The sequence below is a fragment of the Humulus lupulus genome, chromosome 4 (genome assembly GCF_963169125.1).
Source record: "Humulus lupulus chromosome 4, drHumLupu1.1, whole genome shotgun sequence".
NCBI classification, from domain to species: domain Eukaryota; kingdom Viridiplantae; phylum Streptophyta; class Magnoliopsida; order Rosales; family Cannabaceae; genus Humulus; species Humulus lupulus.
In genome coordinates, this window is record NC_084796.1 from 247,384,058 (window position 1) to 247,456,146 (window position 72,089).

At 37.9% G+C, this 72,089-nt stretch overlaps 1 protein-coding gene, 1 long non-coding RNA gene and 1 other non-coding gene across 5 annotated transcripts in view; all 3 read left to right on the top strand.

The window, feature by feature from the left end:
* LOC133833146 (uncharacterized) overlaps positions 1-432 on the top strand; it is a 4,893-nt gene extending 4,461 nt beyond the window's left edge. The window contains exon 5 of the mRNA XM_062263401.1: positions 1-432. This exon is cut by the window's left edge and continues 6 nt beyond it. Within this exon, the coding sequence (XP_062119385.1) occupies positions 1-240 (240 nt within the window). The 3' untranslated portion in view covers positions 241-432.
* A 25,274-nt stretch (positions 433-25,706) lies between these two features.
* LOC133829513 (uncharacterized) lies at positions 25,707-42,574 on the top strand. 3 transcript variants are annotated; one of them, XR_009891814.1, is made up of 5 exons: positions 25,707-25,776; positions 25,914-26,373; positions 26,725-26,962; positions 27,566-27,658; positions 42,345-42,574. It is a non-coding gene; the product is annotated as an uncharacterized LOC133829513 (long non-coding RNA). The 3 variants fall into 3 exon arrangements; XR_009891816.1 differs by lacking the exon at positions 42,345-42,574 and having other exon boundaries at positions 25,914-25,985; positions 26,278-26,373; positions 27,566-27,929; XR_009891815.1 differs by lacking the exon at positions 42,345-42,574 and having other exon boundaries at positions 26,712-26,962; positions 27,566-27,929.
* Positions 42,575-43,481: 907 nt separating this feature from the next.
* LOC133833688 (small nucleolar RNA R71) lies at positions 43,482-43,588 on the top strand. The gene has a single exon (XR_009893055.1). It is a non-coding gene; the product is annotated as a small nucleolar RNA R71 (small nucleolar RNA).
* The last annotated feature ends 28,501 nt before the right edge of the window (positions 43,589-72,089 follow it).

Consider the following 72,089-nt stretch of genomic DNA (forward strand, 5'->3'; position numbering starts at 1 on the left):
GCATTAAAGAATACTACCAATCGATCAAAGAGGAAATGGGAGTCGAAAAATGGTTCAGTCTCCACACCACGACATCACATTCGACGTGGAATGGTGTTAACTTCTCCTACCGGTCAAATTGAGACATGGCGTCTAAAGCATTATGATGTTGAGAAAGGATGGACTGGAATAGAGCTTGGGCCATTATATGTAAGTAATTTAAATTTTTATTTATTATATTTCTTACTAATAATTAATTAAATATAATATTAGGATAAAATGATGGAGTTAAGGGGTCAACATCCTCCAGAAGAACTGTCTGATAAAGAGCTTATGGAGCGTGTACTTGGACGTGATTCGGTATACTTGCGAGGGTGGGAGCGGTCTCCTAGTGTCACAACTTCTACTTCACATCGTGAAAATAATGTGGGTAATCAACCAACTTATAAAGAGTTACTTGAACGACTTAATGATACAACTTCCCGCCTTAATGCTACTAGCGAACAACTTAGTGTAGTTGTGGATATACTTCGTCATAACAATTTGATGGCACCGCCTCCACCACCTCCAATAGACCAAGCTTCAGATGCAAATTTAAGAGAGTCGCCATCTATTTCAGTTCGGGAGTCACAAGATGATTCTTAGTTTATTTACATTAATTTTACTAAGGAATGAACTTTATGAAGTTTTTTTTATTTTGGTAGGGGTAACCTTAAAATGATAACTTTATAACTTATTTTAGTATTGAACATTATAAAGAATTTTAGCATTAAATATTTTATTATTGAATGGTTTTTTTTCTAGTTTATTTCTAATATAGAACATTTACAAATAACTGTTATTATCTTTTACCTACACATAACCATTAAATTTGAACAAAATATAAATTGTGTAACAAACCAATAAAATAATGCTATGTGGGCTAATAAAATGATGCCACGTAGGATGCCACGTCATCAAACACGTCATCTGATGACTCATCAATTGATTTACAACTTAGTGGGGTCCACTGATTCTTTTACCTACCAATGTTAATAAGTGTAGGTAAAGACTCTTTCCCCACTAACTTTTACCTACCAATCTCTACCAATTCAATATTGGTAGGTAAACCATATTACCCACCATTAGGCTAGTTTTACCTACACTTATAATTGGTAGGTAAAGACCCCATTTTCTTGTAGTGAGTTGCGTTCACCTTAGGTCCTTGTTGGTCTTTTCTATGCCTACACTCTCTAGCATAGTGACCCTTTTTCCCACACACAAAGCAAGGGCCTTTCTCGCTCTTAAACTTGTTTGGGTCTGTTTTTGGACCCAAAGGTTTCTCATTAGCCTTTTTCCCTTTGTTTTTGGGATGTTTTGGTTGTGACGCCGCATTTGCTTTGGAAGTCTCTCTCTTAGACCCCTCCACAAGTTTATCTCTACATATCGATTCCTCTTCGATTCGAATATGCTTTTGGATTTCCTCCAAAGAATAATCCTCATTTTTATGAAGGATTCTTTTCCTATAGCTCTTCCAAGTTGGTGGTAATTTAGCCACTATAGCACCAACTTGAAAGGCCTCGGGATGCTCAATCTTTAAAACTTTAAGTTTGTTAGCAATTATTTGCAATTCATGAATTTTAGGAAGAATAGGTTTATCACCAAAAAATTTGAAATCGAAGTATTGAGATATCAAAAACTTTTTGGTACCTTCCTCTTCCGCCTTGAACTTTTTCTCAAGTGCATCCCATATCTCCTTGGTCGATTTGCTCTCAGTATAGAGGTCATAGAGCCTATCGGATAGGGCGTTCAGGATATGACCCCTACAAAGGAGATTGTCCTCCTCCCTCTTCCTTCTTTTCTCCATCTCCTCGGGAGTGTCCTTGTCGAATGGCGTTGGGAGAGGTTCTAGAGTGGATTCTAGAATGTAGGCGATTTTGAGAGTGGTCAAAAGGAATCCCACCTTGTCTTGCCACCTAGTGAAATTGGACCCATCAAACCTATCCAACCTCACTAGGTCTTGATTCATGATTTTGATGGTCTCACCTTCCATTGAAAGAAACAAGGGTAAGCTTTTGAATGTTAGGAAAAATTATTTTGTCTCAATGGAAATAGGGTAAGAATAAATTACAACTCTATGCAAAATATTACAATAGACAAGGATTGATTAAATAAAGTGTTACAACTCTATAACTGAAAATACAAATGATCAAAAGAAGAAGAAGAAGAAGAAGAAGAAGAAGAAGAGAATAGTAAAATACAACTCTAAGCAAAAGATTACAAATAAAGTAAAATGTTTGAAACAAAAGAAAAGAAAAGATTACAACTCTTAAACAAGAAATACAAGTAAATAGAGAAGAAAAATATAAATATGAAAAGCAATAGAATGAAAGAAAGGAACAAGAAACAAAAGATAAACAACTCTCACTCACACTACCAAAGTGAAGAGTGTTGGGGATCACCAACTTGAACAAGGTTTGAAACCTTTGTCCAAAAGCTTATTTCCCCTAACTCAAGCACTAAGGGATCTCTCATAGATTATAGGAAATACTTTCTGGAATTTTCAAGCCTCAAGGTGTTTCTAGCCAAGTGCTTTAATGGATAGAAATGTTGTGTCTTTCAAGTGAGCTATAGGCTCCTATTTATAGAGTTTAGAGATACCCTTTGAATTTCAAATTCCACCAACCCCCATGGCTGTTACCAATGTTTAATTGGATTAATATGGAATTAAAATTGAGATTTGGGAGTTATTTGGGTTTTTGGAGTCGTTCAACACATTTGGAAAAAACTGAAAAATTGGCTTGAAATGCACTTGTGGCCACGGCCAGGGACATCAGTGGCCGCAGCCACTGCTCTTTGTCCCCCAGGCCGCGGCCACCATCATTCAGTGGCCGCGGCCACAACCCAGTTTCAGCACTTGAAAAGGTGCTGTTTTTCCAAACGGTTCCAAACCCTCCCAAATGATTTTGTAACTCCCAAAACACATTATTGGGGTTTAAATCATATCTCTAATAGCCATTTCACATATGACTTTATGAAATTCATCTTAATATTGTGTAACACCAAATTTACACAATAAAGGGTAATATTTGGAAGTTACAAATTTGTAACACCAAATATGTTTCATTATATACATGTAACAGAGCACTGGAGAGGGGGGACTTGGGAGCATGCATACTGTTACTCTGCTAAAAATAAGAGAAAACTCCACTGTTGTAGACTGTCTAAGCTCTAATACAACTGTCTCATGGACTAAGGCTCGTTAACGCCCCAACCACGTAAAAATCTTGCTTATAACCCCTAAACCCTTTCTCTTAATCTCTCTTATCTTTTATTATTATAGTTTTTGAAAATCTCGGTAAACAATAATATAATATAATATAATATTACATTATATTATAAAATAATATAACATTTATGAAGCCCTGAGTCCTTTATTTATAGTACCCAGGGGCTGTTACATGATCAGTAATACTGGACATCGTGGTTTGGTACACGATCATGGTGAGTAGAGATACATGTCCACCTTCCCACGATTATGAGATTGCGGGTCTTCTCTTTTATCTATAGATCGTGGGGGATAATGCACGATAGAAACCTCTGGGAAATGCTAAGTCTCTGTTGGTGTCACAACCCGAGCCCTAGGGTGTGGCAGATTTGTAATATCCATAACTTGGATGGTCAAAGGTCAAACTTTGACCCTTGGTGGAAAATAGTCTTTATAAATGATCCTTTAGTTTATATTAAATAATACTATAATTATAAGTCAAAACAATGGAATAACTTCTATAATTATATATAAAAATATTAGTGATAAAAGTAGGATCATTTTTCCTAATACATAGAACAATAATATACCCACAGTTATGTAGTCACCAAACAGTTAAATTTAATAAGTCATAAAACACCCAAAATAATACTTAGCATCCACCATCCCTCATTTCTAACTATTACATAGCTAATTTAGATATACATACCGATCGGTTCCAAATTAAATACTGTAACGCCCTGCTAATCAGGGTCCGTCACCAAGTGTGTTTAAAACTAGTGCTGGGCTCGCTAAACAACTCATTTGGACTAAACATGTGATTAAGCCACTAAGGGTTTAGGTATTAAAACTTTTGGTCAACTCATAAGCATTTTCATTAAATTAAAAACATGTCCTTTACACGGGATCCCAAAAACATCAGTTTTAAAGCTAGTTACAACACTCAAGTTACATAATAAGCTGACCTAGGCGGCAAAAGTTGGGTTTAAACCTAGTTCCCTTGAGCTTCTCGGCCGTGGTGGTCGAGCGGATTGCATATGTACATGTCACTGCTATCGCCCTCCGACTCATGGCTAGTTGAGCTTCTCTTTACCTTTACCTGCACCACAAAGCACCTGTGAGCCAAAAGACTTAGCAAGAAAACATATTAAACAGTTCACAGAGTAATATAACTATCAAATAGTAATAATTGAAACTGGCATATTCATTATACAAGTTGGTAACCATGGGGTCACGCAAGCACGTGTCACACTTCCTTTCAATTTGTTGGCATCCGAGCCAGTCAAGCGCATGTTCCACTCCCAGGGTGGCCCAGCCATGGTGGCCTGCACTCCACGTGCATAATGCCAATCTCAGCTTATAAACTGAGTCCTTTAAGTCCTTGACTTATAAGTCAAGCCTCACATGCCTTCGACTAGCAAGTCGAAGCTTTAGGACTTTCGACTCATAAAACGAGTCTTTCGAGTCCAATATTCCCTCGACTAATAAGTCGATCCCCATTTAGCATCCTAATAACCCTGTGGTTTATAAACCGAGCTTCCAAGTCACAACAGACAATCACATATCTCATATAGCACACATATCAACAATTGCAATGCATTATAATGCATTCAAACAGCGGTCATGGGTATAATCATTATTAAATGCACTCCGTGAACCTAATCATATATTCTTAAGTATAATTATAATCATGTTCATTAACAGGGCTAAAGTCTTAATCATATCTATATTTAGTATTGACTAAGCTCTAATCACACATTCACATAATGGGTGCAGTTTTCTTACCTGCAATCCAAATGAAAGTTACTAGCGGCGCCCTTTGAGTACGATCCCCGATTTGAGCCCTAGTCACAACCATAATAAGGAATTCCATCAATAATGGGAGAATAAAAGCTTCCAGACCAAATCCTAGCCTCCGGGACGTCAAATTCCACTCAATAGGGAAGTAGAATCGACCCCGAGCCTAAATGGTCAAGTTCCCGATCTAAAAACCTCGTTAGGGCCAAAAATCTCCTTAAGGGTCGCGGCCCTAAGGACCCATGCCGCGACCCGCCTCTAAGTCAGAGGCTCGGCCTCCCTGGAAAATCAACACGCGCCGCGACGCTCCCCTGAGACCACGCGGCCTGCCTCTGCCTTTGAGCCCTCCTGGCTCCTTCTTGCTCCATAGGGCCGCGACATACCAAGAACAAGGTCGCGACCCAGCTCTTCGAACCCAGAAATTCTGGGTTTTTTCCTTAGTCGAACCCAGACAAAAACCACCCAATTCCATCCCATTCTTCCAACTCAATTCCCATAATTAACATACTTCCTTCTAACAACCAAACCTAACTAAATACTGAATTAAAAACCCATCAATAACCCAAAATTATCTCCCCAACTATCAAACATGCAAAACTTTAAACTTCACTAAAAAACCACAGAAACTTCATAATTGAACTTTGAATTATAGACCTTACCTCTGCTATGTTGATCCTCTTGAGTTAATCCTCTAGTTTCCCCAAGCTTAACACCTTAACTCCTAGGCTTTGTTCTTCAATTTTCCCCAAGAAAATCCTTAAGCTTCAAGAGAAAACAGAGAAAACGAGGGAGAGAGAGAGAGAGCTGCTGTGACCTTTTTCCTTTAGTTTCCTTAACCTTCTCAGAAATTCCCAGCTCACCAAACTTTATCCTTAGACAGAAAATGACTAATTTACCCCTTGCCCTTAGCCTATTCTTCATATGCTCTCAAGGGAAATTTTGTCATTTGTCTCATATCCCACTATTCACAACTTATATCCTATAATTCCCGTTACTTCCAATATTCTCACATGATTACCAATAATTTCCCGTTACCCACTAATTCCCGATAATGTACTAAATTACTAAAATACCCCCAAGCTCACCCCGAGCCGGATGTAAAACCCCGTTGTGAATTTTCCACTAGTTTTCCCATTGGGATCACCTCGCGTCGAGTAACCCAAATATATCCACATAATAATGTGGTCTCAATCACATAAACACATATTTGCATTTATACCTTGAACCGGTCAAATTACTAAAATACCCTTCTTCTAAGAAACGGGCCCACATACACGTATTCAATATTTCTAACATGCAAGCATAATTATATTATAATATAATTCACATAATAACTCAATTATTGCCTCTCGACCCCCTAATCTAGGCACTAGGCCACATTAGTAAATTTGGGATGTTACAAATACATACAATGTTCAAAAGATAAGACTATGGCACTAAACACATTGGCTTCATAAAAAATTCACTTTATCCACAATTGTGTCAATAGGATCCTGGAATGGGAGAGATATAGAGGGTGAGCTTATAAAGCCTAGTAAGAAAAGAACTATTAATATAGGACCCAAAAGTATAATAAAACCCCTGCATGGTTAGCTTTTCAAAACAAAACATACATCATCATGTATAAACCAAAATAGAGAGAAACCACAAATAATCATAAGAGCATAGCTACAAGTGCATATCACACCGTCCACTAGATCCCTAGTTCCCACTACCCGCCATAGAAAAATTGACATCCTAAACCGGGTAACCGGACCTGATAACCACGACAAGGGGAGGCTCAGAACACTTCCTGTATACAGATGCTAGGTCTTTACACCTACAGGTGAGTGGACACCTGATCTACCTATGATGAGACATAGACTAGGTCGTGAAATAACAACATGCACAAATCATGATCACTATGACTCTCATCAGTATAACCAAATGCAGGTACACATGAAAAGAAAGAAACATATTCCCTTTATATTTTAGAAAATTGGGCAGCATAACAGTTGCATTTGAATAAAACCCAAAAATCATAACCTGCATAAATAAGTGAACAAAAGTATATTTGGCACTCAATGCCCTCAGAACAGAACAGAAAACATGCCGATTAAGTTTTCTATTTTTCAAACATTTTATAAATATTAAAATTGGAATATGTTTAAAGCAATTCAATAAGAGTAAAATAAGTCCAATTGTCAAGTTGACTCCCTACCTCCTTAGAATTTTCAACCCGAGGCCAAAGCGACGCTCCTAAGCTTAATGATGATCTTAGAGTGATTTAGTCCGATCTTAATATCACGTTTTTCCTACGTGCACCTGTAGAGTCCAAGAACTTTACTTAGCTAGTTAGATAGTAGTATAATAGTAACAGTAGTAGTATTTTTATGAATATGGACTTTGGTTCAGACCAGGATTTATTTGGACACTCATAGTAACACTTGTAGATTTTCTAAGTTTAACCTATAGTTTAAGAATATTAATTTTAACCTAAGGTTTGATTATTATGACTGATATTGATGATGATATTTATTATATTATAAGGTTTGGATAGACCCAATAAGAAAGTAACAATTTTCAAGTATGTGTTTAATGATAATTAAGTATTTTTGAGGAATAAGTTTATTAAGAGTAATATTTGAATATCCTAGGGTCTGTCGGCAGCTTTGAAAACGTTAGGGGACTTAGTCAAGGTTGTTTACTCAATTCAAATTAAGCTTAAAATGTGCAATTTCGTGTTTAAATATTCAGCATATGCCGATATATCGCAGCTATAGGGGGCGATATATCGCAGTACGGGGATACGAAAAACACGAAACTTTGCACGATCACCTCAGGCATGCTGGCCCAGGCGATATATCGCCTACAGGGGGCGATATATTGCCTCCTTCAATGTATTTTTGAAAGTTTTCAAAAATGTTCACATTCAAATCCTTAACCTCTTGATAAGTCCAGCATCTTTCTGAGCGAGTCTTCAGCCTTTGCTGAACGATAATTCAAACATTTCTCACTTAAAAAGCCATTATTTTTATTCAAGTTAAATGAAGATCTTTTCATTCTTGAACTCTATAAATAGGACCTAGTACCCAGCCATTTATTCATTCATTAAGCTAAGTTCAGAGGCTGGAAGTTGCTAGGTTATTGTGAGAGTGTAAACACTTGGGTTGGGAATTATAAGCTTAATCATTATAAGCTTACCAAACACTTGGGAAGTAAGATTTATAACACATTTCAGTTCAAGGTTTAGATTGGTCATAAAAGCATTCAAGGTATTCCAAAACTCTAGTTCATTTGGTATTATTTTCTTCAAGTTCTTATAGTTTTCAACTTAGCCCCTAACTTTATTCTTTATTCTTGGATAGGAAATCTAAGTTCTTGAACATAAGGTTTTTGGTAAGTATATTTTTGATGGTATAGTTCTTTCTTCACTTTCATCTCATTCTCTTTAGTATACTCACCCTTCCATTTATGTTTTTAGGAGTGTTCCAAAGTCCCAAATCTGTTCTCATATCCCGGTATTTTTGGTAAGGAAAATAGGATAGGATTCTATATGTTATATTATGTGTTATCTTATAATATATGTGTTATGATTAAGCTATGATTTATGTGATGTTATGTATGTTTGTAGACTTGGGCATATGACCTGTATAACTAACAAGCCCTAATAAATATATGGGCATATGGCTTGCTTAGCTAGCAAGCCCCACAAATCGAATGGGCATATGACTTATTTGTTTATGGGACCCCAAGTAATAATGACCATTATAGTATGTATGTGACATATGTTTATGATATGTTTTATGTTACATTATGAATTTTATATATATGGTTTATGTATTAGATTTTCCTTGCTGGGCATTAGGCTTACTCCTTTTATGTTTATATGTGCAGGAAAATAGCTTTGGTGGTGGGAAAGGTTCTTGGTAGTTTGGGCATGTGTATTGAGGCGGAATGGAATCGAAGGGCCGATAGTTCGATTCCAGGATGAAGTTTCTTTACTTATGGTTTATATGTATTTTCCGCATTTTTCTATGTAATCAATTATGTTATGTTTTTCTTTTAAAACAATGGGATCACATATCCTACTTAAAGTTTTATGTAGTTTAACATTTGTTTTTTTTTTACTAGTTTTTAATGAAGTAATATTTATTTCCCTTGTAAGTTTTATTAAAAATTAGTGTTTATGTATAGTTATCGTTAATGGTCCAAAGTCTAGAGTAGTTGGGTCATTACAGTTGGTATCAGAGACAATGGTTCCTTCGCATGAAGTTCTCCTCGATACACACACTCAAAGCTCCGAATCTGACCGCCAAGTAAGTATTTAAGTTATAGTTATTTTGCTTATGTATATAGCTAACGATTTTAGTATTTATGTTTTCAAGTAAGTATGAACGGAGCATTAACCAATGAGGATATCCGAGCCATTAAGGCTTTAAAAAGAATAAGGGAACCAAGAAACACCGTAGGAGCACTAGAAAGAATCACGCGAAGACTGCTTTTGTTCCACAAAGAAATAGGTCACCTTCAAGAGTCTAAGCAAATCATGATGAGATCAACAGAACAATATGTATTAGTAATTAGACTATTTAGAGATTTTCATCCTATAATAGCAGCCTTAGAGGAAATATAGGAAACAATGGATGATGAAGACGAACTGCCAGTAGCAATGAGATATTACTTTCTCTTAGTTAGGTTCACTGCAAAATCAGAATTTCAGTTTACAAATGAGCAAAAACATAGGATTTTTACGAACCTTCCTAGAGGACATTTTGAGGCACATGATAATGAGGACTATGAAGAATTGGATGATGATATGCTAGATGAAGGATTGGATGTAGAAGATCCTGATTTTTAGAATAGTTAGTTTTCATTGTTTGTTTTATTTATTTTTGGTTGTAATAAGTGAAAAACTTTTTCCAAATTAATATCATGTTATTTTGTTATCATGTATGAGTTTGATTTTATTTTCGCAATCATAATAAATAATAAATAAAATAAATAATGACTAAGTTTGGTGAGGGTGGATACAAATCAATGAACCAAGTTTCTATATTGAGAGTTAGGGGGCCATAGTATTGGGAACGATTTTACTGATCCCAGCCCTCCCTCAATATAGTTAACTTTGGAACAAAGATGAGTTTCGAACCTGAGAATTAAGTCATATAGGATAATTAGAAACAGACTTAGAAAATAAAGATGGTTGTTTTTCTAAGTATAAAAATCCACTCTAATAATAAAGACTTATATAATTTTTCATAAGAAGTCATAATCAATAGGTCCGAGATATGTTTGTTTTAGAATAAGTTTTTGCCTTAGAGCCTAATAGGTAAAGTTCTAACATGTTTCTTTCAACTGTTAGAACTCTGCTACGATGTCGCTCCGAAGATCTGCACGCATCAACGGAAATGCCTCCAACGCTGTTCTAGCGAACAATGAAGCCCCTCCAGTTCGCAGAAGGGGAGTTCGTGCTACCGCTAGCCGCAACACGCCGGCACCGCCAGCTGACAACACTACGGAGATCGCCAGACTGCGACAACAAGTCGAGGAACTTTTGCAGCAACAACGACAATAGGTTCAACCTCAGACTCAGACCCAGCCTCCGCCTCAGCCTCAGCCGCAGCCACAGCAAGTGGCCTCAGCACCCCAACAAGTTGGTCCATATGGGGGATGGCCAGTGGCGAACTACGCGCCATATCCAGTACAGAACTTGGAGCTAGTGTATGAGAGGTTCTGCAAACAGCACGCTCCAAACTTCGAAGGGACTACAGACCCCTTTGAGGCAGAAGAGTGGCTAAGGAATGTGGAGCCAATTCTGACGCACATGAATCTTAGTAATGCAGACCGTATATCATGTGTCCCTTCATTGCTCAAGAAGGATACCAGGATATGGTGGGACTTGGTCCAGTAATCGCATGATGTTGCCACCATGACATGGACTCGATTTGTGGAGCTGTTCCACAAGAAGTATTACAATTCGGCTGTACTCGCTTCAAGAGTTGAGGAGTTCGCCAACTTGAAGCAAGGAAATTTATCAGTGGCAGAGTATGCTCGTCAGTTCGACCGCTTAGCTAAATTCGCATCTGAGATGGTTCCAACCGATTTTCTGAGGGTGAACAAGTTTGTTAGAGGACTTAGACCAAAGATCGAGATGGGGGTTAAGCTAGAAAACCCAGGGAATACTACATATGCCGACGTTCTTGAGACGGCAATAGAAGTAGAGAGGTTGCAGGCTAATGTAAGTAAAGAGGAAGCCAGTAAGCCTGAACCTAGACAGCAGAGTCAACCTCAGACCAGTTGGAACAACAACTATAATGGCAACAATCAGTCAAGCAAAAACGGTAATGGTTAGAAGAGAAGGCATCCTGATAACAAGCAATCTGACAGCGATAAGAGGGCACAAACGAATAATGGGGGAAATAGGCCGGGTTATGTGGAATACCCGCCATGTGCTAAGTGTCAAAAGAAACATCCTGGAGAATGCCGCGCAAACACCAAGGAATGTTTTAACTGTGGCCAGGAAGGACATCAAAAAAGAGATTGTCCTTAGTGCAAGCCAGAAGGAAAGAAAGACGACAAGATGGTTCTTGCTAGGGTTTTTACCTTAACCCAAGGAGAGGCTGATGCTAGCAATAAGGTGGTCACAGGTCAGGTTTCTATCCTCAATAACATATGCTCTGTATTATTTGATTCGGGAGCCACTCATTCGTATATCTCGTTAGGAATGATAGAAAAACTAGACAAACCTTGTGAAAGATTTAGAACTAGGTTTGTAACCGAGTTGCCTTCAGGCAAAGTAGTTCTATCATCACGGATAGTACGAGGCGTACTGATCAAGGTTGAGGATGTAGAACTAGAAGGAGATCTGATAGAACTAGTGATCAAGGACTTTGACGTAATACTAGGCATGGACTGGCTAGCACGACATGGCGCAACCATCGACTGCAAACACAAGAAGGTCATGTTCGAGACTCCTGACGGCCAGAAACTATGCTTCATGGGACAAGCTTCAGGATTATGCACCATGTTAGTATCATGTCTCAAAGCTCAAAGAATGATGGAAAAAGGATGTCAAGCGTTCTTAGCCAGCATCACAGATGTGGTAAAGGAGACACCGCTTAAGGTTGGAGATGTCCGTATTGTACGAGAATTCCCAGAGGTATTTCCCGATGACTTGCCAGGATTGCCGCCAACTCGAGAAATTGACTTCACAATAGAATTAGTACCGGGCATCAAGCCTTTCTCTAAGGCACCATACCGGATGGCACCTATGGAACTCAAAGAGTTAAAAATGCAGCTACAAGAACTCCTAGACTTGGGTTTTATTAGGCCAAGCCATTCGCCATGGGGAGCTTCGGTGCTATTCGTGAAGAAAAAGGACGAAAGTATGCGAATGTGTATAGACTATCGCGAGCTGAATAAGGTAAAGATTAAAAACAAGTACCCGCTACCCCGGATCGACGACTTGTTTGATCAACTCCGAGGCGCGACTGTATTTTCAAAGATCGATTTACGGTCCGGGTATCATCAGCTCAAGGTAAAGGGAGAAGATATTCCTAAGACAGCCTTTAGAACTCGTTATGGACATTACGAGTTCTTGGTTATGTCCTTTGGTCTTACCAACGCACTAGCCGCGTTTATGGACTTAATGAATAGGGTCTTCAAGGACTACTTAGATAAATTCGTCGTTGTGTTCATCGACGACATCTTAGTATACTCTAAGGATGAAGTAGAGCACGAGAAACATTTGAGGTTGATTTTGACGCGCTTGAAGGAGCATCACCTCTACGCAAAGTTCAAGAAATGCGAGTTTTGGATTTCGCAAGTGGCGTTCCTCGGGCACATTATATCGAAAGACGGAGTTGCAGTAGAGCCATCAAAGGTAGAGGCCGTGAAGGATTGGCCAAGACCAAAGAATTCATCTGAAGTAAGAAGCTTTCTAGGGTTAGCAGGTTATTATAGGAGGTTCGTAGAAGGATTTTCTAAGATAGCCACTCCGCTCATCAACTTGACCCGGAAACAACAAAGATTTAACTGGAATGATAAATGTGAAGAAAACTTCCAGTTGCTTAAGGAGAAGCTTTGTTCAGCACCAGTACTCTATGTACCGACACCCAACGATAAGTTCGTAGTCTACTGTGATGCATCGAAGCAAGGATTAGGTTGCGTGCTGATGCAAAATGACAAGGTGATAGCCTACGCCTCACGACAGTTGAAGGAGTACGAGCAGCACTATCCAACTCACAATATGGAGTTGGCAGCGGTGGTCTTTGCGTTAAAAATCTGGCGCCATTATCTTTACGGAGAACGGTGCAAGATTTATACGGACCACAAGAGTTTAAAATACTTCTTTACTCAGAAGAAGCTTAACATGAGGTAGCGCAGGTGGTTAGAGTTAGTAAAGGATTACGACTGTGAAATCTTATACCACCCGGGGAAGGCAAATGTAGTTGCCGATGCGCTAAGTAGAAAAAGTTATGGAAGTTTAGCAGCTTTAGCCGGAATAGAAAAGTTGCTACAGCAGGAGCTGATCTGTGCTGGAATAGAAGTAGTTGTAGGCAAGCTAGCTAACTTGTCTATCCAGTCGAATCTGCTAGAAGACATACGGATTGGTCAGGGACATGATGACACACTAGCAGCACATATGGATGCAGTCAGAGAAGGCAAGACCACAGATTTCTCAATAGCTAGTCAAGGTTTATTGAGATATAAGGATCGGGTATGCGTGCCAAATGATCAAAGGATTAGGAAGACGATTCTAGAAAAAGCGCACAGTACCCCATACTCAGTTCACCCAGGGTCTACCAAGATGACTCATGACATCAAGGCAATCTATTGGTGGCCAGGGATGAAGAAGGACATAGCAGAGTTTGTGTCCAAGTGTCTTATATGCCAGCAAGTGAAAGCAGAGCATTAGCGGCCTGCAGGCTTATTGCAACCGCTTAGCGTACCAGAATGGAAGTGGGACGATATAGCCATGGACTTCATGACAGGTTTGCCAAGGACGAATAAGCAGCATGATTCCGCTTGGATAGTAATAGATAGACTAACTAAGTTGGCTCATTTCCTGCCTGTTAAGACTTCATATACGGCAGACCAATATGCAGACATCTACGTCCAAGAGATAGTACGGTTGCATGGTATCCCCAAGACAATAGTTTCGGATAGAGGATCGGTGTTCACATCGAGATTTTGGGGAAGTTTACAGCAAGCTATGGGTACTAAGTTAAGTCTTAGTACAGTTTTTCATCCTCAGACAGATGGGTAGTCCGAGCGTACGATTCAGATTTTAGAAGATATGCTACGCGCATGTGTACTTGATTTCGGAGGATCATGGAATAAGTACTTGCTGCTGATAGAGTTCTCCTACAACAATAGCTACCAATCAATGATTGGGATGGCACCTTATGAATTGCTTTATGGAAGAAGGTGCCAATCACCGTTGCACTGGGACGAGGTAGGAGAAAGGCAACTTCTAGGTCCCGAAGCTGTTAGACAAGCTCAAGAAGCAGTAGCGCTTATTAGACAGCGTATGCTTGCTGCTCAAAGCCGTCAGAAAAGCTATGCGGATGCCAAGCGACGCGATGTGGAATTCAAAGTCGGAGATCAAGTCTTCTTGAAGATATCTCATATGAAAGGTGTAAAGCGGTTTGGGAAGAAAGGCAAGCTTAGTCCCCGATTCATAGGTCCTTTTGAGATATTGGACAAAGTGGGAGCAGTTGCGTATAGACTAGCCCTACCGCCAGCACTAGCAGATAGTCACAATGTTTTCCACATCTCGATGCTACGCAAGTATGTGTCAGACCCATCTCACGTCCTGAAGTACGATACGATAGCACTCCAGAAAGACTTGAGTTACGAGGAACGACCGGTTAGCATCCTAGATAGAGGGGTGAAGCAGTTACGGTCCAAGAACATTCATAGAGTCAAAGTCCTATGGAGTAATAGTTCTGAACGAGAGGCAACGTGGGAGTTGGAGGAGGACATGCAAGGCCGGTGTCCGGAGTTATTTGGTAAGTAAATTTCGAGGACGAAATTATTTTTAGTAGGGGAGAATTGTAGAGTCCAAGAACTTTACTTACCTAGTTAGATAGTAGTATAATAGTAACAGTAGTAGTATTTTTATGACTGTGGACTTTGGTTCAGACCGGGATTTATTTGGACACTCATAGTAACACTTGTAGATTTTCTAAGTTTAACCTATAGTTTAAGAATATTAATTTTAACCTAAGGTTTGATTATTATGATTGATATTGATGATGATATTTATTATATTATAAGGTTTGGATAGACCCAATAAGAAAGTAACAATTGTCAAGTATGTGTTTAATGTTAATTAAGTATTTTTGAGGAATAAGTTTATTAAGAGTAATATTTGAATATCCTAGGGTCTGTCAGCAGCTTTGAAAACATTAGGGGACTTAGTCAAGGTTGTTTACTCAATTCAAATTAAGCTTAAAATGTGCAATTTCGTGTTTAAATATTTAGCGTATGCCGATATATCGCAGTACGGGGATACGAAAAACACGAAACTTTGCACGATCACCTCGGGCATGCTGGCCCAGGCGATATATCACCTACAGGGGGCGATATATCACCTCCTTCAGTGTATTTTTGAAATTTTTCAAAAACGTTCTCATTCAAATCCTTAACCTCTTGATAAGTCCAGCATCTTTCGGAGAGAGTCTTCAGTCTCTGCTGAACGATAATTCAAACATTTCTCACTTAAAAAGCCATTATTTTTATTCAAGTTAAATGAAGATCTTTTCATTCTTAAACTCTATAAATAGGACCTAGTACCCAGCCATTTATTCATTCATTAAGCTAAGTTCAGAGGCTGCAAGTTGCTAGGTTATTGTGAGAATGTAAACACTTGGGTTGGGAATTATAAGCTTAATCATTATAAGCTTACCAAACACTTGGGAAGTAAGGTTTATAACACATTTCAGTTCAAGGTTTAGATTGGTCATAAAAGCATTCAAGGTATTCCAAAACTCTAGTTCATTTGGTATTATTTTCTTCAAGTTCTTATAGTTTTCTACTCAGCCCTTAACTTTATTCTTTATTCTTGGATAGGAAATCTAAGATCTTGAACATAAGGTTTTTGGTAAGTATACTCTTGATGGTATAGTTCGTCCATTCTTTTCATCTCATTCTCTTTAGTATACTCACCCTTCCATTTATGGTTTTTAAGAGTGTTCCAAAGTCCCAATTCTGTTCACATATCCCAGTACTTTTGGTAAGGAAAATAGGACAGGATTATATATGTTATGTTATGTGTTATCTTATAATTTATGTGTTATGATTAACCTATGATTTATGTGATGTTAAGGTATAAAACCAACAAAAAGGAAATGGAGATTTTCATTACAAACCGCTCTGCAGAGCTAAACAAAACGTTTACAAGCTGTTCTCAGTACAAAAAGGTCATTACTGTTTTAAATTTACAATCCCGCCGACCTAAGCGGCAAAAATAGGGTAAACCCCCTAGTTCCTCTGAGAACTCCTTGGCCGTGGTGGTCAAGCGGCCGCATATGTACACATCACCACATCAGCTCTCTACTCAGGGCTAGGTGAGCTTTTCTTTCCCTTTACCTGCACCACATAGCACCCATGAGCCAAAGCCCAGCAAGAAAACATAACACTTTTCATAAACATTATCAAATGATTATCATCATAATCACACTGAACATAAGGCTTTCAAACAAATGAGTGAACATCACATGATTCTAGCGGGAGAGTGGCTGTTAGGTAAGCCACTAGCCTCCAAGCTCTTTTTTCATTCATCGACCCTCAGGGTCGGTCAGGCATTAATGCTCCTTGAGTCATTCAATGCTAGTAGTCGATTAGATCTAATCTCTGTTGGCTTGTGTGATTCACGCTAAGGTCGTTCTGACTAATGAGTCAGCGCTACCTGACCTGTGTCCAGTATCACTGCCGAACCTGACTAATGAGTCACAGCTTCACAGTTAACACTAACACTTTTGTCGATTCTGACTAATGAGTCAGTGCATTCATGACCAGTGCCCAGCACCACTGCCGAACCTGACTAATGAGTCACAGCTTCACAGTTGATACTAGCACCTTCTGTCAAATCTGACTAATAAGTCAGTACCATGCACAAGTGAACAACATATGCTAAGCATTTTGTATTCAATCCATGTCCATATTTATACATCCAACATGCCTCACAAATATCCATGCATGTCACACTTTGGGTGCAGTTTTCTTACCTTTGTTTCGAGCTAGAATGAGCAAAAGAACAACCTTTGAGAACAGTTTAGCTTTTAGTCCTTTAGCGGTTACCTAATCACAACACATATAGGATACCATCAATAATCAAGATAATCAAGGGTTCTCAAACCATTATCTATCCTCCAAGAGATCAATCCAAACTAATCCAAGTAGTAAGGACACTCCCGAGGCCTAAAACTAGGTTCCCGGGGTCTAAACGAGCAAACGGGGCGAAAACAGGGCAAGGGCTGCGACTCTAGCACCTTGGACCGCGGCCCCCAGGGTTCTCTGAGGCAAGGGCCGCGACACCCTCCATCAAGGGCCGCAGCGCCCAGCAAGCACAAATTCCTGACACCTGCTTCATCGAACTAGGGCCGCAGCGCTCAAGAACAGGGCCGCGGCCCCCAACCCTGGGCCATTCCCAAACGCGTTTCTAACACTCCAAAGCCTCCAAAAACACACCTAAACATACCCCAATCATCAAAACAAAGTTCCCAAGCTTCCCCATACATCAAAACCCTCAGAACCCAAGGTTTAAACGGATCGAAAACTCAACAATTCGCGAAATCAATTCAAAGCTTAGAAACTCGGAAGAACTCAAAACTTAAACTTCGATTACCTTCAATTGGATTGTTTTCTGTTGAATCCTTCGATTAAGAAGCTTCTAATCTTTCCTAGGATCGCTATGCCTCGATCCTCGCTCGATTCCGACTCCTAGAACTCAAGATTTCGTCAAAAAGGCTTAAACGGTAAAACGGACTTTGAAAAGGGAGAACGGAAGGTTTTCTTATCGTATGTTCTATCTGATAAGCTACTTCAACCTTAAGTAACCTCAAATAAAACCTAATGCTAGGGGTCCCGAAAACACCCCCTGGTACATTATAGTCAAAACCTCCAGAATTCCACCCTGACCTCAAATATTCCCAATTTATCACCAAATGAACATTTTTATTACCCCAAAATTGACCCCGTTATGACAAAACCGCTAATCCACTAAAAATGACCATCTCATGTCAAATAGCTCGAATATATCTCCATAATAATGGAATCACATTCACAAACCAAGTTATGCACCCAAATACACAAATTACCCTTAACGGGCTAAATTATCATCACACCCCTGTAATAAGAAATATGGACTCACATGCATGCATTTCACATCATATTATAATATAATCAACATATACATGCATTTTATCAATTAATAACATAATTAAGCAAGTATGGCCCTCCCGACCTACTATTCATGCCGTTAAACACATCGAAGAATTCGGGGCATTACACGAAGGGCCGAGAGTTCGATTCGAGGATGAAGTTTCTTTACTTATGGTTTATATGTATTTTCCGCATTTTTCTATGTAATCAATTATGTTATGTTTTTCTTTTAAAACAATGGGATCCCATATCCTACTTAAAGTTTTATGTAGTTTAACATTTGTTTTTTTTTTTTACAAGTTTTTAATGAAGTAATATTTATTTCCCTTGTAAGTTTTATTAAAAATTAGTGTTTATGTATAGTTATCATTAATGGTCCAAAGTCTAGAGTAGTTGGGTCATTACAGCACCAAATGAGCAAACGATTATCATTATTACATTCCTTATTCAAAATCGTGTCCAATGACATATAATATGACCATATCTAAAATTTCAAGTTCTAAAACCTCACCCAAGCGGTGCACAATGGCAGTTGGTGGCGGTACCGGAAACGTCGAAGAATATATGCATGGAATATATCAAAATGATCCTCTCGATGAGTACATCACGGAAGTTAAACTCCTTTGCCCAAATGACCTCCGGCATCGCCGAAAAATGCTTCCAAAGGGGCGAAGATACCCAAAATCTCGTCGGAGAAAAACGGCGAGTTGTCTGGAATGGTTTAGTGGGTTTTGTTCCTCTCTCCACGCTGGTTCCAAAGGTACCAACCACTCGTCGAGGGGTGGTTAGAGTTGGCCGGAAAACACACTCAGAGTTGATGGACCAAAACTTTGATTGACTATTCTGAACAATTTATGACGAGGTTGGCGGGGCGCTTGGTGGTTGAGGTCGCCGGAGCAAGGCAGGTCCAATGAGTCGCCACATTCCAAAAATGGTGGTTTTCGGAGGTTGGGTCTTAGTGGTGGTGGTGTGTTGCCGTGGAGAGAAGAGAGAAAGAAGAGAAGAGAAGAGAAAGAGAAGAGAGATAGGGCAATCGGGGAAAGAGAAAGAAAAGAAAGAAAAGAAAAAGAAAAAAAAAGGAAGAGTCCATTGACTCTTTTCACTTAAGTGGGTCCCACCCATTAAAATATATATATTTTTTCTCAGTCTTTACAGTTGGTATGTCAGACTAGAGCTGTAAATACGGGCCGAGCTTGCACGGCACGAAACCGGCACGAGCATGACACGGCACGAAAAAATATGGGCTTGGGCCAGGCACGACACGAATTGAAAATTGGCACGACACGACACAACATAGGCCTGAGCACGGCACGGCACGACAAGCCCGAAGTCACGACACTAAAGCATGAACAAACTAGCCCGAAAGCACGACACAATAAAAAAACCCGATATTTTGAAATTAATAATGATAATAAATTTTTATTTGTCAATTATCTATAAATTAAAATGATAATAAAAGTCTATTATTTTTCTCAATTTTATATTTTTATAATTATTTTAAGATTTGTGAGTTAAAATTTGTAGTATTTATTATTAGGTATTCAAATTCTAATAATTATCTTTGATATAATTTTGTGCAAAGTATTGTTAAAAAGTATATAAAAATATCTAAAACTATAATTTAAACAAATAAATGTATTTGGATTGGTGGTTAAAGAGGAGGTGGAGGGTTCAATTCCCCATCCTCACATTTTTTGGCAATAATAAAATGGGCATAAAAGTGGGCCGGCCCACTTTGGGCTCGACACGACACGAGCACGACACGATATGGGCTAGGCCCATGGGCCGTGCTGGGCTTACTCTTTCAAATATGGGTTGGCCTGACCCGGCACAAATTCAAATATGGGTAGTAACCATAGATGGGTACTAACAATTATGATGATGTGACAACATAATGACTTGGTATAAAAAGTCACCAACAAGTAAATATTTTTTTTCTATATTAATTTCGAATTTATTATTATTTTTTTGCCATAATTAATGGTGTTTTCAACCAATGAGAAACACTAGTTATATTTAGAAATTGACATACATTTGAAAAATGAAAAAGTTCACAATATTATATTTTCATAATAAATACACATTTTTCATCATGTAACCCTTCCCAAAATTTGAAAAAATCAAAATTTATTTTTAGAAATATTAATTAACAACTATAAATATGAACCATTGATCTTAATCCAATGATTAATATTAAAGTAGTCATTCATGGGTAGTAACCATTAAGAGTGCACCCTACATACATATATATGTATAAATATGAAATAAATAACAAAAATTCAAAAAAATTAAATACACATATACACATACACGTATATATATATACTAGATACAAACAACGTGCAATATGCATGTTTGCTTAGTTTTATTTGTAGAATTTATTAATTATTTTTATTATATTTATATTAATGTCATATAAATTTTGAAATAAATATCCTATTTTAATTAAATAATTTATTTATTTTTGTTTAAGTTTATGTTTGTTCTAGTTTTTGAATTTGGGAATGACAACAAGAGATTATATATTATATGTTTAATGTAATATTAAATATTATACGTGGATTTTAAATTTAAGTTTCTTGTTATTTAAAAAAAAAGGAGCAATTTGTTGCTAATTCATAGTAGATTATATTATATGTTTAATATGATTTTATTCTAATAAGTGAGTTTAAGTTTAATTAAATTTTTTTAAGTTATAAAACGTATGATTTTATTATTTTTAAATAATTATCATTGTAAAATATCTCAAAAATATCATATTTTAATTTGTTAATTATTTATTATTTTAAAATAATTATCATTGTAAAATTTCTGAAAATATCCTATTTTAACATTTTTAATTATTTATTATTTTAAATAATTATTGTTGACCTCTGAAATTGGCCAACGGTCAAACCTTTTGAACAAAATAAATAAAATAAATGACAGATTATGGTTATCTTAAATAAACAAACATAAATTTTATAGTGGTTCAACCCTGTTTTGATGAACAACAATAACATAATCCACTTAGTCTTTAGTATTGAATTACTCGATAATAGTACAAACTAATAAATTCACTCGTCGGAAAGATTTTTCTCCCAAAATTCCAGAAAAATAGATCCAGAAAAGAGAGTCCAAAAGTCCCCTTTATGAAGCCCTGGGTCCTTTATTTATAGTACTCAGGGGCTGTTACATGATCAATAGTACTGTAGATCGTGGTTTGGTACACGATCATTGTGAGTAAAGATACGTGTCCACCTCCCCATGATTATGAGATCGTGGGTCTTCTTGTTGTCTTCTCTGGATCGTGGTTGATAATGCACGATTGAGACCCTCGAGAAAACGCTAAGTCTTGATTAGTCCATGAGACATAGGTGCTAGGCTTGATGACCCTTAAGAGCTTGGGTGCTAGGCCTGATGACCCTCTGGGTGCTAGACCTATTGATCCTCTGGGTACTAGGCCTGTGACCTTTTGGGTGCTAGGCCTGTTGATCTCAGTTTGAATGAGAGTGAGTATTTCTTAGTGAAGTGTACTTGGGGGTTTAGGCCGACCACCCTATGAAGAATAGGGTGGGTCGACCACCTAGGTGGTTCTTGAGCAGGTCAGGCCGACCACCCTAGGGGTTGGGGTCAAGCCGATCACCCCTAGGGATCCTTGGATATACTGGGGCAGACCATCCCTGGGGTAGAGGTTAGACCGACCACCCCTAGGGCTTTTGGGCCTGCTTAGGCCGACCACCCCTAAGGGTAGGGGTCAGGCCGACCACCCTTAGGGGGTTTACGCTTGGTCGACTTCCCTATAGATCCTGGACTTATCTTTTTTGTCCGTTGGTCTTTTCTCAATACTTTGTCGTATTCCCCTGATTTGTGATGTCACGTGTCGCTTTCTCATTCTTCATGTCATCCTCGTATTTTTGAGGGATAATAATTATCATTGTAAAATATCTAAAAAATATCCAATTTTAATTTTTTTTTTAAATTATTTATTTTATTTTATTTAAGTTTAAGTGTTTACAAACTACCATTAAATATAAGAATATTCTATTAAATACAAGAATATTCCGTTAAAGTTAACATTCAAAAAATAAAAAACCGTTAAAACAAAGAATTTCCGTTATCTATACACTTATTATATAGAAGAGATATATTTATATATAAATCTGAAATAAAAAAAAATTCAAATATACACACATACACACACACACACACATATATATAAATCTACAAAAAATTGGGCAGCATCTCTACTATACTAATGACCTAGCCATCTATAAACAGTTAAAAAAAAAAATCAAACAACACACAATAAGTTTATTCCTTATATCTTCGTAGAACACAAAAATTTCATAGAACCTACTTCACTTGTAATGACCTAACTATTTCTAAGACCTTGGACCATTAGATCTACTATACATAGCTACTATTTTAGGAAAGATACATAAGAAATAATATAACTTTATTAAATCTTGAAATATTGTATCAAATACATAATAATAGAAAATATGGCATGGGTACCCATTGTTTAAAACATAAAACATAATTTTAAACTAAAGAAAATTATTTTCAAAACTAAATGCGGAAAAACATGATTTAAAAGACTAAAAAATAAATAACTTCATCCTCGATCGACACGCAGTCCACACATTCCATCCACCCTCAATACACAAGCCAAGCTACCAAGAATCTTTCCGCCTCCGTATCTAGTTTCCTACATCACATTAAAAAAAAATAAAGGAATGAGCCTAATGCCCAGCAAGGAAAAACTACTAACACCATAAACATACACATAAAGTCATATCATAACATAGGCTATAAACATATCATAACATATACTAAAACCATATTATAACATATACTGTAAACATATTACAACATATTCCATATAAGACTATACTAATAATGGCCATTATGACATGTGATAAACCATCTACGTCCCCTGTCTAATATTTGAGGTAGGTTAGATCACATGTAGTGTATGATAACCCATCTACGTCCCCTGTCTAATATTTGAGGTAGGGTAAATCATAACATAACATATTAAAACATAAACTTATCATAGCATAACATAAAAGCATAACATATCATACAAACATACAAGACCTAGCCTATTTTCCTTACCAAAGCCGAGATATGAGAACAAATGCAGGACGTAGAACACTCCTAAAACCAGAAATAGAATAGTGAGTATTTCTAAAGGAAAGAGATGAAAAGAATAGAACTAAACCACCAAGAGAAAACTTACCAAAAAGACACCTTAAGTTCAAAGAACTTAAAAACCTAACCACAAAACCATAACAAAAGTTAGAACCTGAATATAAACTAAAAAGACTAAGGAATTAAACAGAATTAAACTTAAGAATAATGGTACCTTTATTGACCTTATGGATTGGCCTAACCTCAATACCGAAATACTCTAATCCTTACTTCCCAAGTGTTTGATAAAGCTTAAAAATAGTAAAGCTTTTTCTTTCCCAACCCAACTGTATCACTCTTATGTCTCACTAATACCTTGGAGTCTGACCACAGCTGAAGAGTAAGTGAAAGGGCTGGATGCTAAGTCCTATTTATAGAGTTCTAGGAATAACAATCTTCTTTTTGGCTTTGAATAAAAATAATGATTTTAATTGAAATATTTGAATATTTTTCAGTCAAAGGCTTAGGACTTGGTCAAATTGTTCAGAGGGAGGTTTAAGGAGTCAAAGCTTGATTTTTAAAATTAAAAACAAATAGAATCCTAACTTCTAACTCCCTAAATCTCGTAACTCTAAACTCACCTGCAGTAAAATTAACATAGCTGGAGCTGTAGGAATCCGATGTAGACCATCTTTATACTGTTAGAAAGATAATTCAATTATCTACAACTTTCTAGAAATACTATTTTTCGAAATTCATAACATAACTGGGTAAAAATATGTCGGAAGTTAAAGTACCCTAAAGTTACGGAAAATCTATTTAATTATCTAAATAACAACCTAATCCACAAATAAATAAAATTGTGACAAATGTCATGCTCCTAACAGATTCTGGTGAGACTAAGTCTTATATTTCTCTTATATTATCATTAAAATAATAATTCGTTAATAATCATGCATATGACAAGTGTCATAATCCTATTGGCTTTATCTAAACCTTAGGAATAACCATGCTCATGACAAGTGTCATATTCTTATTGGCTCTATCTAAACCTTAGGTTATAATAATTATCATATTAATAACCAGCAATATTAATCAAACATTATGTTATAATTAATATTCTTAAACTATAGGTTAAACTTATAAAAACCATAACTATTGCTAGGAGTTTCCAACTAAGTCCCGATTTGAACCAAAATCCACGAAATCTAACATACAACAAACTAATACTAGATATTGCTACTACTACTACTATCTAAATAGCTAAGTAAAATTCTGGGACTCTACATCACTAATACATACAAGTTCATAACCTTCAATTATCACCGCATCACACAATATGTATCTCAGAACCTACTTCACTATGCATTACTACAAAATACCCTTTACGGGACACTTTTTTAGGACACGCCACTACTACAAAATACCATTTACGGGACACTTTTTTAGGACACGCACATAAATGCAATTCCTTAAAAATATTTATGGAGTTTTTAGGACACTCATTGAGAGTCCTGAAAAAACACAATTTAGGACTCGCAATGAGTGTCCTAAAAAAATATGCGAGTCCTAAAAAAATCTGGGCTAAAAAATGAGTGTTTTACTTAAAAATTTTAAGGACTTGCTTTGGCAATCCTTAATACTCTTTAAGGAATCACTTTGCGAGTCCTAAAAACACTTGGGTTGAAAAATTAGGAATGGTGACTTTTAAAGACTCGTTTTGCGAGTCCTAAAAGAGTATTAAGGACTCAAAACAAGTCCTTAAAATTGTTAAGTATAAGAGCATAAAAACACTCATTTGTTTCGAAAATATATGATGGGTCAAAATACACATTTTGGGAATCTATTTCAGTCAAACACAAGATGTTTTTAATTTAAATAAAAAATAAATTGTGTTAACTAAAAAAGAATTTATATATTAGGTATTAGTTTTTTTTCAATTAAATAAATAAGAAAATTTTAAAATAAAAAAAAATCTGAAACATCTTTTCTCTCTCCCTCTTTTCCTCTATCTTCCCCGAAGCCTCTTTCTCTCTCTCACTGTGTTGCCTCTGCCAGGCTCGAACGACCATCGTCCCATCACCGGAGCCGTACACGCGCTAGCCCAATCGAACCGCTGGCCCTCGAAATGTCGACCCTCGCGACCTCACCACCATACGTGCTGCCCAGGGCTGTCAACCAACGGTCCGAAGCCATTCGCCTCTTGCACTTTCCGGCGAGATTCCAACTACCCCGAGCCTCTTGTTTGACGATCTGTGATTAGTTAGGTAGTCATACATGTTTTCTAATGTTATTTTGGCATATGGGTTTGTAATGTTTTATCTTAAATGGTTCTCTTTCTCACTTTGTTTTCTCTCACAAAGAGAGGATCCTATGCTATTAGTCCCGATCAATTTATGGCAAGGCTACGACGGTGACGGGGAAGAGGTGTGGGTCTGGGCTCGTGGTCTTCCTCGTCTCAGATGCGGGCTCAATGGTGGGGATGGGGATCGACGTGATGAGAAGAATCATCTTCCTCTCCTATATTTTACTGAATTTGATTATTTATCTATATTAGGTGAAAGATGCATCTGATTTCTTATGGGGATGGGTTTTTTTTGGTTATTATACTTGCTAACTTTACTGCAGTTTGTATATCATTCATTTGGTTTTTCTTTTCCCTTTCTTTTCATTGCATTGTTTGGTGAAATGTTATACTTTTCTATTGGGTGTCTTTGTGATTTACTGATTTTGATAAATGCTATGCATATTTGTTTGGTGGGTTGTAGGAACATCTGCTTGTCCAAATGGAAGATTCTATTGTCAAAATGCAGGGCATGCTCCTAAAGTGTTATTCTCTTCTAGAGTGAATGATGGTATATGTGGTAAGTAGCTTTAAATTTATTGCTTTAATAACTTGTATAGACGCAAGAACCAGTTTTTCCTTCCATGTTCTATTTCCCTAGTTTATTTTTCTTATATTTTGAGTTCTTTCTTTGGAGAGGATTGTGATTTTAGAAGAAACTATGTCATTGATCAGGGATAAAAAAAAACTTATTGAATTAGTAATGGGAATTCAATCGTAATGAGCCTTTTTTTTCTCTGATTATCATGTTTTATTAAATGTGGTGTGCATGTAGGATGTAATATAGAATTATTAGATCTTTTTATTGAAATTTTGTTTTGAGCTGGATACTTGTCTTCTCTAATCTGCTTTATCTAGTCCTTAATCTCAGTCTGCTGTGATGGGAGTGATGAGTATGATGATAAAGGGAAATGCCCTAATACATGTTGGGAGGCTGGGAAAGTTGCAAGGGGCAAATTGATGAAAAAAATTGCGACTTCAAGAGGGTGTTGCAATAAGAAAGCAGGAAATTGAACTACCAAAAACAGCTATAGCTAAGGATGAGGTCGAGCTATCACAGCTACAAAATGAAGAGAAAACACTTAAAGGACTTGTCCAGCAGCTTAGAGGTATGATCTCCTCATTCCCTATTCATATTTATTTTAGCTAAGTTGGGTAGTGAACTTATGATATATGTCATTATTCATAGGGTTTATGCAAATTATTTCAACTTGCATATGGGTCAGTATCTTTTAATGAACTTCCAATGCTCAATGAAGTGATATTTTGTATTAATGAAAAATAAGTATGGGTCTTGGGAGGTGTACATTCCAAAGTTTATTTTTTTCCATGTGTAAGTAATATAGGCTTCTCATGTTTTTATTTTTCTCCAAACCAATACAAAGCTCGCCTTATTTTGAGCAGCACGAGAACTGGAAGTTGTACAGTGTTAGAATTTTTTCTTTCTACATATACATATGTGAAACAGCTACATCTACTTGTTGTAGTATCATAAGGAAGAATAAATTGTCAGTTTCTTTTTCTTGTGTGATGGTTTTGATTGCTGGAGTCTTTTTTAGTAGTTCTTGCTATTGTGGATTTTATTCCTGCACTGCAGCAATAACATTTAGAATATTTTTTTGCTTGAAATTGGTCTGTTATTATAAGCACTATGAATTGCTTTTGTAAATATTCTCACTCCCTTTAATTCTCACGTTTGCCACTGTTAATAGGATGCTGTGGACGTCCATGACAGTTTAGCTGCTGAAGCTGAACATGGTGATGCTTCCAGAAAGGAAAGGTCCTCAGTTCAAGGTGTAGAACAGGTAATTAATACCAAACATGTTTCATGTAATTAGAAATTGATTGCAGTTTTACTTTCATATATTTTAAAGATTTTTATTAGAGCTTATCCGAGTTTGAATTATAAAAAAATAGTTTCCTAGTTGAGTTAAGACTTCTTATTTATGGCTATCTGTAAAATATTTTTGTACTTAGTGGAGTTTGAATATCTTAGATATTCATCCGTAGTGAAGTAGGTTCTGGGAATTCTGTGTGCTGCGGTGATAACGGAAGGTTGAAAACTTGCATGTCTTAGTGAAGTAGGTTCAGAGAATTTTGTGTGCTGTGGTGATAAATGGATGAAAACCTGTGTTGTTTGATTTGTTTGACATGGTGTTGATTGTGACATATGGCTAGGCTAGTAAATTAGGGGATATGCTGTCCGATTTTTTATAGATTTTTTTGTACTTAGTTTTGTGTGGAAATATGAAAAAGATGGCTGCCACAATGATAAATTTGTGATCCGGATATTTAACATTTGACCGCCTAATTAATAATTAAGTTGAATTTAAATTTTGCTACTAATCACAAAATTTGCTTAATCCGAGCCTCAAAAGAGCCGATTTAGAGTAACTATGTGATCTATGTGATCACAAATTTGTGCTTTCGAGATTATAAGTGCAGGATAGGTCTTTCTAGAATTTGAATCAAATCCTCATCTTTTCTCTCCCAAAAGAGTAAAACAGGTTGCTGAATAAACCCCGTCCGTGAGATTTTAGAATCATACATATAATATAACATTCTGAAAATTAATCTTAGAAAGATCCTTCAACGGTGTTTGTTTTGCCACCTATTGTGAACCTTTAACTAAGCTTATGTTGGTGATTGTGGCCTATTTTCTTACCTTTTTAACCAAATTTCTAGGGTTTATATGATTTGAAATAGATTTAGGATATATGATATTTGGTTTTGACGAATATATATTTATATAGCATGAAAAAATTTATTATCTTGTAGAGTCCAATAACTTTACTTAGCTAGTTAGATAGTAGTGTAATAGTAATAGTAGTAGTATTTTTATGACTGTGGATTTTGGTTCAGACCGGGAATTATTTGGACACTCATAGTAACACTTGTAGATTTTCTAAGTTTAACCTATAGTTTAAGAATATTAATTTTAACCTAAGGTTTGATTAATATGACTGATATTGATGGTGATATTTATTATATTATAAGGTTTAGATAGACCCAATAAGAAAGTAACACTTGTCATGTGTATGTTTAATGATAATTAAGTATTTTTGAGGAATACGTTTATTAAGAGTAATATTTTAATATCCTAGGGTCTGTCAGCAGCTTTGAAAACGTTAGAGGACTTAGTCAAGGCTGTTTACTCAATTCAAATTAAGCTTAAAATGTGCAATTTCGTGTTTAAATATTCAGCGTATGCCGATATATCACAGCTATAGGGGGCGATATATCGCAGTACGGGGATACGAAAAACACGTAACTTCGCACGAGCACCTCGACGAGCCTCGGGCATGCTGGCCCAGGCGATATATAGCCTACAAGGGGCGATATATCGGCTCCTTCAGTGTACTTTTGAATATTTTCGAAAACGTTCCCATTTTAATCTTTAACCTCTTGATAAGTCCAGCATCTTTCTGACCGAGTCTTTAGCCTCTGCTGAATGATAATTCAAATATTTTTCACTTAAAAAGCCATTATTTTTATTCAAGTTAAATGAAGATCTTTTCATTCTTGAACTCTATAAATAGGACCTAGTACCCAGCCATTTATTCATTCATCAAGCTAAGTTCAGAGGCTGCAAGTTGCTAGGTTATTTTTGAGAGTGTAAACACTTGGGTTGGGGATTATAAGCTTACCAAACACTTGGGAAGTAAGGTTTATAGCTCATTTCGGTTCAAGGTTTAGATTGGTCATAGAAGCATTCAAGGTATTCCAAACTCTAGTTCATTTGGTATTATTTTCTTTAAGTTCTTATAGTTTTCTATTCAGTACCCTAACTTTATTCTTTATTCTTGGATAGGAAATCTAAGATCTTGAACATAAGGTTTTTGGTAAGTATACTCTTGATGGTATAGTTCGTCCATTCTTTTCATCTCATTCTCTTTAGTATACTCACCCTTCCATTTATGGTTTTTAAGAGTGTTCCAAAGTCCCAATTCTGTTCACATATCCCAGTACTTTTGGTAAGGAAAATAGGACAGGATTATATATGTTATGTTATGTGTTATCTTATAATTTATGTGTTATGATTAACCTATGATTTATGTGATGTTATGTATGTTTGTAGACTTGGGCATATGACTTGTATAACTAACAAGCCCCAATAAATTTATGGGCATATGACTTGCTTAACTAGCAAGCCCCACAAATCTAATGGGCATATGACTTGTTTAGTTTATGGGACACCAAGTAATAATGGCCATTATAGTATGTATGTGACATATGTTTTATGTTGCATTATGAATTTTATGTATGTGATTTATGTGTTAGATTTTCCTTCCTGGGCATTAGGCTCACTCCTTTATGTTTATATGAGCAGGAAAATAGCTTTGGTCGCAGGAAAGGTTCTTGGAAGCTTGGGAATGTGTATTGAGGCGGAATGGAATCAAAGGGCCGAGAGTTCGATTCGAGGATGAAGTTTCTTTAACTATGGTTTTATATGTATTTTCCGCACTTTACTATGTAATCAATTTTAATTACAATTATGTTATGTTTTTTTCTTTTAAAACAATGGGATCCCATATCCTACTTTAAATCTTATGTAGTTTAACATTTGTTTTACAAGTTTTTAATGAAGTTATGATCATTTCACTTGTAAGTTTTATTAAAGATTAGATGTATAGTTGTCCTTAATGGTCCAAAGTCTAGAGTAGTTGGGTCATATTACATATCTAGAATCAACGCTTGGGGTTACTTCACAGGCAGCTGAAGTGAGTATTTTTTAAAAAAAATATTTGATGGTTTTAGTTGCGTAGAAGGGGTTTCATTAAAGGCTTGAGTTGTCTCAAACTCTTGATGATATTTTTCAATCTCTTTCAACTGTGCTTGTATTTGGTGTTTCTGGGTTTAGATTATGAATTTTTTTTCTTCATGTTTTCCTTTTTATCTTATTTTTCTATTTGTAATAAGAATATAGTTGTTAATTGTAACGCCCTACTTCCTTAGAGCCGTTACTAAGTGAGTTTTTAAGACAAAACAGTGTGCAATGAACTCACTAACCGAGGTTTTTGAAACAAAAGTGTGACTAATTAAAAGTTAAGGCTGTAATCTTTGAAAATGCATCGTTTCATCAAAACTTCTATTATTAAACAGTTGGGATCCCAAAATAAGGTTTGAAAACTAATTACATCTTGAAATAAGGTTACAGTTTGAGAAATTATAAAATTATAGATTATTACAGCCATTTTCGAATAAACCCCCAACCAAAGCAGTCGGGCAGGCCAAACATGTACACGTCGCTTCACGCTCTCCGTACTCATGGTTGGTTGACTCAGTCATTGCCCTTACCTGCAACACAGAGCACCCGTGAGCCGAAGCCCAGCAAGAAAACTCATGCAGGACATAACATATGCAATGCATACAGTTTATCATAACAGATAATCCACAATAAACAAGTCAATCATTAGACTAAGCAAACACGGCCAAGCCGCCCCAGAGCCTTACCGAAGCCTGGGGTATCGGTTCTCACCGCGAGGATAACTCATGTATCCCTTGGGTCCCACCCTGAATATAGCATCCCATGTGCTAGGTGTTACTTTCGGCCCACGGCCGCCCCGGCTTACGCCGTACTCGGCCCACGGCCGCCCCGGCCTACGCCGTACTCGGCCCACGGCCGCTCATTTCATCATAATCACACATATAGTACATTCGAAATAATCATTCACACACATCATGATTCATTTAAGTTTAAACATTTGCACATAATACAATCTGGGGCCATGCCCTAACCTCGGGTGTTATAGTTTTCTTACCTGAATTCCGAGACTCCTGATGCACTAAAGCCGCGAGCACGGTCCTCAAGCATGAGCCTCACCAACAACCTAGTAACAACACACAAGAAACATCCCTCAATACTAATCAACCCAAAACCACTTCCCGGGACCAATCCCGCACTCTCGGGACCTCTAAAACCTTAAAACAACACCCCGGAGACATCCCCCGAACCCCCGGAGCAAAGGCCTAAAATTGCCTAAAAATGATGCCCTGAATTTAGCCTTGTGCCGCGGCACCACATCCTTGTGCCGCGGCACCCAACAGCCAGAGGCTCCCTCGCCGCGGCACGAAAAACCTGTGTCGCGGCACGCCTTCGCAGACCCAGAATTCTGGGTTTTCTCCTGCGTTTTCTCCGAGCTAAAACCTTCCAAATCACACCAAACCAATACCCAAACCCCAAAACCAATTTCAAACATCAAATAGACCATATAACAACCCATAACTCAAGATTCAAGCTCAAAACATCAATATACCCAAGATTCACACCCATTGATCTTAAAATTCACCAACTATCCCAAAACCCAACAAAGCTTAGCTTAGGCATTTAATTTCCTCAAATCAAAACCAAAACCCAAACTTAAATATGTATAAAACACTTACCTCCAATGGAGAACCCACACAAAGTCCTTGATCTCATCCTAGACTCCCACTTCTCCTTTTCTTCTTCTTCTTCTTCTTGCTTGCCCTAGCTTTTTCCTCTCTTTTCTCTTCTCTTCAAACTCTATCAATGCCTCATAAAACCAATGCCCAAACCGAACCCCATATACCCAGCTGAGAATTTTCATAATCCCCAGCCAAAAGACCAAATTACCCCTTCCTACTAATCCTCCTTAGCTAAACCTCCAAGGGCACTTAAGTCTTTACACTTTCATTTCATTTCTACCATTTTCTTTCTAAAACTTGTTACTCTCAGCAGTAACTAATGGTTACCTAGGTTACTAAATCTCCAATAACCATTACCCGCTAAATCTCAACTTAACCATAAAATTCCCGAGGTACCCCTAGGCTCCTCCCGAGCCGGGTACAAAATCCCGTTGTGACATCTAAGTTAACTAGCTCTCTAGGACTGTCTCGGCACGTGCATCACAGTAATAAAACCACACACACGTGGTACAATTCACGGAATACAATTATCACATACCAACACAGTTATGCCCAACATGGCCAAAATTACAGTTATGCCCTCCTAACACGATCCGGGCCTACATGCATACTAATATACATAGTCATGCATCTCAGATCAACAAATAGTCATATAACATGCTTTAAATCATAATCATGCGTTTAATTCATAAAAATCACACATAATTCCCATCATGCCCTCCTGGCACGCTAATCAAGGCCCTTAAGCCTTATTAGCAAATTTGGGTCGTTACAACTATCCCTTCCTCATAGAAATTTCGTCCTCGAAATTTATCCAACACATCAGTCAGAAAACCCGCAACTCTGACCATGAATCCCAAGGTCCACCGCCTTTACTTTAGTTTCCAACAACACTCTTACTGGCACATCAATCTTGCCCCACAAGATCTTGTCTAACGGCCATACTCTCGATAGCTCCTCGTTTACACCGCAACCCTGCTGAAGCCTCAGGGTCTGCCTAGATTACAATGACCAATTCATTGTCTTATTCCTGATTCCAGAGGTACTCAAAAGTCATCACCTCTACCAGGTGGAATCAACTTGTAGGCCCCGCTGGCCTAACCCTTAGTACAACTTCGGAATTTTATGTTGAATCAAGAGTCAGAACTCTCCCTTCTTTCTCTGAACACCTTACAGATCCTCGTCTGTTATTACGCAGAGATGCAACTCTTTCCTTCCGGCGCTTTATTTCCTCATAATTTAACCATTCACAAGCTCTTTACCCTTTCAAATAGGCAGACGCTCTTGCCTTAAGAAGTTCCAACGACCTCTTTGGCTTTCTCTCTGAACTGAAACCAACTGTAGCATTCACTATCCTTCATTTCTTATCATGTCCTATGTCGTGTTACTTTAACAAGACGCCAACATTTGCCACCACGGCTAACTCACCAGGGATAACGCTTCCCTTAAAACCTCAAGTATTCGCCTACCGGGCGCTCAATTCTTTAAGATATCTGATAAACTTTCAGACTGCCATTTCACTTGCAATCAACTGATAATCCCAGATTCCCACTCTGTTCTTTTTCGTTCTTTAGATCCATTCCAAAATTTAAAATACTGTAGGGTCTTAATTTGATATCATCGAAGTTTTACCCTGCTACCAGTTCACCTGAACCAACTACGTTAACTCAAACCACCGGGTTAAAACTTTTCGTGTCCAATCACTTTACTCAAGGTCCAAAGTGGCCTATTCCTGTGATACACTACCACATCACCTAACCCCTCAGGGTCCAAAGGAAAACACTAGATTCCGCCACCTGCTCGACCCTCCCGGTACAACGTACCCTAGGAGGTGGAATGATATCCATTCAGAATTCTCGTTCATAAACCAAATCTAATTGGATCCTTCATCCATTCCTGGTATCCCTACTTGTACTACCTTAGCAGGGTCCTTCCCTGCTTCAACTCAAGCCAACACTTTAAATTCCATAGATCATTGACACTCACCAGCTAATCATACCTACTAGCGTTACGCCAAACTCAGTCGTCGCCTTGTCCACTCTATCACAGTCTATGGCGCTATCCCCTGACTGACACACGCCTCACAGCTAGGAGTTCCGTCTCCAATTATAACTCCCCTCGCTCAATCGAGGATTTCAAACACTGATCATCCGTCTGTTACTTTTCACCACATCTGTGTCTCAACGTTAACCTTTCTCACTAATACCCAAGACTTAAACATCTTATGATATCCATAACTGTCAACTTAATGCTCCAAGTGTATCAACCAGGTTCATACTTTCGTCTCCCGCAAGGTTCGATCCAACCTCGCGCCAGGTGCGCCTGGGCGTGCCTAATCCGTGATGCACCCCTACAAGTCCACGTCCTCATCATAGATCAAGTCCTTTATGCCATCACTCTTCACTTAACCAAAACATACACAAATTCCAGATACTAAACAATCTTACCTTGTCTTCTGAATTTCTTTCTGATTTGACACCATTCAATCCGTCTAACCTCAAGTTTTACTGTTCTCCTCATCTCTGATGTAGTCGTCTCTGGAGGTGCTTGTGCAATAAATGACGCGCTTACCAGTCTTGTTATGCCTTCAATTCTTCAGACGCTCATCATTAGCTTCTTTGCGACTTCAGATCAATTCTTCTCTTACCTGTCCTTTCTTCTTGCAGCTGCAATCTGAGAACTCCTGACGACACCCAACTAACACTCCGTAGAACCTTACCTGAGACTCTGTCTTCTGGGTACTAACGTCTTCAGCATAATAATCAGTTGCTCACCATTTCTGTCTGGGAGTAGTCCACATACACTGCTCGTGAGCTTGAAGGGGACTTGCCCACACCGTTCATGCATTCTCTGTCTAAAGAACTTACCTGTGCTGTTGTAGCTTGAACCATTCCAGAATCTTTGTTACCAACTCCTCACACTCTAGCCGGCGCAAACTAGACAATCCACGAAATGTCTCTATCCTTGGTTTCCAACTGGCAATAACCATGTCGTAGATCAACTCTTGGGGACATCGTCCCATCTTGTATCCAACATTGTACTTTTCGTCCTAACCCGACGATACTAGCAATCCTCGCAGTATAACACACTAGCTATACCAGGCTCAGATTCCTTCGATTGCTCCAATAGACTTTTCTGTCGGCCAAAACCGTCTTTTACGACATTCCTTATACCAACCCTATCTGTAGTCTGACCTTGAAGTAGTCCCTAAATATTCTTTACGTACCCTCATAGCTTCCCCACTGGTCAGCTCTGTTTCCATTCAGTATCCTTTACATACTCCAGATGATATCTTCAACAATCCATCAACCAGAGTTTCTAACTCCTTCTCAGTAAGCATTACCGTCCCCAGCCTCTCAAATGGCACCTTTGAGGCAACTTTTCTATGTCCATCTCCCCCCTCGGAACATTCTCAACACCGAGCCCTTCCAGTTCGTTACATGTCCAAAGCATAAGCTCATCAGTTAAATATTCATCCTTGAGGACTCAGCCTCGAACCTCGAATGTATCGATGCATTCCAGTTCTCCGTTTCCCGCACCATGGGAAATCCATCCTAACATCTCAAGTCATTCTACGCAGAAGTCACGCCCTCACCTGACCTCCTCTCAGGTGGCATCCTCTTCCTCATATGCATACCAATTAACCTCCTGGTTCCTGTCGCCATCTCGATATCTACCTTTTCAATCAGGCTTCTTTCAAATCTCAAATTAGGTGCCCAAGCACTGTCTGGGGTCCTTCTATCTCAACAATCGAGAATCCGACCTCGCTGCGTTCTATCAACAAAAGTACCGTCTTATCAGTCAGACTTTTCCCCTTTTTCTTGGCAATCCAAAAGCCACAACATTATCCGGGGTTCTTTCAACTTGATTATCACGAATCTATCTTCACTAATTCCATCAAAGGAAGCACCGCCCTTGCGGCTCTAGCACTCATGCTCTATACATCAACCATCAGTTCCTCAAACAATATGGCCCTCTCCGCCATCCACATGCAGACAAAAACTCTTTCCTCAAAGCAGCCCAAATGCCTTAGGCTATTTCAGATCTCATGCCCTTAAATGGGTCGCCACCAATCCCAGATACATCCATCTGTATAAATTCCCAAAATGAATTATCCAATTCACCAAACCCATTGATCTACGCTGTCGTTACTCCTAACAGTCCAAACCAGACTTAAACATTTGCCCGTCTCCACGGTTCTAATCATGTCTTTAAAATCTCTTCTAACCATTCATCATCTAGGTTCTTCCCAACCCAATAAGCCAGTACCTCAGCCCGAGTATCACTTCCAAGCGACTCTCTGCCTCAACATTTAACACAACCCTCTAATCAGGATCTCTCATCCTCTTAACCAAGGGTGGAATTAACTCAGCTCATCCATTGATAAATTCCTTGTCAGCTCGTACCTTCCTCAACTCTAGAGGATAACACCCTATACGCCTTTCATATAGTACCCTTATCTGTCCATACCTCATAGTAAACCATCACCGGTAACCTTACTGTTAAAACATCTAATTCAACCATCTCCCCAGAGAATCCGCTGTTCTTCTATCCCATCTCAACTAACAAACTCCACAGCCTACTCACACACTAGTGACTCACTGCTGCTGCTTCCAGGGATCACTGGAGATCTCAACTCCAACTTATGTCTAGAAGCCCCTCTTTATCACCATATCAGGACCATGAAACCCTCCTAGGAACCAACGACTCGAGTTCATCCGTCAAAACCGACCAAACTCCTGAACTCAGAGGTTCATACCCTGAACCAATCCACAACTAGATCCGAACGTCTACAGGTATAATGCACACACAAGCATATACTAGGTCAAATCCACAATGATATACATTTAGCTACCAGATTCAATCATCACTAAGTATATCCATACTCATCATGCTTCATACAAGCCAATATACAGATATAACATATGAATTTCATCCAGAAAATTAATCGCATATACACAAAACGCGAACCAATATGCCAATATTCATCCATATACATCACAATGTCATTCAGCATGCATTAATCTCAACATGCAATAGTCAAGGGCCAGGCCCTATCAGTATCTCTTACATATGTTATCTCATTCCTCATGCTCCATATTAACAAGTAGGCAAACAGGGCATTCAAACATATATTCAGCATATCAATCAATCATACCAACCAACCCTGAGTCGAGCTTGTCACTGACAGCGAGCGTACATGTTTGGTCGATCTCCAGAACCAATAAACCTTGGCTCGCTCTGATACCAAGTAGTAACGCCCTACTTCCTTAGAGCCGTTACTAAGTGAGTTTTTAAGACAAAACAGTGTGCAATGAACTCGCTAACCGAGGTTTTTGAAACAAAAGTGTGACTAATTAAAAGTTAAGGCTGTAATCTTTGAAAATGCATCGTTTCATCAAAACTTCTATTATTAAACAGTTGGGATCCCAAAATAAGGTTTGAAAACTAATTACATCTTGAAATAAGGTTACAGTTTGAGAAATTATAAAATTATAGATTATTACAGCCATTTTCGAATAAACCCCCAACCAAAGCAGTCGGGCAGGCCAAACATGTACACGTCGCTTCACGCTCTCCGTACTCATGGTTGGTTGACTCAGTCATTGCCCTTACCTGCAACACAGAGCACCCGTGAGCCGAAGCCCAGCAAGAAAACTCATGCAGGACATAACATATGCAATGTATACAGTTTATCATAACAGATAATCCACAATAAACAAGTCAATCATTAGACTAAGCAAACACGGCCAAGCCGCCCCAGAGCCTTACCGAAGCCTGGGGTATCGGTTCTCACCGCGAGGATAACTCATGTATCCCTTGGGTCCCACCCTGAATATAGCATCCCATGTGCTAGGTGTTACTTTCGGCCCACGGCCGCCCCGGCTTACGCCGTACTCGGCCCACGGCCGCCCCGGCCTACGCCGTACTCGGCCCACGGCCGCTCATTTCATCATAATCACACATATAGTACATTCGAAATAATCATTCACACACATCATGATTCATTTAAGTTTAAACATTTGCACATAATACAATCTGGGGCCATGCCCTAACCTCGGGTGTTATAGTTTTCTTACCTGAATTCCGAGACTCCTGATGCACTAAAGCCGCGAGCACGGTCCTCAAGCATGAGCCTCACCAACAACCTAGTAACAACACACAAGAAACATCCCTCAATACTAATCAACCCAAAACCACTTCCTGGGACCAATCCCGCACTCTCGGGACCTCTAAAACCTTAAAACAACACCCCGGAGACATCCCCCGAACCCCCGGAGCAAAGGCCTAAAATTGCCTAAAAATGATGCCCTGAATTTAGCCTTGTGCCGCGGCACCACATCCTTGTGCCGCGGCACCCAACAGCCAGAGGCTCCCTCGCCGCGGCACGAAAAACCTGTGTCGCGGCACGCCTTCGCAGACCCAGAATTCTGGGTTTTCTCCTGCGTTTTCTCCGAGCTAAAACCTTCCAAATCACACCAAACCAATACCCAAACCCCAAAACCAATTTCAAACATCAAATAGACCATATAACAACCCATAACTCAAGATTCAAGCTCAAAACATCAATATACCCAAGATTCACACCCATTGATCTTAAAATTCACCAACTATCCCAAAACCCAACAAAGCTTAGCTTAGGCATTTAATTTCCTCAAATCAAAACCAAAACCCAAACTTAAATATGTATAAAACACTTACCTCCAATGGAGAACCCACACAAAGTCCTTGATCTCATCCTAGACTCCCACTTCTCCTTTTCTTCTTCTTCTTCTTCTTGCTTGCCCTAGCTTTTTCCTCTCTTTTCTCTTCTCTTCAAACTCTATCAATGCCTCATAAAACCAATGCCCAAACCGAACCCCATATACCCAGCTGAGAATTTTCATAATCCCCAGCCAAAAGACCAAATTACCCCTTCCTACTAATCCTCCTTAGCTAAACCTCCAAGGGCACTTAAGTCTTTACACTTTCATTTCATTTCTACCATTTTCTTTCTAAAACTTGTTACTCTCAGCAGTAACTAATGGTTACCTAGGTTACTAAATCTCCAATAACCATTACCCGCTAAATCTCAACTTAACCATAAAATTCCCGAGGTACCCCTAGGCTCCTCCCGAGCCGGGTACAAAATCCCGTTGTGACATCTAAGTTAACTAGCTCTCTAGGACCGTCTCGGCACGTGCATCACAGTAATAAAACCACACACACGTGGTACAATTCACGGAATACAATTATCACATACCAACACAGTTATGCCCAACATGGCCAAAATTACAGTTATGCCCTCCTAACACGATCCGGGCCTACATGCATACTAATATACATAGTCATGCATCTCAGATCAACAAATAGTCATATAACATGCTTTAAATCATAATCATGCGTTTAATTCATAAAAATCACACATAATTCCCATCATGCCCTCCTGGCACGCTAATCAAGGCCCTTAAGCCTTATTAGCAAATTTGGGTCGTTACATTAATGCCTTTCGGTTCTCTTATACGTACTTATCTCTTATACAACCATTTTGTGGCTATCTGAAATTGGGCAAAATCAATATACTCTGCTTGATGCAACCTCTACTCTTCCTCTCGCGTACCAATTGCCTTTCTGTTATTTTTTTCACTCTTATATTTCTTGTTTCAACTTTCAAATTGGCATGGTTTTGGTTTTCTTTTTAATTAATCTTCCTCTCTTTGCATGTCAATGTGTTTTTGGTGGATTGAGTTTGTTTCTTCTTATTAGTAATTATAGGTTCCGTTTCGTGAAATAGGTGTAATTGTGGGGAAGATTTTGATTAAGTTATATGTTAAAATTGATCGTATTTACAATGCAAAAAATTATTTCATAAAATGTCCCTAGCTAAAAGATAAAAAGATAAAAAAAAACCAACATCAGTTATTGCAAATAAACAAAGAATTTGATGTGCAATATAATATTTTTAATATCTTTTTCCATCATAAGTTCCAATTACATATGATTAAGAAGTTGTTTAGGGAAATGTTTTTCAAATAAATGAGGTGTTGCTTTCTATTCGACAATTTTTTCCATTAAGGATTTTTGAAACCATTTCAATAAAAATTGACCCCTAGTCTAGTTCATCATCCCTCATTTATGAGTTACATGGCATTATATCAAAATATTTATTCAAATATAACGTAGCTCTTGATATTTATTTTTAAACTTAGAGTGGATAATGTCTTATTCTGAGTTTGTCTCTTAACAATAGAACTAGTAATTGATTTGGTAATTATGTTTCTCTTTGATCAAACGAAGGAATGTGTATGTGTTTATTCTCTAATTTCTTTAGTATTACACTTTAGTGGAGTTTGAATATCTTAGATATTCATCCATAGTGAAGTAGGTTTTGGGAATTCTGTGTGCTGCGGTGATAACAGAAGATTGAGAACTTGCATGTCTTAGTGAAGTAGATTCTGAGAATTTTGTGTGCTGCGGTGATATATGGATGAAAACCTGTGTGTTGTTTGATTTGTTTGACATGTTTGTGTTGATTGTGACAGATGGCTAGGCTAGTAAATTAGGGGATATGCTGTCCGATTTTCTATAGATTTTTTTGTACTTAGTTTTGTGTGGAAATATGAAAAAGATGACTGCCACAATGATAAATTTGTGATCCGGATATTCAACATTTGACGGTCTAATTAATAATTAAGTTGATTATAGAATTTTAAATACATACTTAGATCTGAGATAAATTTTTAATTACTAGAATAGGCTAAAAAAATTATGTTTAGTTGAAACCCACTATACATCCAAGATAGGATTCAAATTAGTGATGTTTCTTTCTTAATTAATCAAGTAATTAAGTAGTACTAATGTCTTATCACTTAAGCTCCTTCCCACTTGAACCATAACATCATAATAAATAATAAGTCGGCATTAAAGTTTTAACGAAATTAGAGATTAAGAGGTGGATTATGATTAAAAGGGTCTCTTAAAAGATGTTTAATTTAGTCAAAACTATTTGATTTGAATGCAATTTGCGTAGCTTAATTATGCATTTTTACTTTGATTTGATTGTTAAAAGCAAAATGATGATGATGATGATGATGTGTGCACTGTTTTTTTTGTTTTGTTTAGTTATTATTTTATTTTATTTTTATTGTCGGCTAGGTGTATTATTGACATCCATAAAGATGGATCAATAGAAAGTAAAAATTGTATTATCATATTGCAAAATAGAGAAAGATAGATGGGATTTGTGGCTTTGACATGAGTCAAATATATGAGAAAAAAGAGACATACATTATAATACAACTCTATCATTTCTTAATACTAATACTAATAATAATAAAATCAATGCTATCACGAAGTTTTGGAAAATTAAAAAGTTATTTTCAATTCTTTTTTTAGAAGATATACATGCTAATTAATAATAATTGATGGAGCTAAAATTTTTTCTTAAGGGACTAATTGCATTTAAAAAAAAAGGAGACTTTTTTTTAACAAATTTTCATAAAATTTTATGTTAATATCTATTTTGTTTACAAATTTAAAATACAAAGAGAAAATTAGGGGAAGTTGAGCCCCCAAACTTAGTAAGTGCCGAATTATATTACAAAGTTATAACAAAATTAAATAGTATAATTATTAAAATTTTGTTACAAATTTAGTTTGCTATTGTGCAATGGAGACTAAATGAGGTTTGTCAAAGATTGGAGCATGATCTTGTGATCCAAAGTTTTAATGGTATATTTTGCTATTGCTTTAATGGTATATTTTCTGTATTGTGCAACTAGATTTTTTGGTGTATTTTGTGACAGATTTTTGGTGTATTTTGTTAACTAAGTTGAATGGATTAATATGGTAGATTTATGGTCTATTTTGTTGCTGATTTTGGTATAGTTTGTTACTCTTTTGAAATACCTCTATGTACATGTACGGGATGAATAGCATTTTATGAAATAGTACTATCTAACAAGATATTGTTTGCTCATTGACTATATGAATACCTATAATGATAATGATAGTTTAATTCTCGCATTTATTATATATATATTTATAATTGTTGTGTGTGTCTACTTTTTTATAAGTTTGAATTATAATATATTTATAATTAAATAACTTTTTTATAATGTGCAGGTCTATATTGAGATGCATTTCTTTGGCGCAATATTAGACAACATTGACAGTTGAAGTTTTTAGAATAAAAAATATATTTCACTAACATTGTATACATTTCTTGTTTAATATTTGGTGATGATAAAATTTGATTGTAGTATAAACTGTCATGTAATATGATTTTGTAAGCCGAGTAGACTAAATACTAAAATGATATTTTTGAGTAATTAATAAAAAAATATTTTGTTGTATTTTCTTTTGAAATTTTAGAAATCTAACATATATAATACATTTTGGACACTCAAAGGGATATATTTTTTATAAATCAAAATGAAAATTGTAGCTGCATTTTTTTTAAAACAATTACTTTTAAGGGCATGCAAAGCGAGTCCTAAAAAATTACTTAAAGGCACTCAACCAGATTTTTTAGGACTCGTGGCCAAGGATTCAGTCAATTTTGAGAAATGACATTTCATTTCCTTGATTTCTTCCATCATTTGGCGATTCAGTTTGGATTGTTCCTCCATGAATGCATGAAAAGCATTCTCGAGAGAATTTTGATGTGGATGAGCATTGTATTGAGGTGCATAATACGCCTTTGATGGTTGAACTTGTTGCTCATTTCTCCATCGGCCTCCAGACGATTGAGCTTGGTTGGAATCTCTCTAACTGAAATTTGGGTGGTTTCTCCAACCAGGGTTGTACGTATGGGAGAATGGCTTGTTATATGCCCCTAAGGCATTGCATTGCTCCTCATAAACCCCCCTCATTTCATTCAAAGCTAAGCAGTCCTTAGCTAAGTACTCTGTCCCTCCACACACAAAGCAAGGTTCTTACGGTTCCGCTTGAGCGATCATGTGCGATTTTTGGCTATTCTTCGTCATTAAGACCTCAAACTGCTTTTTCAAAGCTTCGAGTTGGGCCTTAACACTATCCTCTTCTCGAAGTTGATAGATTCCAGATGGTTTGTGTCAGTTGGTGCTGTCAGTAGCACTTGGACCAGTCCAGGTGTGAGACTTTTTCGCGGTTTCTTCGAGATATTTAAGAGCATCGTCTGGCTCTTTTTCAAGGAATTCACCATTGCATAGCATTTCTACAAACTGGCGCTCACGACTCGTGAGGCCTTCATAGAAGTAACTGACAAAACGCCAGTTCTCATAGCCATGGTGCGGGCACTGATTCAACAGATCTTTGAATCTTTCCCAGACTTGATAGAACGTTTCATTGTCTTTTTGGGAAAATGTGGAAATTTGTCATTTTAGACTGTTGGTCTTATGGCTGGGGAAGTGTTTCAGAAAGAAAGATTTGGTCATCTCCTCCCATGTTCCAATCGACCTAGGTCTCAAAGAGTACAACCAAATTTTTGCTTTGTCCTTCAAGGAGAAAGGGAAGAACTTCACTCGCGCAACATCGGCATTTTCGACTCGGTTATAGAACGTGGCTACCACCTCCTTGAATTCTCTGATATGCACGTAAGGGCTTTCGTTTTCCATTCCATGAAATGTAGGCAAGAGTTGAATCATGCCAGGTTTAAAGTCTAATGCAGGCATATTAGGAGGGAAGATAATGCATGAAGGCGTGGAAGTGCGAGTAGGATGGAGGTAGTCATTGAGAGTTCTTGGTTGGATTTCATCATTGCGAGCCATTGCAAATGGGTTATTATTAGCGAAAGTTTATGGAGAAGCAGGATTGGTGGAAGGAGTTCCGATAGGAGTGGCAGATGAATTGGAAGAAGTGTCACTGGAAGTTTCGTGATGATTCATCCACTCTCGGAAATCAGAATTAGATTTATTTTATGTCTCTCTTTTTTTTTTTTTTAAACTTGTTCCCAGGTAGATTTGGAGGTTTTCAGGTGATCTCCAACGCCTTACTAGAACTCCCTGAGGTTACTGAGTAAGTATGGTGGATCACAAGTCAACCTTTTCGACCAAACAACCTTTAAGCAGAGTGAAATTTCTTATTTTGACAGAACAAGCTTGGTTTTCTTATAGTAATAAGTTCAACAATGTAATAGTGCAAAGGTAGATGCTCGAAATGTTCCCAGGCCGATTGGGAAGGTTGCCAAGGTACCGCTTTAGACCCACACTAGCCTAGACAGAACTCCCCGAGGTTCCCAGGTAAGTGTGGAGGGTAATGCTATCACAAACCTTATTTAACAACCAATCTTTCTAGACAGAACAATATCGGTTTCTACCATTTGTAATATTACACAATTGTTCACAATACTAAGAGTTTTATGATTGAAATTTTATGAACAATTTTATGTTTTTTTTTTTTTTTTTTGAAAAACCTAAATCCTAAGGAAAACTAAGGCAAAGAAAGTAAAAGCCTAAACTAAAGAAAAGAGAAATTAAAGTGAAGATAGAATAACAAGCTTAATCCTTTTTTTTTTTAATATGTATTAAACAAACAAAAAAAATAGAATAGAAATTAAGAAAGAAAAATGGAGTAAGAATGAACTAAAAAGGAAAAAAAATGATTATATAAATATATATATATGGTTTTTTTTTAAAACAAAAGAAAGGAAATTTAAAAAGAAAGGAAATTTAAGATAAGCATAAATATATAAATGTTTTTTTTTTTGGATATTTTTTTATAGTTATGTATATATATATATATATGAATGTTTATAATATAAATATATATATATTTTTACCGAAAAAAAAGAATAAAAAAGAGAAAGAAAAGAAAAGATATATATATATATAAATAAATAAAGGAATTTTTTTTATGATTGTTTTTTTTTATTTTTTTTATAATAATAATAATTAATTAAAAATTAGTAAATAATAGAAACTATACTAACACAATATTTATTCTAACAAAAACACAAATAAAGTTATTAATATTTTTGTAAAAATTTCACTAAACCTTTGAAAATTACCTCCCCGGCAACGGCGCCAAAATTTGTTTAACGCCCAAACGTGACTACCACTAAGCGGTGGTTGTAGTATAATCGGGCGGTCGATCCACAAGGAGGTAACCTAAAATCAAAATATTAGTAGAAAATAACACAAAAAGTTAGTAACAAGAAATAAATAAAATTGTAAATGGAAAGAGGTTTGAGATTTTTGTATTGTATTTTTGATAAAGTGATGAAATGAGATAAGTGAAATAAATGCAAGATGTAATCAAGAGTTTGAGAAAATGAAAGGTTTCAAGAATCATCCATATGCTTGTTTAGTTACTTGGTTACTTGATTTACAAAAATACACAAGTAAATAGTTCACATCCCAACATTTACTTGGAAAATTTAACATTAAAGTCCATAGTTTTTTTCTAACAAAAGTTCATTTGAGTTATAAAGTTCTTTACTTTAAAAGCACAATGTTAATCTTATGAAAAATCTAAAAATAACAAAATACCCAAGGGCAATAATGCAATAAAAGATTAGACATAAAATTATGTATCAATATTACTTTTACTAATTAGAAGCACATAGAAAAAGCATGCCTAATCCTATATACTATTAGCATAAGTAAATAAAGATAACAAAATAAAGATAGAGATGAAAGAACATAAATAACTCAAATATATTACATTAAGAACATAGTAAATCAAAGTAGCAAAATAACATCACTTGCATATGGAATCATCCCTAATCTTCCTAGGAAGATTAGGCCATTATGCTCATGATTCTCACAAAATTGTAAGAAGAAAATATGAGAAGAAAGTGAGTGGAAATTTTGCTATAGTTTCCCTACTAAAAAAAATTACATACAAAATGTGAAGAAAGTGTCCCTATTTATAAATGGAGAAAATGAATAAAAAGAAATTAAACAAAAAAATGGGGTTTACAAAATAAATCTGAAATATTAATAATAAAATATGATTTTGAAAAATCAAATCTTATTATTAATATTACCCTAGCTATTTTTGTGTATAGTCAAAATGCTCTTTTTCTAAAATACCACAAAAACATGATCTTTAAAGCTCAAAATAGCAATTTACAAAGCCCAATACCCACAAAACATGGCTGGTGACACAAGAGGGTTTTGACCCATTTTAGGCAATGAGGGAGTGCCACGTAGGTAGGCTGCTGGGAAGGTTTGGCTGATGGTCACTTGGGCTTGCTGCTTTGCTGGGCCAAGTTGGGCTTCCATGTGTACTTGGGCATGAGGAAATATGCATGCTGGGGCGTGCATTTGGCTTGGACTCAAATTGGGTCTCGGCTAAGGGAAGCAAGGAATGAAGGCTGTTGGAATGAAGATGCATTTGCATTTGGGCCTAGAGAGATGCTGAACTGGGTCGCACGCGGGTCAAGGGAGGCTGGCACGTGGGTCACGGGTCGGGTCATGTAACGCCCCGATTTCCAAAGACATTACTTAGGGAGTCCATTTAAAAATAATAAACAATAAATACTTTAAGACACTAAGAGAAAATATTTGTTTAAAATTTAAGCAGAAAATGAGATTTCATTATTTAAAAATAAAAATGTTGGACGCTAGGTTTAATAACAAAAACATAAAGAAAATAACCATTCAAGTCTGAAAATTTAAAAATATAACATTTATTTCTAAAAACATAAAATAACTGGAGCCCAGCCTCTAACATGTTCCGTCCATGCCTCGAGCCCGCACTACTCACTGCTTTGCTTTTCCTTTACCTGCAGACAGAGTACCCGTGAGCTAACGCCCAGTAAGAAGAGCTATGTAGGACATAACTCCCCAAATCAAGAAACATAAACTTTCAACTATACATAAATAAACATCATAAGCATAATAGTCATCGTGTGATATATAAACACCATATCACACTAACATAATGTGAGTTACACTCACACACATAAATACTAACAAGTCATGTTGATCGGACATGAAATGTAATCTGCCTTGCCTGCGCTGTACTCACACTCGGCATTCCCACGGTGGCTACTAGTGTAGCCTGCGCTGTACTCACACTCGGCCGTTCCCTCGAGACATCGTTGCCCTGCCTGCACTGTACTCACACTCGGCAGTTCCGTGGTGGCATCCTATTATCCTGAGTTATACACACCCAAGATAATTCCTGCAAGTGCTATACTCACACAAGCAGCTAGAATCTAGTAGCACGCCTACTCTATCCTCTTAGCATGTCTACTAACTAAAATCCCTAGCACTATCCTCATACTAGTCAACCTAATGCAACAATTCATGTCACAAATTTAATTACATAATTAAACAAATAAGAAACAAGGTTGTACGCATAACGTACACCCTGTGCGCAGATGTCCACTCTTCTTACCTTAAACAGTGCGTTTTTCGCTGACGTGTCTCGAACCACTCGTTGCGTCACCTCGATGACCGCTAGCTCCTCAGTAAACACCCAGATCGGGTTCGCCGGAAATATCGCCGGTTTTTTCTTCTTCTCCGGCGACGGCGACTCTATGGCTGAGTTTTGCTGCGTCCAACCCTTCTCTTTCTTGGAAAATGATCCTCTTATGTCTAGAACTTCAAAACAATAGACCCCTGCCCAAAAAGATGTCCGTAACCCCTTGTTCCGAAGTCTTCTTCTCCAAGTCTGGTGTACTGCCAAAAATGGAGCTCAAAATTAGTTTTTCTTGCTCTAGACCATTTCAGCCCGTTTCTTCACGTCAAAACTGATTCTTGGAGTCCCCTAAGCTTGTTTATCACCAACCACGCACACCATACACTCTTGAACACACTTAAATCCAAAATTATCCAAGAATATGCATTTTCTTGGATAAAAATGGTGAATCACAATCCGAGGCTTTATAAATGTATTTCGCACACTCAAAATGTTTATTTCCTCCCCTAGAATGATTCTACAATGTTCATTACTGCCCAGATTTTTCCCAAGTGCAAGAACTAAAAAATTTATTCTCTTTTTTAAAAAAACGATAATAACACTCTCTCTCTCCAATCCTTTGATTCCCTCAATATTTCCACGATTTCTCCTTCACATTATCATGGTAACACGTTTTAGAATAGGTTTAGAAAATAAGTTAGCGTTTGAAGTAGTAAAATCCTCTTTTCAAGGAAATTCTTTATTTTATTTTTTTAAAAAAAATAAAATAAAATGACTAAGTTCCACAATTGATATTATCAGTTAAATTTCAAAAATTTAACCAATTTTATGAATATTTATTCATGTTAAAACAGAAAAATAAAGTCTCTAAAATGCCCCTTGAACCGAACCCAAACTTGAGGGTATTATGGTCTTTTCGCAAATTCAAATATTTAATATTATGGCAAACCAAAAATTACACATAATATGATAAAAATAATTTCAAGCATATTATTATTACTATTATGCTCATAATAATAATAATAATTTTTAAGTAAATAAATAACTTAACCTGAGCCATTATTTATTCACTTGACATTATTCTCATGTTGTGATTCCACAAAAACTCAACACATGAGAAACCATGAATTTTATTTTCATTGGAAGTCATACATATCCAATAATCCATCAAAGGAAAAGAAAAAAAAATGACAAGGATGCACACAGTGGGAAAATTACGAAATTGCCCTTCCGGGAAAACGGATATTACAATTATCCCCTTACTGTAACGCCCCGATTTCCCGAGACGTTACTTAGGGAGTCTATTTAAAAATAATAAACAATAAATACTTTAAGACACTAAGAGAAAATATTTATTAAAAATTTAAGCAGACAATGAGATTTCATTATTTAAAAATAAAAATGTTGGACGCTAGGTTTAATAACAAAAACATAAAGAAAATAACCATTCAAGTCTGAAAATTTAAAAACATAACATTTATTTCTAAAAACATAAAATAACTGGAGCCCAGCCTCTAACATGTTCCGTCCATGCCTCGAGCCCGCACTACTCACTGCTATGCTTTGCCTTTACCTGCACACAGAGTACCCGTGAGCTAACGCCCAATAAGAAGAGCTATGTAGGACATAACTCCCCAAACCAATAAACATAAACTTTCAACTAAACATAAATAAACATCATAAGCACAATAATCATCGTGTGACATATAAACACCATATCACACTAACATAATGTGAGTTACACTCACACACATAAATACTAACAAGTCATGTTGATCGGACATGAAATGTAATCTGCCTTGCCTGCGCTGTACTCACACTCGGCATTCCCACGGTGGCTACTAGTCTAGCTTTCACTGTACTCACACTCGGCAGTTCCGTGGTGGCATCCTATTATCCTGAGTTATACACACCCAAGATAATTCCTGCAAGTGCTATACTCACACAAGCAGCTAAAATCTAGTAGCACGCCTACTCTATCCTCTTAGCATGTCTACTAACTAAAATCCCTAGCACTATCCTCATGCTAGTCAACCTAATGCAACAATTCATGTCACAAATTTAATTACATAATTAAACAAATAAGAAACAAGGTTGTATGCATAACGTACACCATGTGCGCAGATGTCCACTCTTCTTACCTTAAACAGTGCGTTTTTCGCTGACGTGTCTCGAACCACTCGCTTCGTCACCTCGATGACCGCTAGCTCCTCAGTAAACACCCAGATCGGGTTCGCCTGAAATATCGCCGGTTTTGTCTTTTTCTCCGGCGACGGCGACTCTATGGCTGAGTTTTGCTGAATTCCAACCCTTTTCTTGCTTGGAAAATGATCCCCTTATGTCCAGAACTTCAAAACAATAGACCCCAGCCCAAAAAGATGTCTGTAACCCCTTGTTCCGAAGTCTTCTTCTCCAAGTCCGGTGTACCACCAAAAATGGAGCTCAAAATTAGTTTTTCTTGCTCTAGACCATTTCAGCCCGTTTCTTCACGTCAAAACTGATTCTTGGAGTCCCCTAAGCTTGTTTATCACCAACCACGCACACCATACACTCTTGAACACACTTAAATCCAAAATTATCCAAGAATATGCATTTTCTTGGATAAAAATGGTGAATCACAATCCGAGGCTTTATAAATGTATTTCTCACACTCAAAATGTTTATTTCCTCCCCTAGAATGATTCTACAATGTTCATTACTGCCCAGATTTTTCCCAAGTGCAAGAACTAAAAAATTTATTCTCTTTTTTAAAAAAACGATAATAACACTCTCTCTCTCCAATCCTTTGATTCCCTCAATATTTCCACGATTTCTCCTTCAGATTATCATGGTAACACGTTTTAGAATAGGTTTAGAAAATAAGTTAACGTTTGAAGTGGTAAAATCCTCTTTTCAAGGAAATTCTTTATTTATTTTTTTTTTTAAATAAAATAAAATGACTAAGTTCCACAACTGATGTTATCAGTTAAATTTCAAAAATTTAACCAATTTTATGAATATTTATTCATGTTAAAACAGAAAAATAAAGTCTCTAAAATGCCCCTTGAACCAAACCCAAACTTGAGGGTATTATGGTCTTTTCACAAATTCAAATATTTAATATTATGGCAAACCAAAAATTACACATAATATGATAAAATAATTTCAAGCATATTATTATTACTATTATGCTCATAATAATAATAATAATAATTTTTAAGTAAATAAATAACTTAACCCGAGCAATTATTTATTCACTTGACATTATTCTCATGTTGTGATTCCACAAAAACTCAACACATGAGAAACCATGAATTTTATTTTCATTGGAAGTCATACATATCCAATAATCCATCAAAGGAAAAGAAAAAAAAATGACAAGGATGCACACAGTGGGAAAATTACGAAATTGCCCTTCCGGGAAAACGGATATTACAATTATCCCCTTACTGTAACGCCCCGATTTCCCGAGACGTTACTTAGGGAGTCTATTTAAAAATAATAAACAATAAATACTTTAAGACACTAAGAGAAAATATTTATTAAAAATTTAAGCAGACAATGAGATTTCATTATTTAAAAATAAAAATGTTGGACGCTAGGTTTAATAACAAAAACATAAAGAAAATAACCATTCAAGTCTGAAAATTTAAAAACATAACATTTATTTCTAAAAACATAAAATAACTGGAGCCCAGCCTCTAACATGTTCCGTCCATGCCTCGAGCCCGCACTACTCACTGCTATGCTTTGCCTTTACCTGCACACAGAGTACCCGTGAGCTAACGCCCAATAAGAAGAGCTATGTAGGACATAACTCCCCAAACCAATAAACATAAACTTTCAACTAAACATAAATAAACATCATAAGCACAATAATCATCGTGTGACATATAAACACCATATCACACTAACATAATGTGAGTTACACTCACACACATAAATACTAACAAGTCATGTTGATCGGACATGAAATGTAATCTGCCTTGCCTGCGCTGTACTCACACTCGGCATTCCCACGGTGGCTACTAGTCTAGCTTTCACTGTACTCACACTCGGCAGTTCCGTGGTGGCATCCTATTATCCTGAGTTATACACACCCAAGATAATTCCTGCAAGTGTTATACTCACACAAGCAGCTAAAATCTAGTAGCACGCCTACTCTATCCTCTTAGCATGTCTACTAACTAAAATCCCTAGCACTATCCTCATGCTAGTCAACCTAATGCAACAATTCATGTCACAAATTTAATTACATAATTAAACAAATAAGAAACAAGGTTGTATGCATAACGTACACCATGTGCGCAGATGTCCACTCTTCTTACCTTAAACAGTGCGTTTTCCGCTGACGTGTCTCGAACCACTCGCTTCGTCACCTCGATGACCGCTAGCTCCTCAGTAAACACCCAGATCGGGTTCGCCTGAAATATCGCCGGTTTTGTCTTTTTCTCCGGCGACGGCGACTCTATGGCTGAGTTTTGCTGAATTCCAACCCTTTTCTTGCTTGGAAAATGATCCCCTTATGTCCAGAACTTCAAAACAATAGACCCCAGCCCAAAAAGATGTCTGTAACCCCTTGTTCCGAAGTCTTCTTCTCCAAGTCCGGTGTACCACCAAAAATGGAGCTCAAAATTAGTTTTTCTTGCTCTAGACCATTTCAGCCCGTTTCTTCACGTCAAAACTGATTCTTGGAGTCCCCTAAGCTTGTTTATCACCAACCACGCACACCATACACTCTTGAACACACTTAAATCCAAAATTATCCAAGAATATGCATTTTCTTGGATAAAAATGGTGAATCACAATCCGAGGCTTTATAAATGTATTTCTCACACTCAAAATGTTTATTTCCTCCCCTAGAATGATTCTACAATGTTCATTACTGCCCAGATTTTTCCCAAGTGCAAGAACTAAAAAATTTATTCTCTTTTTTAAAAAAACGATAATAACACTCTCTCTCTCCAATCCTTTGATTCCCTCAATATTTCCACGATTTCTCCTTCAGATTATCATGGTAACACGTTTTAGAATAGGTTTAGAAAATAAGTTAACGTTTGAAGTGGTAAAATCCTCTTTTCAAGGAAATTCTTTATTTATTTATTTTTTTAAAATAAAATAAAATGACTAAGTTCCACAACTGATGTTATCAGTTAAATTTCAAAAATTTAACCAATTTTTTGAATATTTATTCATGTTAAAACAGAAAAATAAAGTCTCTAAAATGCCCCTTGAACCAAACCCAAACTTGAGGGTATTATGGTCTTTTCACAAATTCAAATATTTAATATTATGGCAAACCAAAAATTACACATAATATGATAAAATAATTTCAAGCATATTATTATTACTATTATGCTCATAATAATAATAATAATAATTTTTAAGTAAATAAATAACTTAACCCGAGCAATTATTTATTCACTTGACATTATTCTCATGTTGTGATTCCACAAAAACTCAACACATGAGAAACCATGAATTTTATTTTCATTGGAAGTCATACATATCCAATAATCCATCAAAGGAAAAGAAAAAAAAATGACAAGGATGCACACAGTGGGAAAATTACGAAATTGCCCTTCCGGGAAAACGGATATTACAATTATCCCCCCCTTAAAAGAAATTTCGTCCCGAAATTTTATTCAAACAACTCGGGATACTGCTGCAGCATTTCAGACTCTAATTCCCAGGTTGCCTCCTCAACAACACTGTTCCTCCACAATACCTTTACAAAGGAAATGGTCTTATTCCTTAGGACTTTGTCCTTTCGATCGAGTATTTTCACTGGACGCTCATCGAATGACAAATCCTCCTGCAAACCTAAGGTCTCGTAGCTCAGCACATGCGATGGGTCGGATACATATTTTTTCGAAGTTGTGACACATGAAATACATTGTGCACCTCGGACAATGATGGTGGTAAAACTATCCTGTAAGCCACATTGCCCACTCTATCCAATATCTCAAACGGTCCGACATATCTGGGACTTAGCTTTCCCCTCTTGCCAAACCTCTTCACCGAGATTCCTTTCCTTGGAGTCACACGAAGAAATACATGATCACCAACTTCAAACTCAACATGCTTGCGCTTTAGGTCTGCAGAAGACTTCTGTCTGCTCTGAGCTGTGACCATTCTAGCCCTGATTTTCTGAATAGCCTCATTGGTGTGTTGCACTGCATCGGGTCCAAGTAGTTTTCTCTCTCCTAGTTCATCCCAGTGAAGTGGGGACCTACACTTTCTTCCATACAACATTTCATATGGTGCTACCCCGATGGTAGATTGGTAGCTGTTGTTGTACAAAAACTCAATTAGTGGCAAGTATCTACTCCAGGATCCCTGAAAGTCAATGACACATGCTCTGAGCATATCTTCTAAGATCTGATTTGTTCTCTCGGTCTGACCATCCGTTTCTGGGTGATAAGCTGTACTGAACTTCAACCGAGTTCCCATCGCTCTCTGCAAACTCTCCCAGAATGATGATGTAAACCGAGCATCCCGATCACACACAATAGAGTACGGTGTCCCATGTATTCGTACTATCTCATTCATGTACAACTCGGCGAACTGATCCATAGAATAAGTCATGCGCACTGGTAGGAAGTGAGCTGACTTAGTATACCTATCCACAATTACCCAAATCGCATCGTGTTGTTTTGTGGTCCTAGGTAACCCCGTCACAAAATCCATAGATATCTCATCTCATTTCCATTCAGGAATATTCAACGGTTGCAATAGCCCCGCTGGTCTTTGATGTTCTGCCTTAACCTGCTGGCAGGTTAAGCATTTTGCCACATATTCCACTACATTCTTTTTCATCCCCAGCCACCAATACAATACCTTAAGGTCGTGGTACATCTTAGTGGTCCCAGGGTGAATTGAATATGGGGTAGTATGAGCTTCTGCCAGAATTTCTTTCCTCAACTCATCATTGTTTGGCACACAAATATGCCCCTTAAATCTGATTAGTCCAGTATCTGACATAGTGAAATCCTTGGCATTCCCATCATGCATCTCTTGCTTTAGGTCACTTAACTTCTTGTCTGCATTTTGTCCTTCCTTGATCCTTTCTAACAAGGTGGACTGAAGTGTAACCTTTGCAAGTTTTCCTGTGATCAGTTCTATACCAGCGCGTTCCATGTCTTCTAGGATCTTCCTTGATACACCTTGGAAAGAAGAAACTATTCCCGGCCCTCTGCGGCTAAGTGCATCCGCCACAACATTGGCTTTACCAGGGTGGTATAGTATGTCGTAGTCATAATCCTTGACTAACTCCAACCATCTGCTCTGTCTCATATTTAATTCCTTTTGGGTGAAGAAGTATTTGAGGCTCTTGTGATCGCTGTAAATCTGTAATGACCCACTACTCTAGACTTTTGGACCATTAACGAAACTATACATAAAATCCTTAATAGAACTTACATTTGCGAAAATACCATAATTTTATTAAGTAACTTGTAAAAAATAAGAGTTACTTGCAAAATAAATACCAAGAAGGATATGGGATCCCATTGTCTTTAAAAACAAAATATGATTTAAAATAAAAAAGACATTACATAAATAGTGCGGAAAATACATGTAAAAGACATAAAACAAAAACTACATCCTCGAATCGAATAACGCTCGACTCCTTGACTCCATTCACCATCGATACACATTCTCTAAGCGTCCACTAATCTTACCGCCTCTAAAGCTATTTTCCTGCAAATAAAACAAAAAGGAATGAGCCTAATGCCCAGCAAGGAAAATCTAACACATAGTCATAAACATAAATTTCATAATAAACATAAAGACATATCATAACACTTATTACATACACTTATTATAATGGTCATTATTACTTGGGGTCCCATAGACTAAACAAGTCATATGCCCATGGGATTAGTGGGGTCATACTAGCTAAGTAGGTCATATGCCCATAACCCATTTGGGGTCTTGTTAGTCATATGGGTCATATGCCCAAGCCTACATACATACATACATATCATATTACATATAATAACATAAAACATAAGATAACATAAGCATATAACATATTGATTCTACCCTATTTTCCTTAACAAAGTTACAGGGATAAGAGGACAGCGTTGGGACTTTTTGGAACACTCGTAAAACCATATATAACAGGGTGAGTCTAATGAAGAAAATAGATGAAAAGGAAATGGGAAGACTAATCCATTGAAAAACATGCTTACCGAAACTTATGTGCTCAAGAGCTTAGATTTCCTAACCAAAATAAGAATGAGGTTAGGAGACTGAGTAGAAGGTTACGAGAAAGGAAATAACATAAAACAAATGAACTAGAGTTTTGGTTTACCTCAAAGACTTGTAAGATCAATCTACACCACAACCGAAATACTATAGAATCTTACTTCCCAAAGTGTTTGATAAGCTTATGATGTTTAAGATTATGATTTCCCCACCCAAGTGTTTAACTCTCACACTCTCCTAGCACTTGCAGCTTCTGAACTTAGAGTAAAAGGTGAATAATGGCTGGGTACTAGGTCCTATTTATAGAGTTTGGGAATGAAGGAATCTTAATTTTACTTGAATGAAAATAATAGCTTTTTAGGTGAAAATAATTTGAATAATCGTTCAGCAGAGGCTGAAGACTCGTTCAAAAGATGCTGGACTTATGAAGAAGTTGAATGGCTGAAAGGAAAAAAGAATTCAAAAACATTTGAATTATACTGAAGGAGGCGATATATCGCCCCCTGTAGGCGATATATCGCCTAGGCCAGTATGCCCGAGGCGACCATGCATCGTCTCGTGTTTTCCGTATCTACGTGCTGCGATACATCGCCCCCTATAGCTGCGATATATCGGCACACGCTGATTAATTAAACACGAAATTACACATTTTTAGCTAAGTTTGAATGGAGTAAACAGCCTTGACTAAGCCCTCAACGTATTCAAAGCTGCTGACTGACCCTATTGCATTCAAACTTTACTCCTTATTAAATTTAATCCTCCAAAATACTTAATCTTTAATTACCCATTCATAACATGTGCTTAAAATCCTATTGGTTGATATCTAAACGTTATAGTATAATAAATATTATTCTTAATATCAGCTATATAATCAAACCTTAGGTTAAAATTAATATTCTTAAACTATAGGTTAAACTTAGAAAGTCTATAAGTACTACTATGAGTGTCCAAATAATTCCCGGTCTGAACCAAAAATCCACAGTAACAAAGATAATACTATACATACTATAATACTACTAAATAATTAGCTAAGTAAAGTTCTTGGACTCTACAATTCTCCCCTACTAAAAAGAATTTCGTCCTCGAAATTTACTTACCAAATAATTCCGGATACCGGCCTTGCATGTCCTCCTCCAACTCCCACGTTGCCTCGCGTTCAGAACTATTGCTCCATAGGACTTTGACTATAGGAAAGCTCTTGGACCGTAACTGCTTCATCCCCCTATCTAGGATGCTAATCGGTCGTTCCTCGTAACTTAAGTCTTTCTGGAGCGCTATCGTATCGTACTTGAGGACGTGAGATGGGTCTGACACATATTTGCGTAGCATCGAAATGTGGAAGACGTTGTGACTATCGACTAGTGCTGGCGGTAGGGCTAGTCTATACGCAACTAGTCCCACTTTGTCCAATATCTCAAAAGGACCTATGAATCGGGGACTAAGCTTGCCTTTCTTCCCGAACCGCTTGACACCTTTCATAGGAGATATCTTCAGGAAGACTTGATCTCCAACTTGAAACTCCACATCGCGTCGCTTGGTATCCGCATAGCTTTTCTGACGGCTTTGAGCAGCAAGCATACGCTGTCTAATAAGCGCTACTGCTTCTTGAGCATGTCTAACAGCTTCGGGCCCTAGAAGCTGCCTTTCTCCTACCTCCTCCCAGTGCAATGGTGATCGGCACCTTCTTCCATATAGCAACTCATAAGATGCCATCCCGATTGTGGACTGGTAGCTGTTGTTGTACGAGAACTCGATCAGCGATAAGTACTTGTTCCATGATCCTCCGAATTCAAGTATACATGCGCGTAGCATATCCTCTAAGATCTGAATCGTACGCTCGGACTGCCCATCTGTTTGAGGATGGAAAGCTGTACTAAGACTTAACTTAGTACCCATAGCTTGCTGTAAGCTTCTCCAAAATCTTGACGTAAACACCGATCCTCTATCCGACACTATCGTCTTGGGGATTCCATGCAATCGTACAATCTCTTGTATGTAGATGTCTGCATATTGGTCTGCCGTGTATGAAGTCTTAACAGGCAGGAAATGAGCCGACTTGGTTAGTCTATCTATTACTATCCAAGCGGAATCATGCTGCTTATTCGTCTTTGGCAGACCCGTCACGAAATCCATGGCTATATCATCCCACTTCCATTCTGGCACGTTAAGTGGTTGTAATAAGCCTGCAGGGCGCTGATGCTCCGCTTTCACTTGCTAGCACACCAGACACTTAGATACATACTCCGCTATGTCCTTCTTTATCCCTGGCCACCAATAGATTACCTTGATGTCATGAGTCATCTTGGTAGACCCTGGATGAACTGAGTACGGGGTACTGTGTGCTTCTTCTAGGATCGTTGTAGAGTCCAAGTACTTTACTTAGCTAAGATAGATAGTAGTATGATAGTATTTATAGCATTATCTTTGTTACTTTGGATTTTTGGTTCAGACCGGGAGTTATTTGGACACTCATAGTAGTACTTATAGATTTTCTAAGTTTAACCTATAGTTTAAGAATATTAAGTATAACCTAAGGTTTGATTAATGTGACTGATATTAAGGATTATATTATTATATTATAAGGTTTAGACATCAACCAATAGGATTTTAAGCACATGTTTTGAATGGTAATTAAGGATTAAGATTTTTGAGGATTAAATATAATAAGGAGTAAAGTTTGAATGTTATAGGGTCAGTCAGCAGCTTTGAGTACGTTGAGGGCTTAGTCAAGGCTGTTTACTCCATTCAAACTTAGCTAAAAATGTGTAATTTCGTGTTTAAATATTCAGCGTGTGCCGATATATCGCAGCTATAGGGGGCGATATGTCGCAGCACGTAGATACGGAAAACACGAAACGATGCACGGTCGCCTCGGGCATACTGGCCCAGGCGATATATCGCCTACAGGGGGCGATATATCGCCTCCTTCAGCATGGATTCAAACTCTTTTGAATTCATTTCCTTTCAGCCATTCAAACTCCTTCAACAGTCCAGCATCTTGTGAACGAGTCTTCAGCCTCTGCTGAACGATTATTCAAATGATTTTCACCTAAAAAGCCATTATTTTTATTCAAGTAAAATCAAGATATTTTCATTCCCAAACTCTATAAATAGGACCTAGTACCCAGCCATTATTCACCATTTGCTCTAAGTTCAGAAGCTGCTAGTGTTAAGTGAGTGTGAGAGTGTAAACACTTGGTTTGGGGAAAAACTATAAGCTTAAACATCATAAGCTTATCAAACACTTTGGGAAGTGAGTTCTATAGTATTTCGGTGAAGGTTAGATTGATCTTGCAATCTTTGAGGTAAACCCAAAACTCTAGTTCCTTTCTGTATTTTATGTTATTTCCTTTCTCAAAACCTTCTACTCAGTCCCCTAACCTTATTCTTATTTTGGTTAGGGAATCCAAGCTCTTAAGCATATAAGTTGGTAAGTATGTTTTTATGGTTTAGTCTTTCCATCTCTTTCATTTCATCTCCTTTCTTTAGACTCACTCTTTCTTATGGTTTTAGGAGTGTTCCAAAAGTCCCAACTCAGTCCATAATCCCAGTAACTTTGGTAAGGAAAATAGGCTAGAATATATATGTTCATGTTTATGTTATCTTTTGTGTTATGATATGATATGGGTATGTTATGAATATGTTGTGCATGTGTATGTTGTAGGCTTGGGCATATGCCCTATTTGACTAACAAGACCCCAAAAGGATTGTGGGCATATGCCTATTTAGCTGGTAGGACCCCACTAATCTCATGGGCATAAGCTTGTTTAGTCTATGGGACCCCAAGTAATAATGGCCATTATAATAAGTGAATTATGTGTTATGATATGTCTTTACGTTATTATGAAATTATGTTTATGTTTATGACTATGTGTTAGATTTTCCTTGCTGGGCATTAGGCTCACTCCTTTCTGTTTATGTGCAGGAAATAAGCTTTTGAGGCGGTAAGATTCGTGACGCTTGGAGGATGTGTATCGATGGTGAATGGAGTCAAGGGGCCGAGCGTTATTCGATTCGAGGATGTAGTCTTGTTTATGCTTTTATGGTTTTAAATGTATTTTCCGCATTTTCTATGTAACTCTTTTTAGTTTTTAAGTTATTTTTGTTTTAAAGACAATGGGTACCCATATCCTACTTATTATTTATGAAAGTAACCTTTGTTTCCACAAGTTTATAATAAATTGTGGTATTTTCGCAAATATATGTTTTAGTAAGAATATGTATGTATAGTTCGATAATGGTCCAAGAGTCTAGATTAGTGGGTCGTTACAATCGTCTTCTTAATACTTTGATCCTTTGGCACGCATACCCGATCCTTATATCTCAATAAGCCTTGGCTAGATATTGAGAAATCTGTATTCTTGCCTTCTCTGACTGCTTCCATATGTGGTGCTAGCGATTCATCATGTCTCTGACCAACTCGTATGTCCTCTAGTAGATTCGATTGAATAGACAAGTTAGCTAGCTTGCCTACAACCACCTCTATTCTGGCACTGATAAGCTCCTGCTGAAGCGGCTTTTCTATTCCGGATAAGGCTGCTAAATTCCCATAGCTTTTCCTACTAAGCGCATCGGCAACTACATTCGCCTTCCCTGGGTGGTATAGGATTTCACAGTCGTAATCCTTGACTAACTTTAACCACCTGCGCTGCCTCATATTGAGCTCCTTCTGAGTAAAGAAGTATTTTAAACTTTTGTGGTCCGTATAAATCTCGCACCGTTCTCCGTAAAGATAATGGCGCCAGATTTTTAACGCAAAGACCACCGCTGCCAACTCCATATCGTGAGTTGGATAGCGTTGCTCATACTCCTTTAACTGACGTGAGGCATAGGCTATCACCTTGTCGTTTTGCATTAGCACGCATCCCAATCCTAGCTTTGATGCATCACAGTAGACAACGAACTTATCGTTGAGTGTTGGGACACTAAGTACTGGTGTTGAGCAAAGCTTATCCTTAAGCAATTGGAAGCTTTCCTCACACTTATCATTCCAGTTAAACTTTTGTTGCTTCCGGGTCAGGTTGGTGAGTGGAGTGGCTATCTTAGAAAAGCCCTCTACAAACTTCCTATAATAACCTGCTAGCCCTAAGAAGCTTCTTACTTCTGACGCATTCTTTGGTCTAGGCCAATCCTTCACAGCCTCTACCTTTGATGGATCTACTGCAACTCCGTCTTTCGATATGATGTGCCTGAGGAACGCCACTTGCGAAAGCCAAAATTCGCATTTCTTGAACTTGGCGTAGAGTTGATGCTCCTTCAATCGCGTCAAAATCAACCTTAAGTGTTCCTCATGCTCTACTTCATCCTTGGAGTAAATTAAAATGTCGTCGATGAACACAACGATGAATTTATCCAAGTAGTCTTTAAAGACCCTATTCATTAAGTCCATAAACGCGGCTGGCGCGTTAGTAAGACCAAAAGACATAACCAAGAACTCGTAATGTCCATAACGAGTCCTAAAGGCTGTCTTAGGAATATCTTCTCCTTTTACCTTGAGCTGATGATACCCGGACCGTAAATCGATCTTAGAAAATACAGTCGCACCTCGGAGTTGATCAAACAAATCGTCTATCCGAGGTAACGGGTACTTGTTCTTGATTGTTACTTTGTTCAGCTCACGATAGTCTATGCACATCCGCATACTCCCGTCCTTCTTCTTCACGAATAGTACCGGAGCTCCCCATGGTGAATGGCTTGGCCTAATAAAACCCAAGTCTAGGAGTTCTTGTAGCTGCGTCTTTAACTCCTTGAGTTCCGTAGGTGCCATCCGGTATGGTGCCTTAGAGATAGGCTCGGTGCCTGATACTAATTCTATCGTGAAGTCTATTTCTCTAGTTGGCGGCAATCCTGGCAAGTCATCGGGGAAAACTTCTGGAAATTCTTGTATAACCCGAACATCTCCAACTTTAAGTGATGTCTCCTTCTCCACATTCGTGATGCTGGCTAAGAACGCTTGGCATCCCTTCTCCATCATTCTCTGAGCTTTGAGAGATGACACTAACGGGGTGCGCAATCCTGAAGCTTGTCCCATGAAGCATCGTTTCTGGCCGTCAGGAGTCTCGAACATTACCTTCTTGCGTCTGCAGTCGATCGTTGCGCCATGCCGTGCTAGCCAATCCATGCCTAATATTACATCGAAGTCCTTGATCACTAGCTCTATCAGGTCTCCTTCTAGTTCTATATCCTCAATCTTGATCGGTACGCCTCATACTATTCGTGATGATAGAACTACTTTGCCTGAGGAAACTCGGTTACAAACCTAGTTCTAAATCTTTCACTAGGTTTGTCTAGTTTTTCTATCATTCTTAACAAAATATACGAATGAGTGGCACCCGAATCAAATAATACATGACATAAGTTATTGAGGATAGAAACCTGACCTATGACCACCTTGTTGCTAGCCTCGGCCTCTCCTTGGGTTAAAGCAAAAACCCTAGCAGGAACCATCTTTTCGTCCTTCTTCCCTTCTCGCTTTTGTCGAGGACAGTCTCTCTTACGATGCCCTTCTTGACCACAGTTGAAACACTCCTTGGTGTTGGCGCGACATTCTCCAGGATGCTTCTTCTGACATTTGGCACATGGCGGGTACTCCACGTAGCCCGTCCTATTTCCTCCATTATTCGTACGTGCCCTCTTATTGTTGTCAGATTGCTTGTTGTCAGGATGCCTTCTCTTCTGACCGTTACCGTTGTTGCTAGACTGATTGTTGCCGCTATTGCTAGACTGATTGTTGTCGTTATGGTTGTTGTTGTTCCGACTGGCCTGAGGTTGACTCTGATGTCTAGGTTCCGGCTTGCTAGCTTCTTCTTTGCTTACATTGGCCTGCAACCTTTCTACTTCGATTGCCGTCTCGAGAACGTCGGCATATGTGGTGTTTCTCGGGTTTGCTAGTTTAACCCCCATCTCGATCTTCAGGCGAAGTCCTCTGACAAACTTACTCACCCTCAGATAATCGGTTGGAACCATTTCTACCGCGAACTTTGCTAAGCGGTCAAACTGACGAGCATATTCCGCCACTGTTAAAGTACCCTACTTCAAGTTGGTGAACTCTTCAACCCTCGTAGCGAGTACAGCCGAATTGTAGTACTTTTTGTGGAACAGCTCCACAAATCGGGTCCACGTCATGGTGGCAGCATCATGGGATTGCTGGACCAAGTCCCACCATATCCTGGCATCTTTCTTGAGCAAAGATGAGACGCAAGATATGCGGTCCGCATTACTGAGGTTCATGTGGGCCAGAATCGGCTCCACATTCCTTAGCCACTCTTCTGCCTCAAAGGGGTCTGTAGTCCCTTCGAAGTTTGGAGCGTGCTGCTTGTGGAACCTCTCATACACTGGCTCCATGTGTTGTACTGGATATGGAGCGTAGTTCGTCATAGGCCATCCCCCATATGGACCAACTTGTTGGGGTGCTGGGGTCATTTGCTGTGGCTGCGGCTGTGGCGGAGGCTGAGGCTGAGATTGAGCCTGTTGGCGTTGTTGCTGCAGAAGTTCCTCGACTTGCTGTCGCAGTCTGGCAATCTCCGCAGTGTTGTCAGCTGGCGGTGCCGGCGCGTTGCGGCGAGCAGTAGTACGCACTCCCCTTCGGCGAACTGGAGGGACTTCATTGGTCGCTGGAACATCGTTGGAGGCGTTTCCGTTGGTGCGTGCAGATCTTCGGAGCGACATCGTAGCAGAGTTCTAACAGTTGAAAGAAACATGTTAGAACTTTACCTAATAGGCTCTAAGGCAAAAACTTATTCTAAAACAAACATATCTCGGACCTATTTATTATGACTTCTTATGAAAATTATATAAGTCTTTATTTATATTTAAAGTGGGTTTCTATACTTAGAAAAACAAGTCATCTTTATTTTCTAAGTGTGTTTCTAATCATCCTAAATGACTTAATTCTCAGGCTCGAAACTTATCTTTGTTCCAAAGTTAACCATATTGAGGGAGGGATGGGATCAGTAAAATCGTTCCCACTACTATGGCCCCCTAACTCTCAATAAGGAAACTTGGTTCATTGATTTGTATCCACCCTCATCGAACTTAGTCATTATTCATTTTATTTAGTATTTATTATGATTGCGAAAATAGAATCAAACTCATACATGAAAATAAAATAGCATGTTATTCATTTGGAAAAACAATTTTCACTTATTACAATCATAAAAACAAAATAAATAAAACAAACAATAAAAGCTACTAATCTAAAAATCGGGATCTTCTACACCCGATCCGTCATCTAACATATCATCATATATCTCCTCATAATCATCATTATCATGAGCATCAAAATGTCCTCTAGGAAGGTTTGTGAGAATTCTATGTTTTTGTTCATTTGTGAACTGAAACTCGAATTTTGCGGTGAACCTAACTAAGAGGAAATAATATCTCATTGCTAATGGTAGTTCATTCTCATCATTCATGTCTTCCCATATTTCTTCTAAGGCTGCTATTACAGGATGAAAATCTTTAAATAGCCTTATTACTAGTACATATTGTTCCGTTGATCTTAACATTATTTGCTTAGCCTCTTGAAGGCCACCTATCTCTTGGTGAAACAAAAGCAATCTTCGAGTGATCCTTTCTAGTGCTCCTACAGTGTTTCTTGGCTCCCTTATTCTTTTTAAGGCCTTAATGGCTCGGATATCTTGGTAGGTTAAAGCTCCGTTCATAATTAACTGAAAACATAAACACTAAAGTTGTTAGCTATACACATAGGCAAAATAACTTGTAACTTAAACACTTACTTGGCGGTCAGATTCGGAGCTTTGAGCGTGTGTATCGAGGAGAACTTCATGCGAAGGAACCGTTTGCTCTGATACCAACTGTAATGACCCACTACTCTAGACTTTTGGACCATTAACGAAACTATACATAAAATCCTTAATAGAACTTACATTTGCGAAAATACCATAATTTTATTAAGTAACTTGTAAAAAATAAGAGTTACTTACAAAATAAATACCAAGAAGGATATGGGATCCCATTGTCTTTAAAAACAAAACATGATTTAAAATAAAAAGACATTACATAAATAGTGCGGAAAATACATGTAAAAGACATAAAACAAAAACTACATCCTCGAATCGAATAACGCTCGGCTCCTTGACTCCATTCATCATCGATACACATTCTCTAAGCGTCCACGAATCTTACCGCCTCTAAAGCTATTTTTCTGCACATAAAACAAAAAGGAATGAGCCTAATGCCCAGCAAGGAAAATCTAACACATAGTCATAAACATAAATTTCAATATAATCATAAAGACATATCATAACACTTATTACATACACTTATTATAATGGCCATTATTACTTGGGGTCCCATAGACTAAACAAGTCATATGCCCATGGGATTAGTGGGGTCATACTAGCTAAGTAGGTCATATGCCCATAACCCATTTGGGGTCTTGTTAGTCATATGGGTCATATGCCCAAGCCTACATACATACATACATATCATATTACATATAATAACATAAAACATAAGATAACATAAGCATATAACATATTGATTCTACCCTATTTTCCTTACCAAAGTTACCGGGATAAGAGGACAGCGTTGGGACTTTTTGGAACACTCCTAAAACCATATATAACAGGGTGAGTCTAATGAAGAAAAGAGATGAAAAGGAAATGGGAAGACTAATCCATTGAAAAACATGCTTACCGAAACTTATGTGCTCAAGAGCTTAGATTTCCTAACCAAAATAAGAATGAGGTTAGGAGACTGAGTAGAAGGTTACGAGAAAGGAAATAACATAAAACAAATGAACTAGAGTTTTGGTTTACCTCAAAGACTTGTAAGATCAATCTACACCACAACCGAAATACTATAGATCTTACTTCCCAAAGTGTTTGATAAGCTTCTGATGTTTAAGCTTATGATTTCCCCACCCAAGTGTTTAACTCTCACACTCTCCTAGCACTTGCAGCTTCTGAACTTAGAGTAAAAGGTGAATAATGGCTGGGTACTAGGTCCTATTTATAGAGTTTGGGAATGAAGGAATCTTAATTTTGCTTGAATAAAAATAATAGCTTTTTAGGTGAAAATAATTTGAATAATCGTTCAGCAGAGGCTGAAGACTCGTTCAAAAGATGCTGGACTTATGAAGAAGTTGAATGGCTGAAAGGAAAAAAGAATTCAAAAACATTTGAATTATACTGAAGGAGGCGATATATCGCCCCCTGTAGGCGATATATCGCCTGGGCCAGTATGCCCGAGGTGACCGTGCATCGTCTCGTGTTTTCCGTATCTACGTGCTGCGATACATCGCCCCCTATAGCTGCGATATATCGGCACACGCTGATTAATTAAACACGAAATTACACATTTTTAGCTAAGTTTGAATGGAGTAAACAGCCTTGACTAAGCCCTCAACGTATTCAAAGCTGCTGACTGACCCTATTGCATTCAAACTTTACTCCTTATTAAATTTAATCCTCCAAAATACTTAATCTTTAATTACCCATTCATAACATGTGCTTAAAATCCTATTGGTCCTTATCTAAACCTTATAGTATAATAAATATTATTCTTAATATCAGCTATATAATCAAACCTTAGGTTAAAATTAATATTCTTAAACTATAGGTTAAACTTAGAAAGTCTATAAGTACTACTATGAGTGTCCAAATAATTCCCGGTCTGAACCAAAAATCCACAGTAACAAAGATAATACTATACATACTATAATACTACTAAATAATTAGCTAAGTAAAGTTCTTGGACTCTACAAAATCTCACATTTCACCCCATAGAGATAGTGACGCCAAATCTTCAGTGCAAAGACAACCGTTGCTAATTCTAGGTCGTGTGTCGGATACCTCTGCTCATAATCTTTCAGTTGCCTAAAGGCATAGGCTATCACCTTACCAGACTGCATCAGTACACATCCCAACCCTTGTTTTGACGCATCACAGTAAACCACGAACTGAGGGTAAGCTGAGTATAGGTGCTGATATAAGCCGACTCTTTAATTCCTGGAAGCTCTGCTCGCATTTATCTGACCAATTGAACTTCAGATTCTTTCTTGTCAATTCTGTCATCGATGCGGCTATCTTTGAAAACCCTTCGACAAACCTCCTATAATAGCCCGCCAAACCCAGAAAACTTCTGACTTCCGAGGCATTCTTTGGTCTTGGCCATTCTTTCACTGCAGCAATCTTTGCAGGATCTACTTTCACTCCTCCATCGGTGACAATATGACCCAGAAAACCAACCTCAGATAACCAGAACTCACACTTCTTGTATTTGGCATATAGCTGATGCTGTCTTAATCGTTGCAAGGTCAGACGTAAATGATCCTCATGTTCTTCTTCTGTCTTGGAGTAGACCAATATATCATCTATGAACACAATGACAAACTGATCCAAGTACTCCTTGAAAACCCTGTTCATGAGGTCCATAAAAGCTACTGGGGCATTTGTGAGTCCAAACGACATCACCAGAAATTCGTAATGCCCGTACCTGATTCTGAAGGCTGTCTTTGGTATATCATCATTCTTGATCCTCAATTGATGGTATCCTGACCGAAGATCGATTTTTGAAAACTCCTTGGTCCCCTGAAGTTGGTCAAACAGATCATCGATTCTCGGCAAAGGATATTTGTTCTTTATTGTGACCTTATTCAGCTCTCGATAATCAATACACATCCTCATAGACCCATCTTTCTTCTTGACAAAAAGTACTGGTGCGCCCCAAGGAGAATAGCTCGGTCTGATGAACCCCAGCTTTAGTAATTCCTCCAATTGAGTTTTGAGCTCTTTCAATTCTGCTGGTGCCATTCTGTATGGTGCTCGAGATACTGGCATTGTCCCGGGCATCAGATCAATTACAAATTCTTTCTCCTTGTGCGGAGGTAAACCTGGCAGTTCTTCTGGAAAAACATCGAGGAACTCAGCTACAACTCTTGTCTCTTCAGGTCTCCTTTCTGTCTCTTCGGTTTCATTGACCATGTTCACGAGATACCCCAAACATCCGTGTTGCAACATTTCTCTAGCTTTCATCGCTGATATGATAGGAGTTTTGGGTTTTTGCTTATGCCTTCGAACAAAAACAGATCTCCGCCTTCCGGTGCAAATACCACTTTCTTGCGTTTGCAGTCAATAGATGCCCCATATTTGGAAAGAAAATCCATCCCCAGAATTACATCAAAATCACACAAATCTAATACAATCAGGTCTACATACAATTCCCTCCCACCTATCCATAAAGGTACAGCTTTAACCCAATTTTTAGATATTACAATTTCCCCAGAAGGTAACATAGTCCCAAACCCCACATTAAATATTTCACTAGGTGCATTTACAACATTTACAGTTCTACTAGAAATAAAAGAGTGTGATGCACTAGAATCAAATAAAACTTTACATGTGATATTGGCCATAGGGATCTGACCTGTTACGACAGAAGGACTTGCCTCAGCTTCAGCTTGGGTGATGGTGAAGACTCTGGCTGGGACGTACTTGTCATCCTTCTTCTGTTCTTCCTTATTTCCAGATTGTTCCCATGTCGGACAATTACGCTTCACGTGACCTTCCTTCCCACATTTGTAGCAAACTCCAGCTTTGCACTCACCAAAATGGCGTTTTGTGCACTTAGGGCAAGGTGGAATGTTTCTGCCACCATTTCCACCAGGACGGTTGTCATTGTTGGGCTTGGGTCGTTTATCACTTCTGGCTTGGCTTGGCTGGTCCTATCCCCTTTTCCTATTGTCATTGGAGGTGGCTGCCCCACTCTTCTAGCAGCATTATCTTTCCAAATTCTCTCTTCGCTTCATTCAGCCGTAAGAGCCATTTCCACCACTTCAGCATAGGTGAAAGCACCTCTAGAAACAATCTCCACATCCCGAGCTATCATTGGTTTTAGACCTCTCACAAACTGGTCATCTCGTACCTTGTCAGTAGGTACAAGATCCTTGGCAAACTTCGCCAACCGATCGAACTTCTGTGCATATTCTGTCACCAAGAGATTACCTTGAGTCAGCTTGGTAAATTCATCCATTTTTGCTGCTAACACTGCTGAGTTGTAGTATTTATAATTAAACACCTGTTTGAATCTGTCCCAATCCATAGTGTTAACATTCCGTAATTGCTCCACCACCTCCCACCAAATCCGAGCATCTTTTCTCAGCATAAAAGATGCGCACACCACTCGTTCATTGCCTTGAACTCCCATCATGTTCAAGATCCTCTCCATCCCACTGATCCACTCCTCTGCCTGGACTGGATCGATGCTGCCTTCAAACACTGGCGGGTGTTGCTTTCGAAACCTTTCAAACAAAGGCTCCATACGATTCTCTGCAACCGGTAACCCTACGATGGCAGGTGGCTGAATAACCATTGGTGCTTCAGACCTTACAGGTGGCTCAGCTTGCTGCCTCAGTTGATTGATCTCTGCGTTCTGTCTTTGAATGGTCTCTTCCATTCTCGCAAAACGTTCCTCCCATCCTTGTGGCGGTTCGTGCTGTGCTACATTCATTGCTGCTCTTCCCCTACCTTGACCATGTCCTACTCTGACTGATCTACGAGGGAGCATTCTCAATTTCTAGAACCACACACATAAATAACTTATAATGAAAAGGAATTATTGCGGTAAGAGATCGTTATAAGAGAACACTAAGTACGTAGATGTGCATAGTCAAAAAGCAAAAATTCATAAGTAATCTTTAACCACTTACAGTACAGTGAGTCGAGCTCGTCCTTGGCGATGAACTTTACATGTTAGGGCTTATCACAGATTCTTTAGGACCGTTTTGCTCTGATACCATACTGTAACGCCCCGATTTCCCGAGACGTTACTTAGGGAGTCCATTTAAAAATAATAAACAATAAATACTTTAAGACACTAAGAGAAAATATTTGTTTAAAATTTAAGCAGACAATGAGATCTCATTATTTAAAAATAAAAATGTTGGACGCTAGGTTTAATAACAAAAACATAAAGAAAATAACCATTCAAGTCTGAAAAATTTAAAAATATAACATTTATTTCTAAAAACATAAAATAACTGGAGCCCAGCCTCTAACATGTTCCGTCCATGCCTCGAGCCCGCATTACTCACTGCTTTGCTTTGCCTTTACCTGCACACAGAGTACCCATGAGCTAACGCCCAGTAAGAAGAGCTATGTAGGACATAACTCCCCAAACCAAGAAACATAAACTTTCAACTAAACATAAATAAACATCATAAGCACAATAATCATTGTGTGATATATAAACACCATATCACACTAACATAATGTGAGTTACACTCACACACATAAATACTAACAAGTCATGTTGATCGGACATTAAATGTAATCTTCCTTGCCTGCGTTGTACTCACACTCGGCATTCCCACGGTGGCTACTAGTCTAGCCTGCGCTGTACTCACACTCGGCCGTTGCCTTGAGACATCGTTGCCCTGCCTGCACTGTACTCACACTCGACAGTTCCGTGGTGGCATCCTATTATCCTGAGTTATACACACCCAAGATAATTCCTGCAAGTGCTATACTCACACAAGCAGCTAGAATCTAGTAGCACGCCTACTCTATCATCTAAGCATGTCTACTAACTAAAATCCCTAGCACTATCCTCATGCTAGTCAACCTAATGCAACAATTCATGTCACAAATTTAATTACATAATTAAACAAATAAGAAACAAGGTTGTACGCATAACGTACACCCTGTGCGCAGATGTCCACTCTTCTTACCTTAAACAGTGCGTTTTTCGCTGACGTGTCTCGAACCACTCGCTGTGTCACCTCGATGACCGCTAGCTCCTCAGTAAACATTTTTCGTAGTAGTGATGTATGAATATTTAGGATATTCAAACTCATCTAACAATATTAAATAATAATAATATTAATAATAATGTTGACGCCGTTTTTCATCAACAGATAAAAGAAGAGAGCACGTAAACAATTAAAGAAAATGGCCAAAAGAAATAAACGAATCAAACACACGGTTTTTTACGTGGTTCAGCAGTTAAATCTGCCTAGTCCACGAGTCTCTGTTGTTAATCTCAAGATTCTCTCTGAATAATTCTTTAGCATGAGTTCTCCAGAGTTTTCTCTCAAGGATCAGAATTTCGGTCCTTTACAATGGTGCATGGCTTCTCTATTTATAGAGAAGGATGCAGAGTACTATCCCACATATTTTGGGTAGTTACTCTTTTGTGAATAAAAATAAATGGCTTTAAATGCCTTTAATCAGATAAAAAAGAAAACGTCCCTGAAGACCAGGGAATGCATAACTGACTAAATAATATCCCACGATTCTTGGGAATTTACATCAATAAATGAGGATTACATCTCATGTTTACAATACTTGTAGATATTCAAGATGGTTATAGCGTATCTCCAAGGCTTCAGCATCTCAGGTTTCATGTCATTGTGCGAGCCACTGACATCTCCCGAGCTAACATTGCTTTCGAGATAGTACATCGAGCTCAAGACCCATGCTCTGAAGTTCCTGAAGATGAAGGTGTTCTCGGAGCTACCTTTCGAGATCGAGATCATTTCGAGGTCACCGCATTCGAGATCATATATCATACTTTGCATGCTCGATTTACAATCCTAGATCATACTCTAATCCTCACGAGACCGTTTATTGCGAACTCAGCTTTCGAGGTCATATTTGCTATGGCTCGAAATCTGGGTATAACATCTTGCCCCCTCAAAAGTATTTGTTCGAATCCTAAGAGAAGGAAACTTTTGAACTAATTTCCCTGGGAACTGTACCGTCATACGCTCTTGAAAATGGACACGTGCCAGATGGGTATTGCTCACTTTAGGTACTTGAGTACCATGGGAACACGCCCACGATCGTTCGTCTGACAACTTTTCGGCGCCATCTTGCCATTGATCCCCATCCGTTCGATCTGTTAAGGTTTTTAATCAATGCTCCTGATTAATTTAATTTTCCCACCTATATATACAAGACCCCATCTTCGTCTTCTTCTTTACGTTTGTTCATCGTAAACCAGAAAGGAAAAAAAAACAAGAAAACCAGAAACTTTCTTAAGAAGCTTCCGTCCCGTGCATGTTTTCTCGACCCAAGAAACAAAGAAATCCTGGTCTGTTCGAGTCAGTGAGTTCTTTCTTGCAACCTCTCCTCTAATCGACGATTTTGCTGCAATCACCATCACTGTGTAAGTATGCCATTTTTGTTTTCAGCTTTCTACCCATAATGTTCTTGTTGTGTATGTTAGTTTACGTTCTTAGAATGATACGATAGGAAGTTTTGAACCGATGGGCTTTTATGCCTTCTATATTTTCATTCTGGATGTTCGTCTCTGGTTTGTACCCAGTTTTTTCGTTTGAACGAAGTTTCAACTTTCTGGGTTTTG